Raw genomic sequence first — 72,089 nt, forward strand, 5'->3', positions numbered from 1 at the left:
CTTTTGTCCACTAGTTGGCTGAGTCCAGCCCATTCTCTGGTTTTTGGCAATTTTTAGGCAAAAGGATAATTTTAATTCATATTTATTATTTGACTGACACAGTAACTAACAAATCAGACAAGAGATTTAAAAATATAGTGCATTCAGTAATATTATATTTAATAATTATAGTAACTGACAAACCAGACAGGAAGTTTAAAAATAGAGTGTAGTTAGTTCAACTATATTATCCAACTATTTTAAATGTATGGGAAAATCATTATAAAAATATACCAAAGGTGCAAAGAAATTTCCAGAAACCCTTTCATAATTAGTATTTAGTCTATTTGTGCTTTGCATAAAATCATTAAATGTAGAAGTTTTAAAAAAAGAAAAATTTTACATATTCTCTTATTTGATTATAATAAAACGGTGGGTTTTTTTTTTTTTTTACTCAGTTCAATTCCCAATATCTATGACATGTCATCTTAACAAATTTAAATTAATGAAGGGTTATTTAGGTAACATCTTGGACCAACAATATTATTAGTACTACTCAAAAGAGAAACAAGTGACTGATCCATATTGGTGATTTCTTTTCTAATCCACATTATACTAGATTCCATTCTAAGTTTACTTAAAAATGTTGAGTATGTTTTTATTGGTAAAAAATAGTGAGAGAGGATTCATTCCTCAAATGTTTATTAAGAATGTACTACTAGACATTTCTCTGGGCAATCGGAATTCATACAGCGATAAATAAAACAGACAAACACTTGTCCTATTAGAGTTCACATTTTAGTCTTATTATAGTTTGTAATATGTGTAACATTTGACTTTTGGTTATAAATTTCAAAGTCTGTTTAAATAATAGTTGTGTTTCATTGCGAATAATACTCTGCTTTCATAAATGAATATAATGACCCTAATACATTTAGGTCAAACTCCAATGAATGAAAGTGAACTCTTATTACAGCCTCTGTGTGCCACTTGCAGTGACTGGGGGTTCATGTTTTCCAGGGTCCAATACTCCTTTCTGGATTGACTCTCCTGCTACATCTTTCTTATCTATGTTGAGTCAAAATCTCAATAACTTCAACCTGTTTACTCTGGTTCTGCTCTTTAGAGAGATAAATGAAATACATCAGATTCTTCTCCCAGATAAGACTTATTTTGGCACTTCACCATGCCTCTCATTGCTCATGGTTTTTTTAATCTACTTCTCAAAAGGCAAAAATTAGTTGTCTGATTATTTTTGATGCTGAAGAGGTTTTTAAAAGCACCATAGCACCATCTATTGTTGGAAAATGTCACTGCACCCTCCTAAATAGGTTTTAACACCTGCAACAGTGATCTGGAGCCAACAGGGCACATGAGTTCTCTCTTAGAATGTATAATGGGGCATATATGTAAAATTCAATGTAAAATTCTTTATATCTCTTTGTATATTTGGAATATTTACTAGTTTAAAAAAACAGCATGGCTAGGACATAGCAAGTGTTATATATAAATGAGCATACAAGCTTGAGGAAAAAGCAGAAGCTAACTTTGAGGTCTCATGGGTTATGCTAAGTTTTAGTGATTTTCCTCTCTGCAAGTACCACCAACATTGATTTAAGCCTATCAATTACCAAGAATTGTAAATAACGAATCCAAATTTGTAAGTTTATTACTATCTGCATTGCTATTTTCTTCTTATGAATTTTCTCCAGCATTTAAGCGATAGCAGATGCAAGTAAATGTTTACTCAAAGTAGGTAATTGGGTGCCTTTATAAGATTACTGCAAAAAAGAGTAGAAAACAAATTTTTAATTGAAAACAGTGATAATATATCTATAAATATTACTTAAATATCAAAATTATTTAGAGAAAAACAAAATGAAAATTTTATGCAATCTAAAAGAAAATGTGGTAATACACAAATATCTTTAAAATATCTTCCACCATATAGAATGTCCTTTCTCTATTACATATGGAATTTGTGTCTTAAAGACTAAAAGTTTGGAATAATAAAAGACTATATTCCACTTAGTAACTTTTTATTTAATCATAACAATTTTCCAACGTTAATTTGCATGAAAATTGTGCTACGAACTCATAAAATAGAGATTCTCTACATGAAGTGGCCAGGTCTAATAAATGGTAATATTAAATCTAAATGTTGTTTTAGGGGTAAAATTATTATTATGATAGTTGAACTGATCATTAAGGAAATCTTTTTTTTTTTTTTCCATTAAGGAAATCTTGTTTTAGAAGTGGTTATTTTGGCAGTTGTTATATGTTGGCAGTTATTGGCCATGGAATCACTTATGTTACTAATAATAGATCTAGGTTCTGGTGTAGGGTGATGATAGTGGATGTTAGGATTTAGTTTGCAGGCACCCTAACTACAGCTACAATGAAGAGGTCATTATGAATTTGTCATTTTTGTCAAGTGGGAGTGATAGTGTGACTTAACTGGATTCACTACTAATACAGGCAGCATTGGTTCAAATGAGTAAGTAATGGATGGCTTTGAATAACACGTCCACAGAAATTCTAGTGCTTATAGATTCAGGTGATAGCACACTGAAGGGTTTGGTGAAGTTCTGTCTGTTGTATTAGTACGTATGGCAGAAATGGAACTGTAGAAATGATGGCACACAGTAATAGTAGTGGATTGTAGAACTGACGGGTGCAGTGCTTTCTATCATGAAATTTCAGTAGAAGCTGTGGTAATAGCATGTTTTATGAATGTAATGCTATTATTGCAGCTAAGGACTCAATTGAATGGGTGGGGGAACTGCTAACTGTATTGTGATAGTAGATTACTTAAAATTTGTGGTTGCACTTTCCATTAACAGGTAATGATGATCGTAGAGAGTCAACATTCAGCTAATGTCATTATGGTGTTGTGACTGGAAAGTCAGTTGAGTTAGTAAGCAGCATAGTATATTTTATTTATACTTGAGGTGGTGGCAGTGGAGATTGAAGATAGTGTTTCAGTTGAGTCAGAAAACAGACTAGCCCAAAGGAGGTACACCTCATTTCCACTCCACTTTCCTTTCCCTCTCTCCCCTCTCTGAAAATCACAGAAACAAATCAAAATAAAAATAGAAACATTTTGATTAGAGTCTCTTTAAAAAGAGCACAATATTATTCCTATGTCTATAGATGATCTCTATTTCACAGATTCCCATACTTATAAGTACATAAGTAAATATACAATCTGCACAGCTCATTAAATACAATTCAAGGGGGATATTAAAATTTTTGCAAATTCTCTAATTTTCTCATTTCTCTACCTAATATATTTACGTAGACATGTTACCAAATGAACTACTCACACTTTGGGCCAAGTTAATATAAGTCGTACTAACATACAATATAGAGAGCTAGTTACTATATACTGCATATTATTCCAAGAATACTCACTTAATTCTAGAAAGTAATACCTGTGTAGCATTAAATGCATCGAGGTAGAGATTTTAATTATGGTGGAATGCTGTGTAATACGTAAATTTGTAAATACTGCTTATTTATTGGTTGGAAAACCCTTACAGTGTTTATTCCAGCCATCCTAAGAGAAAGGGTCATTACAATTTATAGTTCCATAATCCAGTGAGTATTAAACATTTGTTAGGCTTGTATAGTGTCTGATCGTTTAAGACTAGGTTTATAATCAGCTTTCAGAATGCTTAAACTGACTAAGGTGTATCTGTAGTGTCCAAAGCAATTACTTTAGTATATGTTCAATGTTGTTGTTGTTTTATTTTAGATTACTTTGTTTCCCTTTTATTTATATCATTGTCAAGCAGCATGTGATTTCACAAAAACCTGCCTGATAAATGATAATTTCTACGTCATTTACCTTTTTATTTTCCTGTATTAGTCTCTGTAATTTTGCTTCCTCTGTTTATTTTATAAGCAGTCAGGTTTTAGATGACCTCAAATCTGGTGTTCCGTATCACACTGAAGACTTTAAAATATAATTTCATCTGAAAAAAAGTCACTTGGAGACACAATTATCTTTTTTTACTATGTTTTTTAATTTTGATATTAATTGTGAATCAATATGAATAAAACTCCGAAACTCAAAAAAAAAAAAAAAAAAAAGAAAGAAAGAAAGAAAGAAAAAAAAAGAAAGTAGACTAGATTCAGTCACAGAAGTGGAGGTAGCTACAGCAAATAATGTAAATTCTGTTGGGGAGCAGAGTAGGGTCTAGAAATCCTGTTAAACTGATGGTGATGACAGGTTTATTTGAAACGGGAACGATTCAGAGCTGGCTGGAAGTTTCTGGATGATTTATGTAGTTGTAACTTCAACAGTGGTGGTAGGGATTGCAATATGGAGTAGAAAGGGCTGAACTGGTGTACTGGAATCTGATAACAGAATATTCAGCAAAAGTGACAGCAGTTACATTCTAGTCATCGCAGAAGCAGTTCACTTGAAGTGGTGGCAAGTCTTGTGGTTATAGGTTTATTAGAAACAGTAGTGGGGACTGTTGGAATTTTAGCCTCGTGGCCATGCCAACAGGTGTCCTAGTAGTTGGTTAAGATGAAATGGTAGCTGCTATGGTGGCTCTTGGTTCAGAAGTAGTAGTAGTCACGGCTGTGGTGGCTGTAGCCTCAGTGGTAGTGCTGGCAGTTGTTGTGATAGTCAGTAAAGATGAAGTTGTGGCTCTATAGTGGTTGTAGGCCTCACAGAGGCACTAGTGGTGGCCATGGTAGTTATAGGTTCAGGAGAGGTTGTAATGGTGGCCATGGTGGTTGTAGCCTCAGTGGTAGCACTAGCTGTAGTTCTGGTGGTCTGTTCAGATGCTGTGGTAGCTGCTGTGGGAGTTCTACTCAGTAGAGATGATGTTTGTGGCTGTGGTTGTTGTAGGTTTGGTAGATGTCATATTGGTGGCTATGGTGGTTGTAAGTTCCATAAAAGTGGTACTGTTGGCCCTGCTGGTTGGAGGTTTGGTAGAAGTTGTAGTGGTGATAGTGACGGTTGTTAGCATCAGCGGTAGTGCTGGGAGTAGTTGTGGTATTAGGTTCAGATGACATGGTGGCTGTAGTGCTGGTTGTAGGTTCATTAGAGGCAACATTGGTGGCTGTGGTGGTTGCAGGTTCATTAGAAATTGTAGTGGTGGCCGTGGTGGGTGTAAGTTTGTAGAAGTTATAGTGCTGGCTATGGTGGTTTTAGGTTTAGCAGAAGTTATACTGGTGTCTGTAGTGGTTGTAGCCTTACTGGTACTGCTGGAAATTATAGTAGTAGTTAGATGCTAGCTGGCTCCTGCTATGGTGCTAAGTTCAGTAGAGGCAATAGTGGCAGTTGTGTGGTTGGAGGTTCGTTAGAGGTTGTAGTATATAATTTATATAAAAATTTAAAATACAAATATAAGGGATCCCTGGGTGGCGCAGCGGTTTGGCGCCTGCCTTTGGCCCAGGGCGCAATCCTGGAGACCCGGGATCGAATCCCACGTCGGGCTCCCGGTGCATGGAGCCTGCTTCTCCCTCTGCCTGTGTCTCTGCCTCTCTCTCTCTCTCTCCTCTGTGACTATCATGAATAAATAAATAAAATCTTTAAAAAAAAATACAAATATAAAATATAAATAAAATATAAATATAAAAAATAAAATATAAAAATAATAATTTATATAAAAATTTATATAATAAAATTATTTATTTTTTATTGGTGTTCAATTTACCAACATACAGAATAACCCCCAGTGTCCATCACCCATTCACTCCCACCCCCCGCCCTCCTCCCCTTCTACCACCCCTAGTTCATTTCCCAGAGTTAGCAGTCTTTACGTTCTGTCTCCCTTTCTGATATTTCCCACACATTTCTTCTCCCTTCCCTTATATTCCCTTTCACTACCATTTATATTCCCCACATGAATGAGAACATATAATGTTTGTCCTTCTCCGACTGACTTACTTCACTCAGCATAATAAAATTAGAATAAGGATTAATGTCAGTAAATTTACTTCTGTAAATTCTAAAGTATTGCACATACACAATGTGCAATATTGTAGAGGAAATACTGCATAGTGTATAACACCTAAGTCTTGAGATCGGAGAGTCTTGAATTTAAATCCCATACTTTCTTTTTCCATACTTTTTTTTTTAAAGATTTTATTTATTTATTCATGAGAGACACAGAGAGAGAGGCAGAGACACAGGCAGAGGGAGAAGCAGGCTCCTGCAGGGAGCCTGATATGGGACTCGATCCCGGGACCCCAGGATGCTGCCCTGAGCCAAAGGCAGATTCTAACCACTGAACCACCCAAGCGTCCCCAGACTAGCTCTTAAATGTCCCAAAATATGGGACTCTGTTTCAGAAAATAAACCCTCATTTGGGTGTTGTGAACGATGCTCACAGGCAATCAGGAGCAGTGCAAAGGCACTGGGTACCAAGGCTGAGGGAATTCAGGGCACCAAATAAGAGAGCCCAAGGATGAATGGTTACTTCCTGCCCTATGTTGTCTAGCCCTTAGAAAGGAAGTCAAAGGTGAAGGAGAGGAAGGCCTACACATTTCTTAGATTAAAAAGACAATTATCCTCATTTTTTGTTTGTATCTTTTAAAAGAGGAACAAGATAGGGATACCTGGGTGGCTTAACGGTTGAGCATCTGCCTTCTACTCAGGGCAGGACCCCACGGTCTGGGATCAAGTCCCACATCAGACTCCCTGCGAGGAGCCTACTTCTCCCTCTCCCTCTGTTTCTGCCTCTGTGTGTGTGTGTGTGTGTGTGTGTCTCATGAATGAATAAATAAAATCTTATTTAAAAAATAAAAAAATATGGGGATCCCTGGGTGGCTCAGTGGTTTAGCACCTGCCTTTGGCCCAGAGCATGATCCTGGAGCCCCGGGATCAAGTCCCGCGACAGGCTCCCAGCATGGAGCCTGCTTCTCCCTCTGCCTGTGTCTCTGGCTCTCTCTCTCTCGTGTGTCTCTCTCTCTCTCTCTCTCTATGTCTATCATAAATAAATAAATAAATCTTTTTAAAAAATTAAAAAAATTAAAAATAAAAAATAAAAAAATAAAAGAACAAGATTAATAGAAATTCATCTAAACCAGACATTCACATTCAGACCTGTGCTCCAGTACTATTACTGCCACTAACTAGCTACGTTACATTCTAAACTTCCTAGACCACACACTGTTGCCCATCTATGGCTAAGTAAAGGCATCTAAAGAAACTTTCACCTCTTTGGGTCATCAGAGACATATTCTCTAAATAATTCTTATCAAAAGCATCCTTCCACAATGTCTCTTGACATAAAGAGTTTATCTTCTCTTAATCTGTCAGTCTCTTCAAAATGTCTCTACAGCAGGATTAAACAGATTCATTAACAGATTAATCAGATTGATAATTAATCTGGGTGTAGTCCAGAGCTAGAAGCACTGAACCAAACTGTCAGGCATCGTCAGCAGTCAAAACCAAGTTCTTCCCTTATGGGAAAAGATCAGACCTCAAGGTGAAAAAATGAAAATAACAAGAAACAGAGTCAGGAATTCAGGAAATCTGTTTCTGGGCACCAAACCAAGATGGTGCTAAATGTTTCTGAGTCAAGGTTGAAAACACATGAGGTCAAAATGAGAAGGTTAACAGGAGGTCCACAGTTAGGCTCAGAGGCAGGAAGGGAAGAAGTGAGACCCACAGATTAGGTCCCCAGGCCTTAACACATGATTTCATCTTCCATCTTACAATGTTATCTCACTGCCAATACAGTTGCTGTCACCATCTACTCTGCCTTTCAAACAAAGAGAACTTAAAACTTTGCTTTATTTTCTTCCTTTGACTCTTATATATTTTCTCTAATTCTGTATATCTTCTTTTGTTCCATCAAAATCATTAGCTTTTTCAGTGAAGACTCCCATAAACCTACCTCTTTTGCATTCCCTCTCAGTGACTTGACATGTTCAAAGAATGCTATAGATTTTTCAAAAGAACAATAGTAATGTTCATTTGGTTGTTTTCCTTCAGAATATTAGATTAAGAGTATTTCCGTGTGGATTACATCATAACCTGGAGAAACAGTTTTGCCCCAAACATTATCTGACAATGTTGGAATTCTCTGTTAGGAAATTCTGAGTGTCCAAGTGTCCGTCCCTGTGTTGGTGCAGACACCAGTTAAATCACTACCAACATCACCAGTTACATCAGTTGATATTGGAAACTGACATGATGAACTGTGAGCTTCATGGTTTCTTGGGTTCAGGAATAACTGCATAGAAAAGAATGGAGGGAAAAAGAAGCTATTATTTTTGCTGCCTAAGGTAATACAGTCTGACAAATATAAATATGACATATTTGACCAAATAAGATCATTTGAAACCTGATTAAAGAACAAAAGAATACATTCATTATATTTATTCTCAAAACATGAAAATCTAGTTATGTCATCCTAAGTTACATTTAATTATTTTATATAATTATTGATGCTAAAATACAGAAATAAGCATTACTTTTCATCCTCGTTATATTTAATACATTTCTTAAATACTATTACATTGCGATCTGGTGTAGGGAGATCATATTTTTAAAACTCCCACTATGAAAATTCTAGAGATTTTAAGGCTTATCAAGAACAACTCTGGGGTTATATTCAAAATGAGAAAACTAAGATCTAAAGAGGTAAAGTAAGATTCTGGATTTAGTAAATTGCAAAAGCCACTTCTCCCACTGCAATAAACAAACAAACAAACAAAAAAACAAGGAAAGAGCTTTGAAAAGATGGAATTTAAAATTTAAAAGAGCTTTTAAACTAAACTAATTGTAAATTAAATCCAAAAATATATTAAAAAATCCAAAAATTTCATAACGATTTATGATAAAATTTCTCAGCCAACTAGTAATAGGAGGATTTTCTATCATCTGATAAATAATAGCTCCATAAAACTTAAAGTTAACGTCATAATTAATGTTGAAATATTTCACACTTTGCCCCAAATTAGCAAGATGTTTACTTTTACCACTTTCATTCAATATTACATTGGAGGTCATAGCCAGTGCATTAAGAAAACAAAATTTTAAAACTTGAAAAAAAGAATAATGACATGACTGAGTTTATAGAAAATCTGAAAAAATCTACAAAGAAAATATCATAATGAATTAATGAGGTCACTGGATACAAGGTAGGAACACAAAAGTCAACTGAATTTCTATAAAATAGCAAGAAAACACTTAAAATTGAACTTAATATGCCACTTAAAACAATACAAAAAGCATCTAGAAATAAATCTAAGAAGAAAAGTACTCAATCCCTATATTAAAATCTCAAATCACTGCTAATAAAAGTTAAAGGAGACCAATATAAAAGAAAAAAAATACACCATGTTCATGGATTTAAAGAATTTAGGTCCTAAGATATAAATTATTACAAATTAATATACAGATTCAATAATCTCCCAGTCAAAACTGCAGAAGTATTTTAAAAGAAATCAACAAGCTGATTCTAAAAGTTTGTATAGAAATGCAAAGGATCTTGAATAGCCAAGATAACTGAGAGAGCAATGTTTAAGACTACCTAATTTCAGAATTTATTATAAAGCTACAGCTATTAAGACAGGGTAGTAGTGGTACAAGAGCAGATAACTAGAACAATGGAACAGATATGAGTCCTAAGACAGGCCCACAAATATACAGTCTCTTGATTTACAAAAAAAGGCATCAAGTCAGTAGAGCCAAGATGATCTTTATAATTATCTGTACATAAAAAAATCTCCATATTGAAACAATGTTTAACCCTACCTCCTGCCATATATAAAAATGAATTTTAAATGGATCATAAAACCTAAATATGCGAGTGAAACAATCAAGCTTCCAGATAAAAACACAGGACCTTTTCATCTGAGTATCTTGACACTATGAAGACACAGTGAGAGAGCTGCAAAGCTAGAAGGTCCATGAAGACCATCTTCAGGGCAGGGAGTGCTGATCTAGAATCAAGAGAATAATTTCTCTGCCTTGTAATTTCCTTTTCAGGGTATAGGGACAAAAATATTTTTCCTCACAAAATGTAATTATCCATTCAAATTTGTACTGATACCACTCAGCACATTTCCATTGCTGCTCCCAAATGAAGATCTCTAATCAGGCATGCACAGTTACATAAAAGGCAATCATAAAATTATTGCCAATACTGAATTATTTCTTCTAAAAACATAGTCAAATAACATTGTATAGAACTGAATTCTAAATATTTCATCTGAATACAATTCTTTACCAAAAAAAAAAAAAAAAAAATTCATAAGAAATTAAAGAGGCCAATCTGAAGGATTTGCTAGTTTGCTGCCCAGGCCTAGATTTCTCTCACAGATTACTTTCTGACATTCAAAGTTATGTAGAAATCTTTGAGTTATGGCAAATCTACACATTACACTAAAAATCTAGGCAGTTAACACAAAATGTATATGTAACATTTTAAAAACATAACTTGTTAAATGCAATCAAATGCAGATTTATTGACTTGTGCTTGAATTATGATAACTGCAGAGAATTATTTGAACAGGATATTAAATTGTTACTCCAAAATTGCTAAAAATCTTAATGAATACTAAGTTTTTCAATTATGTATGTATTGATATGTAAAAAGTACAAGTTTTCTAATTTTCTAAGTAGTAATAGAACAGCTAAAAATTGGCTCCCATGTGAAAGTTTTAAGAATTCCTTTTTGGGAAGAACCATGTTATCATAAAGAAATATTAGAGTTGTATAAATAACTAGGTTATTAACCATGACTTTGTAGAAAATGGAGAGCCTGGTAGAAAGTCAAGCAATTGTCCTTTTGAAAACAAGTAAAACAAAGATTTCAAAGACCTGGAGCTGGAAAGGAGCCTATTATATATCCAGAGCCATGTGAAACTTCCTAAACCAGACTTTTAGGGGCAGGATCTGGGAATCTGATTTTTTTTTTTTTTAATTTTTATTTTTATTTATTTATTTTTTTTTTTATTTTATGATAGTCACAGAGAGAGAGAGAGAGAGGCAGAGACACAGGCAGAGGGAGAAGCAGGCTCCATGCACCGGGAGCCCGACGTGGGATTCGATCCCGGGTCTCCAGGATCGCGCCCTGGGCCAAAGGCAGGCGCCAAACCGCTGCGCCACCCAGGGATCCCTGGGAATCTGATTTTTTGGCCAAATGTCAAGTAATCTTTATCAATGTTTGAGAAATATTGTACTAAACAATGATTCAAAGGGTGATCATGGAGTATCCTTATATATTTAGGAAGAAAATTGCATGTGTGAAGAAACTTCAATTTTCTTAAATTAAAAAAGGGGTAAGTATTTAAATTGCTTATTCATTCAGCAGCGCTATTCACTTCCTACTATACCCAATCATCAAGTAAGGTGCTAAATGGTCAATGGTTAATGAAAGAGTCAAAATTCGATCATGTAATTCATTTACTGGAATACAGTAAAATATATATTATGTATTAAAACACTTTCTTGATCATTTCTAAAGTTCTCTTATAAATGCATCCTTTAGCTAAAAGTTTCCATTGGAATCCACAAAAGCAAAGTAAAGTAGCCTTGGGGTTTATAGAACATCAAAGGTGTGAAAAATCTAGGGGAAGATTTTGTTCTACAAAGAAGTAGGAGACAATGCTTTACCCCTCCATGCTGAAACTAAGCCAAGTGGCTTCTGGGACTGCAAAAGTACAGTGATCATATAATTCATCAATCCAAACCAAAATACTTTTGAAAGCAAAGGGAAACAGTATTAATAATTTAATTTAACAGAAACAACACTACTCCATGCACACTAGGACCTGTGGTCACTTAGCTATAAGGAACCTATCTGAATTAGAAGATTTACTAGTACTGAGGCACCTGGGTGTCTCAGTCCATTAAACGTCCAACTCTTGGTTTCAGCTCAGGCCATTATCTCAGGGCCATGAGATCGACCTCTGCCTCAGGCTGCATGCTCAGTCTGCTTGTCGCTTTGTCTCTCCTCCTCCTCCTGCTTCCTCTTTCTCTCTCTCAAGTAAATAAATTTTAAGTCTTTGAAAAAAAAAAAATAAAGATTCACTAGTACTAACCAGGACCACTGGATAAGCTAAAGAATTTAAAAATTAATTTAGTATCTCTAGTGAACACATATTTAAGTTGAATAAAACACATTTTACTTGAGCTTTTTAAAAAAGTTAATATCGCATTGTAGCACTAAAATATACATATTTAGACTGTGCGCTGGAGTCCATAACCATTGAGTAGATAAAATTTCACATTGTATGTCATGTAGTCCCCCCATAAAACAATATCAAAGATCTACCCTATTATTAATTAACTGCTACAAGAGCCAAAGGAAGAATGAACAACTAATTTATCATGTCCTAAATTTTCAGTATAAAATTCAAACTTTCTCTATTTCTAAAGAACAAATTTTATCCTTTTATTGCATCACAGACCAACTGCTAGAGCAGAGTGCACCTGGATTATTACAATGTGCAAAGAAACACAGGTAACTCTTATTGATATGTTGAGCATCTCCTACTAAAGCTCTTTTGACATTTGCAGAATTTTAAGCCAAAAGAATCTGGAAGTCTATCTATCTATATTAATTAAGAACGGCTGACAGTCCTTTAACAATTGGTAATTTTTTTTTAGCAGAAAGAATCCAGTTAGTATGTCATCATGTTATAAAATGAATCATAGTAGAGTCTTTAAGATTATAACAAAATTAATTTATTGATCAAGTTACCCACTTCAAATACTTCCATGACTGAAATGTCACTGTGATCTGATACTAATCAAAACACTTTTGTATTTCTGCTGCAGTTCTTCAGTGTGATGACAACCAATATGACAGTTCCAACTCTCTCATCTTAATAATTTTCTTAGGCCAGGTTATTATTATAGTTCATCATGTTGTGCTGAGTGATCAAAATGATAACCAGATACCATATTTAAAAGATTTCATCCAATACAGTATTTAGATTTGCATTTCCTATTGATTTAAACTGGATAAGATAATCATTCAAAATGCATAGAAATTGTAAAAGAAGTTTTTAAGTGTCAAGTCAAAATCAAACCACCACAATGACTATGCCAAAAAAAAAAAAAAAAAAAAAAAAAAAAATCAGGATCCCTGGGTGGCTCACGGCCCAGGGCGTGATCCCAGAGATCCGGGATCGAGTAGCACATCGGTCTCCTTGCGTGGAGCCTGCTTCTCCCTCTGCCTGTGTCTCTGCCTCCCTCTCTCTGTGTGTGTCTCTCATGAATAAATAAAATCTTTAAAAAAAAAAACAAAATCAAGATGGGAAAGTGAACAAACTATCTATCTGCATATTTGTTCAAGAAGCTATCTCTCTTGCCCCTTCCAACAGAAAACAACAACCTAAAGAAATTAAGGGGTTATTTTTCTTTCCCATCAAGAGAAGGCTGCAGGAGGGCAGCTCCGGTGTAGATCTGTGGTAAGGAAACAAACCTTTCATCCCTTGCTGTAGAATGTCACTGGGGCACACTACATGGGCACTACTCCACACTTGGCTGGCTTCTAACTCAGTCACAACCAGTCATTAATATTATTGACATTTCTTGGGAAAGGTTACCTTTTCTAGAACATACCATACTGATCTTATCTAATCCTCCTAATACCTCCCTGAATTAAGTATCATTACTCCATTTTCCTGATGAAATACCAAAGCCTTTAGTGATACTTCACAAGCCTTGAGATAAGTTGGTGGCTTGCCATTCATCCACCCAAAAAATGGTAATTAAATACTTACTATATTCACTGTGTCACATTAGAGGCTAAGAAAAATTAGGGGATGCAGGAGAGGGAAAGATACTTAGAAAATTAATTTCTTATGGATAGAACAATACAACTAGACACTCTGGTGACCTGCATCAAGATATATCAAGGCAGCACGGTTGTTTTCTGGTAGGAAAAAAGGAGTGGTGCAAATACTTGAAGACTTGCCCACTAGCTAGAGGAAGATGGGATTTACACCCAAATTTCTATTGAAGGCTCAGAATGCCTGGGCAGAAGGCAAGACTTACTGGCTCTGCAGACTGAATCTCTGTCTGGGGTTCAGGCAAATGATCAGCATGAGAAAACCCAAACACAAATATCAGGGCTGGGACGCCTGAGTGGTTCAGTTGGTAAAACATAAACATCCCACTCTTGATTTCAGCTCAGGTCATGATCTCAGGGCTGAGAGATCGAGTCCCAGGTTCACATAATGGGTGTGAAGCCTGTTTAAGATTCTCTCTCTCCCTCTTCCTTTGCACATCCCCCCTAAAAAAAAAAAAAAAAAAAAAGAATACTGGGTGAGAATTAATTACCTAGACAACAATTAGGCAGTGATCCTGTATTGCCAGCTTTGCCCTGACCTTTCGTGACTGCACCTGTGCACACTCACGCACTCATGCACGCATGCATTCAGCAAGCATTCACTGAACTCATCCTGTGCCAGGCCTGAATTAAGCACTTCATGCAATGCTTACATTTTATCATCTAAACCTTCACAACTGCATTTACAAGCAGGCAACTTGTAAATGGAGCGACTCCATTTCACTTACAAGGAAGTGTACGGGACTCGCTCAACGTCACACAACCAGTGAGTACGTTGGGCCCCATGTCTTCCTCTTAGCAAACCTCCACTCTTCTTCCAAACCCCAGCCATACTGCCGCCCACAGGGGCCTTTCCAAGCACCTTCAGGCAGAGCTTCCCCTGCCCTCTGCTTGCTCCATTGCTCTGTCTTGCCTCTGAGCGGCTACTGAGTCAGCCAGTACTTGTGATTAATTATCTACATACACAGCTCTCTTTCAAGATTTGAGTTCCTTGGGGAAAGGAATAGTGGAGAGGTGACATTTCACAATTATTTCTTAGCTAAAAAAATTTAGGGGGCAGCCTGGGTGGCCCAGTGGTTTAGCGCCTGGCCTTCGGCCCAGGGCGTGATCCTGGAGACCTGGGATCGAGTCCCACGTCGGGCTCCCTGCAGGGAGCCTGCTTCTCCCTCTGCCTGTGTCTCTGCCTCTCTCTGTGTGTCTCTCATGAATAAATAAATAAAATCTTTAAAAAATATAAAATAATAAATAAATAAATTAATTAATTAGTAAACTGAAGATAAAGAGGAAATGTAAACACCTGGCATCCCCAAGGCCAGGAAGTGTAATAGAGGAAGTTGGGGGATTTTTTTCTCTCCCATTTTTGATAATAACAATTCAGGTTTAAATACTGTGTGAAAAGTAATTCAATGGAAACGAGTTTGAAAATGTTCCTCACCAGGCGTAGTGTTAAATGCCCTGGGCTCATTCCATCCCTTCTCCCCCGAGCCTCAGGGAGTGTGTAGGTCCCGCCTCACCTAAAGCCCACACCACCCTCAGGGCCACGCCTGGGCATCTGGAGCCTTCCAGTTCCTTGTGACTCAGCACCTTGTGTCTCAACAGGGAGGGCTGCACACTTTCTCCAGGTAGGTGTGTTTGCCATAAAATCCAGGTCAGCCAGAAAAAAGAGCTTGCTCCGGGGACTGAGGAGCTGTGGAGAGAAGAAAATCCAGAATATTAAGAATTCCCACAGGTGGGCAGGCCGGGTGGCTCAGCGCTTTAGCGTCGCCTTCAGCCCAGGGCGTGATCCTGGAGTCCCGGGATCGAGTCCCACGTCAGGCTCCCTGCATGGAGCCTGCTTCTCCCTCTGCCTGTGTTTCTGCCTCTCTCTCTCTCTCTCTCTCTTTCTCTATGTCTATCATGAATAAATAAATAAAATCTTAAAAAAAAAAAAGAATTCCCCCAGGTTCGGGTGTTAGGGCTGTAGGCCCTAGAAACCAGACTCTGTCTCCTAAGGATTTCCAGGCCCTAAATCCAAAATGGAGACCACAAAGCCCTATCCTAATCCAGCTGGATCTCCTAATCCATGATGCTTAGAGACCAACACCTTCCCTTAACAGAAGCCCTCCAGCACCATTTGTTTAGTAGGAAAAAAAAAAAGACATCTGTATCCTAACCCTACGAAGAGTCATTTATTTATGTTTATTTAACAAACACTTAACTAGTACTCACTGAGTGCCAAGCAGTGTTCTAAGCACTTTATGAACATTAGCTCATTTAATTCTCAGGACAGTCCTAAGAGACAGTTTCCCCATTTCATAGACAAGCAGCGTTTCGGGGGCACAGAGAGGTTCAGCAGCTGGTCCAGGTGGAAGCTGGGAAGGTCTGGCTCTGGAATCCAACTTTCGCCACCACACTATGCTGCCTCACGTTTCAAAACAGCATCATATTTTCATATTAAAATAATGTCCCAAATTCCTGAAACAGTGGCAACAATTTTAATAGTTCTTCGAGTCTAGCCAAGCCGCCAGATCCTGAGACCTGGTGCCCTCCGGCCGTGCCCCCGCCTGCACCCCAGCTCAAGACTACCTCACTGGGGTTCCCTGCAGCAGCCCCGGGGGCCTCCTGCTGGCGGGCTCTCCAGCTCCCCCTCGGCTCATCTACTGCCTCATAATCCGACTTCCAGGTCGGCCCTTCATCGCCAGCTTCCTCTTTCCTGCCAGGCCGGGCTCTGTCTCCTCCTGCACCGGGTATCTCTCAGCGAACTGAAGCTCATGTCCGGGCGCGGGGACCACTGTCTTCCAGTCCCACGGGCTAGGGCTACTTGCCCTCGTACTGTTCCTGCACCGACCGGCATAGCCTTCCTCTTCTAGGTCTTCAAAAGGGACCCGTCAGGGAAGGCCCACCTCCCGAGACTTCCCTCAAGCCCGAGCTTCTTGGGGCTCCCTTCCATCTGAACTCCACCTGAGAGCCCGCGTCAGAGTTTCCAGTTCTGCACGAAGGAACCCCGACCTGAACCGCTCACCCCTGCTTCCTGCCTCCTCAGGGTGCATCCTGCCTTTAGCCTCAAACTGGACTGTCCTGAGGTCCAATCTCCGCGTCTGCTCTCTGCCCCATCCCTTTGCCCTTTTCCTTGCTCACTGCCATCCCCACCGATCTCTTTCTTCCCTCTTCACCTAGGTGTGGATGGGTGTGTGACTCCTATTCCTCTGTTCACAGCACAACATCATTATTGGTTCTTCGTGGCTCTTCCCTTATTCACTTTCATCTCCCCAGCTTGCTCCCATTCTACTCCACCTTACAGCGTGGTTTTGCAAAATGAGAACGACTGTTCAGATTCTTACTGCTCTGGCTCTGCCTCTAAGACCCAGGGATACTGCACTCCATACGTTAATCTACCCACTTTTTGCGCAGCCTCCCCTTGAGCTATCTACTCTCCCAGGTGGATATCCAAGTTGTCTCTAGCTCTGGTCACTGCAGATAAGTTTGCAATCAACACCTGTACAAGTACTTGATGGAGACAAGGCAAAATTTCTTTGAGACTCTCTCTCTCTCTCTCTCTCTCTCTCTCTCTCTCGATTAGGGGAATTGCTGAGGCACAGATGTGTTTGTCCTTAATTTGACCAAGTAGTGCCAGACTCTGTAGAAGCACTGCCACCTGCCTGCACTGACCCAGCTTTGTAACTTTTTGCATTGCAATAGGCCTTCAATTCAGTGCAACACCTGGAGAAACACCTTTTAAATAAAACCAATGTTCAAGCCCCACCCATACCGTTTAGATTTGAATCCCTTAGGGTAGGGCTTAGGTGTTGAGGTTTTAAAAATCTTTCCAGGTGATTCTAATGCACAGCCATGGCTGGGAATCTCCGGTATAACACTATACCCCTTTATATGACATATACCTCTTTATATTGTTTGAACTCTTTATGTTAACTTGCCTTTTTTCTCTGATTAGTCATGATTTTGAATACATCTTTATATACTTAATAATTTGGGGGGTTTCTGGGCACCTGGTGGCTCAGTGGTTGAGGGCCTGCCTTCGGCCCAGGGCGTGACCCCAGGGTCCTTGGATCGAGTCCCACATCGGGCTCCCTGCATGGAGCCTGCTTCTCTCCCTCTGCCTGTGTCTCTGCCTCTCTCATGAATAAATAAATAAAATCTTAAAAAAAAAAGAACAAAAAACAGAAACAAACCTCTGGGGGTTTCTTACATGGTAAACTGTTGTCCAGCATATTTCCATGATGAAAAGAAGGTTAAAGTGATGATCAGGTATAGGATTGAAGGGGGAAATCATAGGGACTGAGCTACATAACAGCCTAAGGAGCAATCTCACTCCCAACAGCCTCACTGATAGTAGAATTAGGGAATCTATCCTAGTTTGTGAGGCTCTGGTCTTCATAAATTCTCTGTTGAAGCCACCAATTCCTTATCTGAGTGCTTCTTCCTGAATTACCACTCAGCCCCATCAGAATTAGGGGTGGGAGTCACACAGGCAAGCACCGAGGCAGAGGAACCCCTCCACAACTCTCCAGCCTCAGACAGTGTCCTCTTGGCCTGCAGTCTGCCCTGGCCAGCAGACCAGGGCCAGCCACGGGGAGATGTGTCCTACAGCTGTTACAGCGCAAGGTCTCCTGTCGCCACTGGCTGGCAGTCAATGGGAGACAGTTACTATTCCTGCTCAGGCATGTTAGGGTTCTGTAAGTTGCTGCCGGGCCAGCTTCGCGGCAAGAACTCTGCTGTCCGCAAGCAAGCTGCAATGGCAAGGCTCATATCTTCATCCATATTTCCCAGCAGCTAAGCCTGATAGCTTCCCTAGCAGGGGCTTTGAATGTGCACATCTGAGACAGAGTCAGGAATATGCTCAAACATTCAGATCCAGGGTGCAAATTCATGATGCCACATTGAGGCAGTGCAGGTAAACAGAGTCACTTTGTTCTCCGTTTGTCCTCCACAGAGGGTTGTGCTAAGGGGGCTTGGACTCTGTTATCCATCAATGCCAAGAAACTGCAAGTCTCTAATAATGTTTGAGACTTGGTCCCAAAAGCCCTAAATGACTTCAACATTTTAAACACTTAAAAATTAATATACTAACAATTAGCACAATATGACTCACATAATCAGGAATCAATTATATTAATGTGGGATGTGGCTGCATTTTGATATGCTTGATATGAGGTAGGCCGTGAACTCCAAGAGCATGAATGCCCTTGGAATAAGGTCTTAAAATGGTCCTAGAAAACCTGTGATCCCAAGAAGGAATCAAAATGACACTTCGGTGCCATGTTTTCCATGTCTTTGGAAATCAACTTGTCAACTTTAGAAATACTGAAGGCTGTATTTTAATTACATTAGGCCTGCAAGCCAGCAGTGGATCTCAGATCCTTGGCTGCATATTAAAATCACCCAAGGAGCTTTTACAATTTTCCCTGTTGGGGCTAAATCCCACCCCAGTTACATAAGTATCTCTGGAGGTGGTACTCAGGGAGTCCGTGTATTGTAAACTCTCAGGTAATTTCAATGCACATCCAAGGATGAGTACTGCTGGATTTGAGAGAGTCTTCATCAATCAGTCTCTCTTTACTTGCTCTTTATTTGACCAGAACCCAGATAAAAGATGAAGGCTCTTGTAGAAATAAAGGCCAAACGGACCCTAGTTAAGCTCTGTTTCTAGAGAGGAGTTATTTTTCTGAATTCTCAAAACAGCTTGCTGGATCTAGATACACTTCTAGAAGCTTAATTACTGAGAACACTGGAAGTACAACAATGTTTTGCTTCAGGACTTTTTTTTTTTTTAACATCTGGAAATTTACAGCTCCAAATTCACAATGGCAACTGCAAGAACATGTCAAGGTACCAGCAAGTATGAACCTGAAGCGACTGATTCCACAGATTCACAAGGGACTGAGAAATGAGGCTCCTCTGCCTACGTCTTCAATCTGTACTCTGGAATCAAGAAAAATTGAAATTTCTCACCACTGAGTCTTTTTAATAAGAGTGTGGAATGGGAGATTATGGAAGGAGGAGCAATCATTCTTCCACTGAGGCTGACGTTTGAAATCACCCATAGGAGAATAATAATCAAATTCATGCATCATGGTCATTACAGTTTGTAGTTTTTCTTTACCTAAACAAATATTGGTTTGAGAAAAATGATTTTGTCCTAATTATAATTGATTTAAACATTAACTATTTGCATTACATTCATGAGTGAATTTCAGAATCCTGCATTTCAAACCCCGAAAACCAAGTTCAGGAACTATTTTCATTCCTCAAATTCATAATGTGTTTATGATTCTCTTTCTCGTTCAACAATTTCTTGAGAAATTAAAATCTACACAATCAAAATCAGTTGTAAATTTGCCAGTGTTAATTTTGCCAGTTATGGAACATCAGTCTGTGTTCAGCATTTAGCTATAGCAAGTACTTCTCCTTTATTAGTCATTTCCATTCACTAAACAAATTTAATCAAGATGAAAAGAGATAAAAGTTGTCCAGACTTTTAAGAATATTTTATTTTCTGAATCAAGTTGTATATCAAAAAGCTCCAGCTGATGACTATTTTCTTATTCTGTGTTTAAAGCAAAGGTTAAAATCATAGAGCTTACAGAGTCATAAACAATAATTGGTGTTAAGACATAAAATCTTAAATCCAGAGCATCCTCTTATTTGGCTGTCTAGTAGACTACAGTTTATTACCAGCACCTTCTAAATCACCCAGAGCTATTTCTAGCATATAGCAATATTTGAACACAGCACACATAGTAGGAGAATGTGATTAAAAACGGATGAATGGGCCAAGTCACAGTGAGTTCTAAAAGCTGGAGTGGAATTCTCAATCTTCCTTTGGATCTGGAATTACTAACATGTTCTATCTTCTGCCTCCCTGCTCTGGCTTCCTCTCTGTCCCCTAAACTGTTTTTAATCCAGTAAACCACATGGAAGAAATCCTCGTTTGTCTGAACTACCTTTTAACAATCTGCTAGATGACAGATTCAGGACAGGCCTTTGGCTCTGATCTGCTTTCAAAGGCTGGAGTGCTCAGGGAGCCTGGATGATGCTGAGAACAAGTCCATGGTCGTTCTGCTCCAGGAGACACCAGCTGACCCAGGGGACCCGAATCCTACCAAGCCACATAGGAACCCACACCATTAGTCTGATAGCCTCCTAAGCATATCTGAAATGTGGTGTCTGTTCCACTGGCACATTTTCTCCTTTGTTTTCCTGTGTTACTTATAAGACTTTTTTTCTCCTACAGCTCAGAATTGTTTCTTACTAAAGAGAATAAAAACTTTTTACTGGTGATTTTTTTCAGCTTCTGATTTATCCATACTTTGTTTTATTGCCGAGTTCTTCCTGAGATACAATTCTTTTTAAGATTTTATTTATTAAAAAAATATATATTTTATTTATTTGACAGAGAGAAAGAGCTTGTGTGCAGAGGGAGCCACAGAGGAAGCAGCAGGAGGGGAGAAGCAGGCTTCCCACTGAGTAGGGCCAGATCCCAGGACCTTGGGATCATGACCTGAGCCAAAGGCAACTGCTTAATGGACTAAGCCACCCACCCAGGCGCCCCTGAGATAAAATTCAAAGTCATTTCCAGAAATCTGAGGTTAAGGCTAATACTTGCTCTTATTATAATGCTTTTTTGTCATAAACTTTATACCAACCATAGAATCATATTTTGAAGGTGATCATTATATAAATGCAATTCTCTATGATTCGGACCATATCCATAAGTGGTAGGTATAAATTATTTCTTTTAAAATGCACTGAAAACAATTCTGCACAATCAGCCTAAGAGTGCCTGAACTATTAAAAACCTCTGTGCTTTCCTTCTTATACTCAGTGACTGTCACAGAAAACAGGAAAAATGTGATTTATCATTTTTTCATGTCTGCTATTTACTGTCGGCACTTCTATCCCTGTCCAGAATCCACAGGGCAGGGATCTTGATTTTGTTCAGTAATGCATCTCAGGTCCTAGGAAAACATCCAACAAATAATAAGCACTCAGTAAAGACTTGTTGCTAAATGTAAATAACTTTGTTTTCAACTCTCAATATTTTTTCTTTCCTATTTTTACCTCAAGAATAGTCCTGGCATGTGCCTATATCCACCTTGGGTTTACCTGTTTGCTTTTTTATTAAAACTTTTAAAAATTAATAATTTGGGATCCCTGGGTGGCGCAGCGGTTTGGCGCCTGCCTTTGGCCCAGGGCGCGATCCTGGAGACCCGGGATAGAATCCCACGTCGGGCTCCCGGTGCATGGAGCCTGCTTCTCCCTCGGCCTATGTCTCTGCCTCTCTCTCTCTCTCTCTCTGTGACTATCATAAATAAATAAAAATTGAAAAAAAAATTTTAAAAAAATAAAAAATAAAAAAATAAAAATTAATAATTTGTTTAAAAATATATCGCACAAACACGAAAAATTGCATATTAATAATGATAAAATCAATAGCCACACGTCAGCACCACCCAAACTGAGATATGAAATTTTACCCATATCCCAGAAACCTTCTACATCCCTCCCAGAGGCACAACTGGAGGTAACGCTATTCTAGTTTTAGAGTAATTATTTCCTTGTTTGTCTTTGTAGTGTCATATATGCTTACGCAAATCTAAACAACTTCTATTACTTTAATTTTTGCTCTCCAGAAGTGTGAATTTACTGTTCACCCTAGAACTCACAACTTCTCAAAGTCAAAGCATTTATGACTGCTTAAAAAGGCAATTTGTCACTACCTCTCTAATCACTTGTATGAAAAAATAACTGCATAACAAATTTTATGAATTTGCTAATGAATTTTTGCTTAAGTGGAAAGAAAAACAGAAACAGCAACAGAAGAGAATGCAAATATTAAAAACAAAAATAGCAGGCAATAATTTGTATATAAAAGACTTAAATATTTCTTCAAAAGTTTACTGGCATGTTTTTGGTCATTTTATACCCCCGGAATTTTTTCTATATTTCTTGTCCACACTCGGGTCCTGAATATGTTGAAAGCAACTCTAGCATTCATCATTTTACACTAGAATTTATAGTTTGTATGCACAAAGGGCTGCGTTTAATTGGATGTCAATTATTACAAAGGATCTAAACAGGTATGGATCGAGGGAACAGATTAAGTGGACCAGAAACCATTCCACACATTGGATACACCCCTGTAAAATGGACCTGCTGGTTTTTACTTCCTTAGACTTAATGCTATTTGGAGACACAACCTCCTTCCCCACCACCTCTAAAGAAAAGATTTAAAATGTCATTTTCTCCCTGCTCCATGATTAAATACTGCTCCAAATGACAAAGTGTAACATGAATGGTAAAGTATAATTTTAAACATATAATAATAGATACCCACGCATAAGCCACCCCCAAAATATTTTTATTGTTCATGGTAGATTCTACAAGAAGTTGTACAAAGAATAAATGATTAACACATTTTTTATTTAGAACTTTAATCATATTAATAATAACATATCCTGATGGCTAAAATTACGAAAGGATATTCATTTCAAAGTACCTGTATATCAAGATAACTAGTATTTGAATAAGCACGACTTGTGGAATGTAATCATACTGGAACTTCATTTTGTTTCCCTCTGCCTTTTAACATTTCTTGGAAGGAACATAGTTCTTTCTCTGCCCCTACATGACATCTCAAGCAGTCTTAAGAGTTTTTTTTTTATTATGTTTAAGTGATTAATCAATTGTCCCAGAATCACATTAACTTGCCAAATACTATTGCAATTCGGAAATCAGAGTATTAGCGGTGCAAACTCTAAATGTGACACAAAGTTAAATCATTTTCTCACCCTCAGGCAAGGCTGAAGGAGGGCTGCAGCAGGTGGAGGCAACAGGGGGTCAGCTGTTTCTCTCTCTATCCCTCTCCTGTAAAGAGAGAAGGCAAGGGGACCAAATAAATTCTTGACTGGCATGTTACAGAATGGCTTCACATTCTGGGAGCTGGCATATAACGGAACAGGACACTCTCTTTGACAATTAGCGTGGACTCTGCCTACATTCTCTTACCCACATTTCCAGGATTTCTCACCTACCACACACTTGATCCAGTACATGAATCTTCACTCTGATTTTTCCCACAACTTACTTTGAAATCCAATGTATTTGTTTGCAGGGCTGCCATAACAAAGTACCACAAATTTAAAAAATAAATTTAAAAAAATTAAAAAAAAACAAAGTATCACAAATTGAGTGGCTTAAATAAGAGAAATTTATCGTCTTACCTTTTTTGAGGCTAGAAGTTTGTTTGAGATCAAGTTTTGGCAGGATCTGCTCCTTTTGAGGAAAAATCTATTTCATGCCCCTCTTCTAGCTTCTTAGTAGTTTGCTGGCAATCTTCGGTGTTCCTTGACTTGGCCTCACCCAGTCTCTGCTTCCATTCCCACATGGCACTCCGTGCGTCTGTGAGCAAATATCCCCTTTTAGTAAGGAGATCAGTCAAAATGGATTAAAGGCTCACCTTACATCAGTATGACTTTATCTTAACAGATTACATCTGCAACAACCCTAGTTCCAAATAAAATCACATTCTGAGGTACTGACTTCAACATACGAATCGAGGGAAGACAGAAATCAACCTATAACAATATTCTTCATCTTAAAATCTTGGCTGATACTTCCATTTTAATATTCTGTGAGTACTCTAGTACTATCTTTGTGAAGAAGTCATGGTGAGAATTATTCAATTACCATTCATAAACTGAGGCAAAGTACAGGTGAGTACTTAACTAAAGATCTATAAACTTATCATCATTTAAGTGTCCATAAAAAAGTAGTAGAATTGTTTCGGTCCTCACCCTGTTCCATTCCACTGCATGGTCAAAATCTCATATGAATCTAGGATTGAAAATAAGTTGGAAAATAAAGTCTCATCTCCTTCCTGACAGGTTGTAATATATGTCTCTAGGAAAACAATATATATAGTATTTATATATAATATGTATTATATACAATTTTTATATATGATATATAAATATTTACACTTATTTTATGAATATATAAATATAATTAATATAAATATTATAGACAATATACAAAGAAGCGGCAGCAATGTTCGGTAATGCTCTATGGTATCTTGAATACTGGAATAGTAGAGAACACCAATAACTTTGAAGTCACCAGGACTTAGCCTGAATTACAGTTCTGCTGTTACAAGCTATCTACATTTGGTACAGTACTTACTTCCTTTTATCCTTTTCACTTTATTTTTACATTATACTTTTACTTTACTATTTGCATTATAATGGGACATACTTATTCTAATGCATTTAAATAATACCAAAGCATTTAGAGCAAAATTCAAATCTTTCATAAATTTTCATGAATACTCCTAATAACTATGTTAATATTTTATGAATTTTATTCCAGGATGTTTTCTATATACAAATATAGAAGGTAAATGAAAAGACTCCCCTCTCCAAGTTTAATAAATCAATTTAATTATGCCAAATATATAACATAATGCAACCTGGTTTTTAACAACATGCAGAACGTTGCAGACTTTTTTATAACATAACATTTAATATAGATCTACTTTGTTCTTGGATTTTAAGTGGCTACATAATATTCAATAGTATGGAAAACTAGAACTTATTAAAGCATTCCCCTGCTGATATATCTCAGTTGTTTTCTAGTTTTCACTGTTACAAATAATGATACAATAAACGCTGTTGTACAGTATTTATATATATATGTGTGACTATTTCTTTAAAATAGATTTCTATTAAGTTGAGTTGCAAGATCAAAGGATGTATGCATTTCCCATTTTTCACAGGTTCTATGAAATTGACCTCTATCAAGTTTGTATCAACAATGGTATCAATCTTTTCATATTCTGCAAAATATAAGTGAAAAGGCATATTTCATTGTAATTTAAAGTTGTCTTTTTTAGAGAAACTGGCAATAGCAGTATCATATGGACATTAGCCAATTGTTATTTCTTCCAGTATAAATTGTCCATTTATATATTTCACCCACATTTCTGTCATTTATTTACCTTATTTTTATCATAATAACTCTTTTTTACATGGTTGTGCATTCTTTGTTTTTTCTTTCAGCATAGTAGTTGAGAACAAGGATTCTGAATCAAACTAATGGAATAAAATCTTATTTCTGACACTTCTTAGTTATGTGTTTGTCTAGAAGTTCCTTAATCTCCCTGTGTGTATGTTCCTTCATATGTGAATGCTGGTATTAAGATATTGATACTAACCACAACCTAGGTTGTGAGGACTGAGAGAGAAGGAATACAATTTAAACTGAACAGTGCGGGACACCTGCACCCCGATGTTTCTAGCAGCAATGTCCACAATAGCCAAACTGGAAGGAGCCTCGGTGTCCATCGAAAGATGAATGGATAAAGAAGATGTGGTTTATGTATACAATGGAATATTCCTCAACCATGAGAAACGACAAATACCCATCATTTGCTTCAACGTGGATGGAACTGGAGGGTATCATGCTGAGTGAAATAAGTCAATCGGAGAAGGACAAACAGTGTATGTTCTCATTCATTTGGGGAATATAAATAATAGTGAAAGGGAATATAAGGGAAGGGAGAAGAAATGGGTAGGAAATATCAGAAAGGGAGACAGAACATGAGAGACTTCTAACTCTGGGAAACGAACTAGGGGTGGTGCAAGGGGAGGAGGGCGGGGGGTGCGGGAGTGTGGGTGACAGGCACTGAGGGGGACACTTGATGGGATGAGCACTGGGTGTTATTCTGTATGTTGGTAAATTGAACACCAATAAAAATTATTTTATTAAAAAAAATAATAAACTGAACAGTGCCTGGCACAAAGCCATCACTCAATAAACAGTATTTTGTTTCAAAAGGCATGACTGATAGCCTTAAGCAACCTTAATTTCCTCACCTATAAAATGGGATAATACCTATATCCTACAATTATTGTGGAGATTATATAAGATAAAACAAGGGGCTTAGAACAGTAACAGACTCTCAACTCTCAGAATATAACTGCTCTTTTTATCATCTTACCTAAAATCATTATAGAACAAAAAATGTCACCACTTAATTTCTGGCTATATGCTAGAATTTCCAGCTGCTATTTAAATAATCATGAGGAAAAAAAATAATAATCATGAGAAGGGATCCCTGGGTGGCTCAGCGGTTTAGCACCACCTTCTGCCCAGGATGTGATCCTGGGGTACCGGGATCAAGTCCCACAGAGGGCTCCTGCATGGAGCCTGCTTCTCACTCTGCCTGTGTCTCTACCTCTCTCTCTGTCTCTCCTGAATAAAAAAATAGTTTTTAAAAATGAATGAATGAATGAATGAATGTGAGAATATCTCTTGAGTTCATCATATATGCCAGGGAACAGACTAACAACTGCCTCATGCGTATCATCCCATGTAGGTCTCAACACCTACAAGGCAGGTTCTGGTGTTATCTCTATTTTATAGATGAAGACTCTAGGGTGTGTATATATATATAAGTGTAACACTTGTCCAAGTTCACATGTTGGTAAATGACAGAAATCAAAACCAGAAAATCTGACTCCAGGGTTTATGACCTTGGCCACGATATTATGCTGATCACCTGGCAGAGACAGAATCTATAAAAGCTTTATCTTTGCTTTTTAGAATAATAGATGAAGTATTTGATTTAGTAATTTAAAAAGAGTAATACAACACATTACAGATTATTACGTTAAGATTTCTGTGGTCATTGGCAGTCTATCCAACATGGAAATATATTAACATCATTTCCAAGTTAAATTAATTTTTGGCCTCCTATAAAACTTTACATGGTTGTCAATTGTCTTTCCCATGAGACAAGTCCACTAATTAAAAAGGTGGGATATAGGAGGAAAAAGCACTAATTTTTTTAGTAAATAACATTTATTTAGAAATAAATGCTTAAAAGTAAATTCTGAGTTTGGTATTTTCAAAATAATCCACCTGCACGTAGAATCTGAGGAGTCTTATGTTGTGTTAAAGTGCCATCTGCAGTAAACACTGAAATATCTACACAAAATGTGTCTGCAGAATATTCCTCTCCATGTTTATTTCAACTGCAACTCCTTACATTAAGTCCCACTCCCATCAGCCATGGTCCATTTTTACTCCATGGTTGTTTCCCTTCATTATTAACAGCTTTTGGAATGCAGGGACTATTTTTGAAAGGAAATGAGCCAGTCAGACATATCTAGAGGCTTCACAGATGGCATTTTTTAGAATAGTTTTGTTTTCATTTTGCTATTGAAAAGTCCTTTTAGACCCCTTTGCAACATGCAATAATGCACTCACATTAACTGATACATGATGTGTGCTTCTGCTATTTTTCCTCTGCTTCACTTGGCAATTAAACACATGATTTCCCTGCAAATGACTATAATTTTTTGCTTCCATAATATTTATGTCAACTCCAAAGGAGCTGGGAGTTGGCATCCTGAAAACCTGACCATTTGAGGCAATGGCAGCAGCTTGTAATTTCATCTGTATCCACTAATTACTGGATGATCAGAACACCAGAAATAAAAAAATCATATGCTGAAAAACCATAATGTGTGCCCTCAGCTGGCTAAATCAGTAATTTGAAGCCATGTGCAAATGAGCACATAACTTTCTGAGTGATTTATTGCTGTTTTGGGAATACACACTGAGCTCTGAAAATATTTCATTTGACCTAAACTACAAACTTCAAGTTGACTGTGACTGGGAGCACCATGCACATCTCACCCAGAGGGCTGCAGAAGCAAGCCCTTCTGTGTCAAAAGGGACGTTCTAAAAAAAAAAAAAAAAAAAAAAAAAAAAAAAAAGGACGTTGTGCAGAACCATCACTGAAATGGTCTGAACAGGGTAGCATTCAGTTGAAGACAGAATCCATACACTGCAACGTCTGCAGTGATCTGGATTTCTGCACTTGGGCATCAGGGAAAGAATATAATATGGGGTTTAAGCTTTTGTCGCATCCCCCAGCTCCTTCTCTTCTAAGTTCACAGGAGCCTTCAACAGTAGCCTCACCCAGTTGCCTCGTGTTGTAGAAGACAATTAAGATAAAAGAGGTAAAATGATTTTCTCTAAGTTACACATATAAGTAAAAGTAGCAGAGCCCAGCTAGAGTCATCTCTACCTTACTACACTGGGTTCACGGTTGTGTCCAGGGTTGTCTCCTTGCCACCCGGGGAGGACTTGGCTGGCTCCCACGTGCGGTGGCTGCCCTGGCCAACAGACGGACCCCAAGCTGTGGCCTAACAGAGCTCTTCCCTGCTGCACATCTCGCCCCACGTCCCTAGATTTCATTGACTTGGCAAATATCCAGTAGCTACTGACTGTTCTACTACATAGACATACATTGAGACTTACACTCTTTAGGCCCTGGAGATATAAATAGCACACAGTCAGTTATTGTTATTTGCAGTAGTTATGTTCTATAAAGTAACTGCAAACATTGAATTAGCAAAGACTGAACCATTGCTCCTAGAAGAAATAAAGGATTAGGTTTCTGCAAGCTTTTAATCACAATATTTTCATCAAAAGGCCAATACATAACCTTGTTTTATATGTGCTTCTGCTTAAAGATGTCTTACATAATATGTATCACTGATTTATTAACATTGAATTTATGGCCAACAGCTCTGTAATTCAGGTCTAAACAAACCTTATCTAACATATATCTTCTCTCTGAGGCATATCACAGCTCCCTTGAGCTTAAGAACACAAGATAGCACTTGAGCCTGTACTCAGGGACCATTTTAAACCATGTAATCACCAACAAGGCTCTATGGGACCTGGTCCACCCTCTACTATAAATTCTTTGCTATCAGTTCCTACACCTTTTCACAGTCTCTCACTCAACTCCATCCACACTGGCCTCCTTGATGCTCTGATGTCTTGCCAATCAGATTCCCCTCTCAGGGATGTTGCACTCACTATTCCACTATTTGGCATCTTTTTCCACTAGATATTACTTATTATACTTCTATATACTTATTACTTTCCCACTTCCTTCACATCTTTATTCGAAGGTCAATTTCTCAAAGTTGTCTTCTTTAAAACTAAACACATGGGGCACCTGGGTGGCTCAGTCAGTGAAGTGGCTGCCTTTGGCTCAGGTCATGATCTCATGGGTCCTGGGATGAGCCCTGTGTGAAGCACTGCATATGACTCCCTGCTCAGCAAAGGGTCCGCTTCTGCCTCTGTCTCCCCACCCCGCATGCTCTAATTAATAAATAAAATCTGTAAAAAATAAAAAGTAAAAAAAAGTAAACATACAAACACAGTCATCTGCTTATATGCTTTATTTTTCCCTAAAGTAATTACCACCATCCAAAATAATATATATCTTAGCTACTTGTCTCAGTAAAATTATCCAAAACTTGGAAATAGCTAAATATTTGGGTGTTCTTTTAATGCAGTGCTGAGATTTACTTCTCTGCTGTATAGGTTATTTAAAAAATTTTGTAGAAGCAGAGGTCAACTTAAAAGATCTTTATCTGGTCTGGTAAAGATGCAAATAACATCCAGTAGATGTCTGGTGGAACACCTAAAATCAAAGTTTATGGTTTACATCCCCCTTGGTGATTAACCAGTTTTCGTATCTAACCCAGCAACCTTGTTCTAACATTGGATATAAATACCTAACTTCTTGAATGATCCTTAAAGTTTTTTTAACATCTTACTTGTTCCATTAATTAATGAGCTGAATACAATCTTTGCCACATGTCCATTTTATATATGGCCCTCTTGAAAATCGTACTTTTAACTATTTATTATTTGTCTTCACATGGAATATAAGCTAAATGAGGAAAATAATTTTTGTCTGTGTTATCAATGCCTACCACCATACTTGGCATATTATGTGCACAAAATCCTGTAAACTAAAAATTTTACTTTCAGGAATTCTAAAGAATCTTGAATCTCTCTATTCCTTCTGTTGACTTTAAAACATGATCTCATAAATCTCTGCTCTTCCCTTTTATTTCTTTTTCTTAGAAAAGGGTTTGAGAGAGCACATACAGGGAGAGGCTTTAAATCTATTTATGTTATGAGCCTTCCTTCTAGACACATATTTGTGGTCAGACATGGTACTTAAATGGAATATCTAGTGGAAGAGAAAATTAGTCCCTAAAAAAGAAAAAAAACTAAAAAATTGTGCTTATTGCATATATGAGCAGATAAATCACTTCAAACCAAATCTTTCACCATTGACTGGCAAAGAGAAATCATCTTCTGGTTTCCAACTATTTGTTAACTCAAGGAATTTTGACAGGAACTCTATCCAAGTCATTTGTGACCAAAGTTTTCTCTTCTCCAACTAGGGGGGAGATAAAAGAAAAAAAAAAGTAAGAAAACCTAAAGGACAGGAAGAAAGAATGTTTGGTACCTTTTTTTCTAAGCAATTTACCTAGATCTCTGCTTTGGCAGCTTAGTTAATGCCTTCTGGAAGAAAGGAATAGGAAGAATGGATGTGCAGAGAGGAAATGGATTCCAAAATCCATTGAGACAAGGACTTGAACTTTTAAATCATACTAGGAAGGGCCTTGGGGTGCATTCTCCAATAGATATATAATGTGAACCACAAATGTGAAGCATATATCTAACTTTAAATTTTCCAGAAGCCCCATTCAAAAATAAAAAAGTAAATTTTCGTAGATTTTACTTAATTCAACAAACCCAAATATATTTCGATATGTAGTCAATTTTTAAAAATCACTAATGAAATATATTTGCATTCCTCATTTTCATACTAAATCTTCAAAATATAGTGTGTATTTTAGATTTACTACACATTACAATTCAGACTAGCCACATATCAAGTGTTTAGGAGCCTTGCATAGCCTTGCATAGCTACCATCCTGGATCATGAAGGAGGCTAGTCAATTTACATAGCTCTGAATTAGACATTTATATCTACCCTTTTGTAATCTAGTATTATTGCCAACAATTTTATTATCCTTATATGGCTAGGTGAAGAGAGATAACCAAAATTTATCAAAACACCATCAGAGTTAATGAGGAACATTGATTTTCTTTTTTCATTTTGACTCCCACAAAAAATAAGACCTCAGGCCATACCTTTAATAAAAAATGCAGCCTGGAACCATGTGAAGGTTAGATCTTAACATCATATATTATGCTTTGCATATTTATACTTCTTTATTTGGCTTCTTCTACTTCTATTAGAATCTATACAAGCTAAAAGTTATTTCATGGGTCTCCAAACTGCTCTTTTCCTAATACCCTCATTTTAACCTAATGGCCATAATTGTTTCTAATAATAAACATAATTAGCCTTCACATTTATATTGGTTTTTCACACATATTATCTAGTTTGAGCTTCAGAGCAATCTCATGAGGTAAACCCAATTTAGGGGGAGGAGATTGTGATTCCCACAAGGTTCAGGGATTTATCAAGGTCATACAGCTTATAAGTGGGGGGAAAACTTGGTTCATGGAAATGTGTAAACAAAGATCTTCCTGAAGTGAATTTCAGATATTCTTGGTGTCGGTTTTACTTTTTTTAGAGAAGTGACTTACAACATTATCAATAAGTAAGTGTGAGAACTAGGCTGCATTTTCCCATGAAATTTTCCTGGGTTTAAATAGTTTTATATGCCTACCAAACAAATCTGCCTTTTAAGCCTCTTTCCCCGCAAACTGTCAAAGATCAAGAGTAAGCAACCCCTGGGTTATTGTCTGAGACATAGTAAACACAACATATTTTGATGAATGAATAAATGAATACACAAATTTGTTTCCAGTCTTTTCAAATATCTTTATGTTGAGGCAATGAAAAAGGAACACGCTATAGAAATTAGTTGCCTCATTTTACTGAAGAGGAAACTTACACATAAAAAAATTACCTTGGGTCAACACTGGCCAGTAGAAATATAATCCAAGTCACATATGTATTCTTAGATTTTCTAGTAGCCATATTTTTTTATAAAGGTAAAAAAAAAACCCCACAGTGAAGTGAACTTATTTATTTAATCAAATATATATATTCAAAGCATTATCATTTTGTAAATACTTTTAAAATTTATTAATGAGATAATTTATATTCTTCCCATAGGAAGTCTTGGACATTTGGTGTGCATTATACCACCAGTTCAGACTAGCTACATTTCAAGTGCTCAAAAGCTGTATGTGGCTAGCGGCTACTGCAATGGATAGCAGTCTTGGGGTGCAGCACAGATAGGACTTCAGCGCTCTACTCTTCGGATTCCTCACCATCCCACAAATATTTATTTATTAAGCATTTACCATATATATGGTTCTGTAGATAAAATTTAGGGACAAAAATCAAATAAGGCTCTCAAACTGTTAGATATTTGAGGTATACTAAATTGAAAGACTGACTCTACAACTGGACCATGGCCAGACCATATGTGGCAACAGAACTTGGACCTACAACTTCCAGCAGCAACTAGCTGGGAAGACAAACCACAATTGGCCTAGAACAGTCAGGTGTTAGTCAATGACTAACAGCTTTCCTAATTTTTGTTCCCTCTTCCAACTTAGGACCAACAAGAGAAAACCAAATATGCTCCCCAAACCAACTACATAAGATGACCTGCTTCTTGTTGGTCCACCTCCAGCTTCCCCAAGCCATCAGCCTCCAATCAGGGCATAACTAAAGCCTTCCCTTTTGTCCACCGTGAAGCTTTCCCACTAATCTGCAGCCTCCGAGTCTATGTCAAACAAGTAATGATGGCTGACACTCCTGCCATAGCGAGTTCTGAAAAATGTTTAGTAACAGTTATTGAACACCAGAAAGGAAATCAGCACCTCAAAGATATATGCTTTCATGTTTATTGAAGCATAATTCACCACAGCCAAGATACAGGAACAACCTCGGTGTCTATCAGTGGATGAATGGATAAAGAAAATGTGGTATAAAAAAAAAAAAAAGAAAAAAAAAAGAAAATGTGGTATATACATTCAATGGAATATTATTCAACAAAAATTAAGGTGAAAATCATGACATCTGTGACAACATAGATGAACCTTGGGAATATTAAGCCAAGTGAAGTAAGCCAGACACAGAAAGAAAAATGCTGCATAATCTCACTTAGATGTGGAAACTTAAAAAGTCAAATTCACAGAAGCAGGGAGGTAGGGGAAATAAAGAGATGTTTGCCAAAGGATACAAAGTTGTAGCCATACAGGATAAAGAAGTTCTAGAGATCTAATGTACAGTATTGGTAACTACAGTTAATAATAATGTATTGTATACTGGAAATTTGCTAAGAAATCTTAGGTGCTCTCATTACACAAGAAAAAAAATGGTAATTATGTTGAGAAGATGGATATGTTAGTTTGACTACAGTAATCAATATATCTATATAAAAACACATTACAGTTATATATGTACAATTTTTTTCTTTAAAGATTTTATTTATTTATTCATGAGACACATACAGAGAGAGGGGCAGAGACAGAGGCAGAGGAGGAAGCAGGCACCATGCAAGGAGACCGATGCAGGACTCGATTCTGGGAATCCGGGACCACGCCCTGAGCCTAAGGCAGATGCTCAACCACTGAACCACCCAAGAATCTCTACAATTTTTATTTTGAAAAATCAAAGTTTTTAAATAAAACATGCACTATGACAGTGTATAATGAGACCTCAATGTTTTAATTTTCCTAAGGCAAGTGCCATTTCTTCCCAAGACAAGGCTTTATTCTACTACTTATTTGAACTTCAATAAATGCTTGGCAAAATGAAAAATACTATTTTCCAAATAGATTTGAGCTTTGAAGATCAGACATGTTTCCTTATCTCTTTATCCCTTTTTGCTTATTTTTCATTGTACTTCTCTTAACACTCCTGAATGGTTTCTAGCACTCCTTCACTAAGAAATAAAAGGAAGGAAGCAAAATGTTTCCCATTAAATAACTATGGCTCACTCAAAGGTGGTTTAAATCATTGTTTTCTAATTTTATGTTTATTAGTAGTTCTCATTTTATTCAGGCAAAGAACTGTGCAAAGATTTGACTGTATTAAACCTGAAATAATTTTCAATCCTTTTGAATTTCAAATAGTTCAAAAACCAGAAGTCTTTTCTTCTCTTCATTTGGGTACTCACTAATATTTCACTAAAGTCATTTTTAAATCTTAGGAAACTACATTGTTTCATATTTTAATTTTACCCTTGAGTTTTGTGTTTTTCAGTGGTTCTTTCACATTTAATGTACTTTTATTTATTTGGATTTGCTTTGTCTAAGAAAAATTGAGACAACTGGAATTTTAAAAACTGAGACAACTGGAAGTATTTGTCAAATAATGGTAAAATAAAGTATGAAGTGCTCTGAGATTCAAAGCCTATAACTAGTTGCATGCAACTTAATTTATCTTAATAGGTTAAGCAAGGTACTTGAAAAATTCCTTCAAAAAATTTTAGTTATTAATATATATGCTCGTTATTTTTTTTGTTGTTGCTAATATCCTTGGAATTCCCATATCTAAATGGTCATAAAACCTAGGCTAATTCAATAAAAAAGCATATCTACTGACCTCACTTAATGATACAAAGTTTACCTTTCAAGACTATTATTTAAGTAGTTAAGAAAGTTTTAGTTGCATATTTTATGAAATCCTAATGTGTATATTATAAAATAATATATTAATATTCTAATAATGTATATTTATAAAAATAAAGCTCTGAGAAATAAAAACCTTTGAATTCTTCAAAATAAAATAACATCAAACATGAAGATGCCATTATTCTCAGAAAGGACTCTAAATTCCAGAATAATTGAAATAGACAGTGATTGTCCAAAGCCTGTTGTCCACTGACAGATGTCCACAAGAAAACCCAAAGACAGTATTACTGTCCACATAGCCAAGAAAGACAAAAGCATTTCAGGAATGAGGTCATGGTCAACAATATCAAATGTCGCAGGAAGTGACTACTGAAAAGTGTCAAATGAAAGGTTGTGATGACTCTAACAGAGTGATGTTAATTATTTGGCAGAGCAAAGCTAGAATGCCATGGGCTGGGCGAGTTACAGAAAGTAGACATATAGTATAAAATTATATATTCTGGAAGTTTGTGAAAGAAGTGTGTGAAAAGGGTGATTGCTAGGAAGACACTCACAGGGTCAAAGGAGATTTTTGAGGGATTTCTGTTTATAACTTTCTTTAATGTGGAAAAGACCTGAGAAAATGAATGTATACAGTGAGGGGAAGAGACATCTGAGAAAGAGAGAAAAAAAGGGGGAGTTTGAACTGGAGGTTAAAGATCTAGGCAACTTTAGATACAGTAAGTGTGTGTGGAATACGTCACAATGTCGATCACAAGATGAGGCTGGGTTAGTTAGTCTTCCATGAGCAATAATGTCTGAATTACTACTTATCTGTCAAGAAAGCCATGAACTTTAATGAGATAGAGACTACCAGCTCAGAAAGTACAGTCTAATAATAATAATAATAATAATAATAATAATAATAATATCATCATTGCTTAGATGTGTCCAAATCCCCAAGAGGCTTTTCTTCCAGATTTTTAATTGACACTCCCTAAATACATAATAATTACAAAGGCAAAAATACTAAGTTTATGGTAAAGAATCCTGGCAGACACTGCTTTAGTCAACTAAGGTTAACATCAGCAGATACCAGTTTAAAAAAAAAAAATCAATGTACACCCAGATGTGATACACTGAGAATGTCATTTCTGAGTTAGCCTTCCTGATAATGCATAACCTCAATCTAATCATGTGTAAACAAATTCAAGTTGAGAACATTCCACAAAACAATTGACCAGTATTCCTCCAAAATATAAAGGTTATGAGAGACAAGGAAAGACTGAGGGACTATCACAGACTACGGCAACATAACAAGTGAAGACAATGGAGAATCCCAGATTGGATTTTGGAACAAAGAAGTTAGAAAAACTGGTGAAATCACATAAAGTTCTGTTCTTTAATCAATGGGATTGTGCCAATGTTAATTTCTTAGTTTAAATAAATGTTCTATGGTTAGATATTATATAAGCAAATCTAGTTAAAAGGCATGTGGGGGAACGCTCCTTTCTGCAACTCTACTCTAAATCTAAAATTTCTTTAAAAAAAAAACAACACAGCAAGTAAAGTCCTCACTGTTCCCTCTGCAATTCTATTCCTTTCTCTTTCCCCCAAAACTTTCAAGGTAAAATTCAACATTCTTAATTTGGTCCACAAAAAGCTCATTTTATCCTGCACCAACTTCATCTCTATCTTCCTTCCCACCATTTTCCAACACTTTCTGATCCAGACAAAGACACTAAATACAAAAATATTTCCCAAATATTTCAATGTGTATCACATCTCTGCATATTCACTCATACAGTTCCTTCTGCAGAAAATGCCCTTTGATGCCTATATCTATTAAATATGTATTAAATTTTCAAATGACCTGGGACACCTGAGTGGCTCAGTGGTTGAGCATCTGCCTTTGGCTCAGGGCGTGATCCTGGGGTCCAGAGATCGAGTCCCACATCGAGCTCCCTGCTTCTCCCTCTACCTATGTCTCTGCCTCTCTCTGTGTCTCAAATAAATAAATAAATAAATAAAGTCTTTTAAAAAAATTTCAAATGGCCCAAGTGCCTTCCTGGAGTTTCCTATCTCACTAGAGATTTCCTTATCCTGTGTTACCAACTCTCTGTTCATTCTGATATCGTAACACTTATCACACTGTATATTAAACTATAATTATGCATTTATTTATCTTCTCTACTAATCAGCTTCCTCAGAGTTAGAATCATGTTTGACCTAAGTATACATATCTAACAAGCAGAAAATCTTTAAAAGGGTACTTAATAAATGCTTGATGAAATTAATGAATGAATGAATGGTCCAGCCAACCAACTAGATGGCATTTGAGTATCTGAAACTAAGTAACCATATTTGTAAGTACCATATTTGTATAGCCCCCTGTTTATGTTTGATCAAAGTGACAGGGCAATTTTAATCTCTTTTCAAACCATGAGTTACACTATGAAATTGAAGTAAACATCAAGGATTTACACAGTCCAATTGGAGAGCAACAGAGGTTGAAACACTAGAAAAATATTTCCAAAAACATAAGGCAGACAAAGGATTGATAAGATATAAAGACTTATTCTGGGGTTTCGTAGAGTGCAGGGACTGGCACATAGGGGGCATTGGTGTGACTATAAATAGTACAAACTGGAAAACCACCTGAAATAATATATCAAATTTTTTTTAATGTGCATAATCTTTAACCCAGCAATTAATATGTATTAACACATTGCTCAAGAATAACCACTAGCTGTAACATAGACATGTTTCATGTTGACAAGTTTCTGGAGCAACAATATGACAGGATGGTGCAAGAGCTGAGATTTTGTATGACTTCATCTTTGTTTTGTGCCAGTGCAGAAAACAAAGACCAGGATGCTGTATCATGTGAAACTAAGTGTTCCCTTCATGTCTACTGAACTAAAGTCAAAACTAATTGGGAGTTACCCCTGGGTGGCTTAGTGCTTTAGCGCCTGCCTTTGGCAGGGCGTGACCCTGGAGACCTGGGATCGAGTCCCACATCTGGCTCCCTGCATGGAGCCTGCTTCTCTCTCTGCCTATGTGTCTGCCTCTGTCTCTCTCATGAATAAGTAAATAAAATCTTTTAAAAAAAAAAACTCTTTTTAATCTATCACTTTTAAATTTCAAAATTTTACACATGTTGAAAGGTCCTAGATTTTTTCAAGATCTTTCTCCTAACTAAAAAAGTAGGTGTTTAATTCCTATCCTTTTGGTCCCAGAAACACTGTAACTGTAAAACACTCTAATGACTTTTGCTATCTGGGTGATGTTCTTCCAATACATATTTTACATGTCTATGATACATTTCACAATGCACATATTTAAAATATTTTTCAGGGCAGCCCTGGTGGCTCACTGGTTTAGCGCCACCTTCAGCCCAGGGTGTGATCCTGGAGACCTGGGATCAAATCTCACATCAGACTCCTTACATGGAGCCTGCTTCTCCCTCTGTCTGTGTCTGTTCCTTCCTCCCCACCCCCCACCTCTGTCTTTCATAAATAAATAAAATCTTTAAAAGATTTTTTTTATATTTTTCATTTATATGCCTTTTCTTCTTGTTCTCTTTCTCATTTCCAGTCTGTTCCTTCTATCATGATAAATAGAACTGAGTATTCAAGAGAGGATTTTCTCTTTCAAAAAAAAAAAACTAAGAAATCATGTCCTGTCTGGCAAATTTTCAAAAGTAAGAAACACAGAAGGCAGTGACTTCATCTCTAGATAATTACCTTAATTACTCAAAGGGTATAAATTTGAATACATGCTTTAAATCTATTATTGAGATTGTTAAACCCTGTGCCTCTGACCCAAGTGACACACACATATATCATTCAATCAACACCTAATGAAAGAAAGTTCCAGGCAACCCATCCATATTTAAGACCAATATCTTGACTTCTCTCATCTCATTTCTGCTTTATGATTTTTCTTGTAGATATAGACTCGGGAAAATTCCCCATACTTGCCCCTACCACCATCCCACCCCTTACTGATGACCAATTTGCCATAGTTTTGATCCTGGATGACTTCTTCAGATACGGTTCCTCCTTGTCTTTTGACCCTATCCTCTTCTGGCTTTTGCAGATGACTAGCCTTCAAAATGCTGCCCAAGTCCCTGTTCTGTAACCCACAATCACCTATGTGACACTGACAGGAGTAGCATGCTGACTTGCCTGGCTTCTCTTGATAAAAGACCATAAACATTCAAACTTTAAAATTTGAAGAAAAAAAAATGTTCGAACTAGCACAAAAGATCACCTTAACATTTGGTAGAGTCGGAATACAAGGATATATATAGAACAAAACCTCCCTCCCATATGGTCATCTTTGTATCAAATGAGTATGAACATTAAAAAAAAAATGGACATTGTTTCTGTGGGGAGGGGTATCTGCTGCCATTTACACTGATCCCACATAAAGAGACCCCGTCTCAAAATAAGAATGCTATTGTCTGAGTTTTGCTAGGGCAACCAGTTAGCCTACTGCATTTATCTTTAAGAAGTACCTGTTAGCATCTTTTCCTACCAGAACATGCCCATTTACCCTAAACAGGAGACACACAAATAAATGTATGTCAATGTTCCAATGGTGGACAACAAAGGCAGGTCATGGCCAACGTGAAAAAAAATTAAAGATGCATGCCCTTCTGATGATTATGAAAGGGGTGTCTCCTTTATTAATAGTAATTAAAATACTAATTCACATTTGTGGATTGCTTACCACCTGCCAGAGCTTTTGCTAACTTAGAGCCTTACAAGCATTGTCCTATTTAGTCTTCACCATGACCTGTAAGATAGGAGCAATGATTATCTTTATTTTGCTTAAGAAGAAACAGCAGCTCTTTAAAAGATTTATTTATTTGAGAAAAAGAGAGACCATGGGGAAAGGGGCAAAAGGGAGGGGGGGAAGAGAAAGAATGTTAAGCAGGTTCTACACCCAGAATGGAGCCCAACGTGGCACTCATTCTCATGACCCTGAGATCGTGACTTGAAAAGAAATCAAGACTCAGATGCGTAACCAAGTGAGCTACCCAGGTGCCCTAAGAAGCTTAGACGAGCTGATACACATTCCAAGTCACAAAACATATGAGATAAATTTTCAATGATGGAGGAAGGAATAATAGGTCCCAAAGTTCCATTAAGAAGCTATCTTCTCTTTTGGATAAGAAAACAGATACATGAACCCAGTCATAGGAGTATAAATATTAATTTAAAAAGTCAAAAAGGAAATTATAGAAATTTCTGCATTGACCAATTCCACTGTCTTTAAATATCCTAGAGGAGGTTACTCTCCAAGAACTTCTACCTATATTCCTCCTCCTGTAGAATTTATAGATTTCTTCTCATGAAGAAGATGATAAGAAATCATTCCTCAGTGTCTATAGCTCTTTGTGAAGAAAGAGATTTTCTTATTTCAATCTTTCAAATTTCACTGCCATTTCAGTTTTCTAATATTTTTCTCTCTCTCAAAATTAGCTTAAATGTACATACCCGGAGACATTACCAAAAAAATAACAAGGGGATTATAGAGAAGGAAAATGACCTGATTTCATTAAATGACCCAAATTTGACAAACTCAGATTTTTTGAACCACCATATTTGACAACAGGACTATAGGGACTTCAGAGTTAATCAAAAACTTTCCTGTGATAAAGCTACCCACATGCTCAAAAAGACTGATGCAGGGGAAGGAAAGATGGGCTACACCACAGGAGCACTTACAACGTAAGTGGGCTTGCAACTAATAATGCAAATAGTTTTCATATAAAACTTGTATGTGCTAAAATACAAATGAATTCCTGTGCACAGGAAAACATCATGGATAAGTATAGGGCAGAGTAATAAAGGAGCACTAGAAGACTCAGCAAGGGATCCAGAAATCAGTTTTTGATTTTCAGAATGCCCACATCATGATAACTCATCTCCATCACGGCTCTAAGTACCTCCCAGAACTCAGGAAAGTATCTTCTTAGAAGATTTCAGATTAGGAACGTTGTGGTGGGGATCCCTGGGTGGCTCAGCAGTTTGGTGCCTGCCTTTGGCCCAGGGTGTGATCCTGGGGTCCTGGGATCGAGTCCCGCATCAGGCTTCCTGCATGGAGCCTGCTTCTCCCTCTGCCTGTGTCTCTGCCTCTCTCTCTCTCTCTCTCTCTCTCTGTGTCTCTCATGAATAAATAAATAAAATCTTTAAAAAAAAAAAAGATTTATTTATTTATTTATTTATTTGGGATGGGGGCAAAGGAAGAGGGACAAATAGACTCCATCTGTTTTTCTTTTGTTAATACGCCTTTCTTTCACCAGCCTGATTTACAGGGCCTCAGCTGGAGAACTTAAAATGGGTAGAGGAAGAGATTCTCTCTTCTTTCAGTATCAACTATGTAAAAACTAAAATGGGGGCAGCCCAGGTGGCTCAGTGGTTTGGTGCCTGCCTTCAGCCCAGGGTGTGATCCTGGGGTCCTGGGATCGAGTCCCACGTCAGGTTCCCTACCAGGATCCTGCTTCTCCCTCTACCTGTGTCTCTGCCTCTTTCTCTCTGGTCTCTCATGAATAAATAAATAAAATCTTAAAAAAAAAAAAAAAAAAACTAAACTAAAATGGCATTTGTGGCAAACCGCAAGTATTTTTGTGTCAGTGACAACCTATATTTTGCATTCTTGTGAGGTTTATGCATAAAGTAAGTATTCACAAAGTTTTTTTGTTTGGTTTGGATGTTTTCAATTTCATCATTACTTCCAATCTTTAAGAAAGTATAGCTGAGAACAGTATATTCAGGAAGGAGCAAAGTACACGGAGAGGCAAGAAAATGGCAACGCAGTAAGAAGCTATCCTGGAGAACAATACTGAGGGTCCACCATCCACTATGAGTTTCTAGGGAATCACTTAGAAAAAATGTTAAAAATTTTGAATTGTTATATGTAGATAACTATTGAAAAACATATTAAAGGACTCCTTAAAGGGGTATTAGGACTTAAGTCCACTGATATAACTGCATTTGGCGTTATCTGTCCCAAATTAACTTTTTGGCAAGCTGAACAGCATTCCTTGTACAAATAAACAGTATGGCCTGTTTTCTATGAATTTTTTTAGAAAAGAATAAATCCCTAGGATTATCCTTCTGATAAGGCCCGGTGCTGTGGAGATGGGCATGCCACTTAAATTCTCTATCTTCTTTGTCAGTTCTAATGATGTGTCTAGACATGCAGAAGGAAGTAAAAAATTGAAGCAATCAACTACATCATTTGGACAGAAAATCACATACAGCTGAAATATTGAGTTGATTGGATAAAATGAAATAAACTTCCCGCCAGTCCTCACTTTTCACTGCTTGCTCAGACACAATTCTTGTCTAGGATGTAATAACTGGGCTCAAAATTGGCACAAACAAATAATTTGAAAATGTATGCAATTCAGCTGGTAGTCAGTTCACCCTCATCACAGAAATAGAGACCACTAGTCACAATGAAGTAAACCAACAGTTCTCCATGGTCACAATTCCTTGGCCAAAACCTAAGTTTGCATATATATTACCTCAAAATAACTGGATAAAAGTTGGCATTTCAGCCAAATATGCAGATTTGATAAACACACAGATATGTCATCTGATCTTTGCGTTTTCCATTTCTCTACATATTTACAAAATATCTATTAACTAAAACTTTTTCTACAAATATGGAAGAAAACTGGACTATTAGACATTTGGGTGGGATTTACTGGGGAGACAGAAAGAAAAGAAGCTTCTGGGAACCTTATATGTAAGTTATCTCTTGCAATCCTCACACACACAAAAATTGTCATTCCTCCATTCAACAGAAAAACTACATCTGAGTGCCCACTGTGGCAATACAGTTAATGTGCAAAGAGAGATGGCTCCAATTCTCAAAGTTCACAGGGAGATAGACACTGAGCAAATATTGAATACTGTGTGCTCTAATAAAAAGGAATATAATGCTCTGAGAGTATGTAACAAAGGAAGCTGATCTAGACGAAGGATCCTTCATTCCAGAGATGAGGCCACAGAAGTTCAGCATACTGATCAAGGTCACATAGCCAAAAAGTTATAAAGGAAGAAATCCTTTCCTGCCTAACTCCAGAGCTCTATGCCCCTTCCCTTATGTTTCTCTGGAGCTAAGACAACTGCATGAAAGGGATAGGAGGTAGTCACAAAGCCAGGAAGAATCTCTGCAGTGGATTATACCTTTCTTCTAGCTCATCCAGTTTAATATTTCCTACAAAGGTTCCTAAATCTGAGGAAAAGGTTTACAAATCCTCACAGACTAGGGGTACCTGGGTGGCTCAGTTGGTTAAGCGTCTGCCTTAAGCTTGGGTCATGATCTCAGGGCCTGGGATCAAGCCCCACATCAAGCCCCGTGTCAGGCTCCTTGCTCAGTGGGGGGTCTGCTTCTCCCCTCTGCTTCTGCCCCTCCTCACGCCTCATGTTCTGTCTCAAATAAATAAATAAAATGTTTTTAAAAATCCTTGCAGAATTGATGAATTCTGATTTTATTCATTTACCACACCTCTCTGGCTACATGCTGACACCTCTCTGGCTGCATGCTAGGACTTGATGTAGATAGCTGAGCGGGTCCATGAATTCCTGGTTGGTAGTTATTGCTCATTGTCATATTACAAACACAATGCAGGAGATAATTATGAAAACAGTCCCAAGACCCAAGGCAATCACAGGTGGAGAACATGGCTACTATTCTGTTGTGCAAATTATCATTAGAAATTAGCATTAGGTTGATTTCATACTTCCTGTATTCGTATTAAAGGTGGTACATATTGACCAACTTCTTCACATCTTGGTATGTCATTGTTAGGGTGACCCACTGGCCCAGCTTTTCAGGAACTTTCCTAATTTTAGAACTATAAGCCCTAATCCTGAGAAATTCCTCAGGCCCAGGCAAATGAGGATGTTTGGGCACCTGGGTCACTGTGCTGCTCAGGGATTAGAGAGTTATAGGATAATCTTACCTTTTGGAAACACATGCAAATATACATATTTTGATATTGGATCAAAATACATGAGGTGCTCAATGACATACATGGAAGTTCAAAGAAGTTCTCCTCATTAGCAATGTCGATTTCACCACAATGTACAAACTGGTAATCAAGTGCATTAATGCAGCACTGCCATCAATCCCTGCATACACACACACAAACACAAATATTTGCAATGCATTGTCTCAGATGATTTGTACTTTTGGTATCCATTAAATAAACCTGTGCCTTTAGCCTGCACTGGAAGAAATAACCATGGCTTCACATCTGGGAAGTATGCACACCACTTCACACAGTCACACAGTCCAATGCAGTTTTGACTGACATCATCCTGCCAGTCCCTTACCCTCCCCAAGGTACCCCTCCTCTAGCAGGTCAAGCGCAGTCATTACCTGATGTCTTGACAGAGTCCAAACATGATGTGCAGACTGTATAGCTACCCTGCAGGAAAATGCCTGCTTTTCTGGCTAGTACAAATCTATGTAATACATATGATGGGTTTGTTCCCTTCTTTTTGTTTTCACAGATGAAGACCAACTGACAGGTAAAGTTTTTTGTTTTTATATTTTCCTACAGAAAGCAAAAGAGGTCAAAATTGATACACAGTGAACTCATGATTCTTTGCTTAGCTCATTTTTACCAGACAAGAAGTTGTACAATGTTGAAGACCAAAGTCTAATTGTTATATTAGCACGTAGTTACAGCCTTGACATATTGAGACTTCCTGTCACCTTCCTCCAAGCAAAACAAAACAATTACAGCTATGACACCAGGAACTTTAACAGATGAAAAAGCAGCTCTCCATATAGTCATGCTGTAGTCCACCATCTGAGTCAGTATCTATTCTCCAATAGGCACAATTCCAGATTCAATTTATATATTACATCATGAGCAAAATTCAGCCTTTTGGAATCTTAGCACACCTCTTAGGTAATTAACAGAAATTTTATGCAATTAACCAAGGACAGATTTCAGACAAAAGTAAATAATTATTCCAAGGTGTTATAGGAAACAACCCCACAGCCTGAAAAACATGTCAGTCGTGATTATTGTAAGTGATTAAAGTATTTTTCTCTCTTCCTTACAAAAAAAAAAAATGTAGCTATGTAAATAACACAGTGTTATTTTCTTAGTGTTGTTACTTCTGATATTTGATATAAATATGTATGTAATAACTTGCTATAAAAAATAAGGTCAAGTCTCCACTTTCACATCCAGTTTCATCAAGCCAGAATTACCTTGGAAGGAAGAATGCACTTGTTTTGCCATCAGTACTACTCTGCTCAATTCAATCTGCTGGAGATCCTTTGGGGGCTCACATTCAGCACACTTCCTAGGCTAACCAAGGCATGTATTGCTGGTTTCATTATTAATTCAACAGCCACCAATTATGGAATATTTAATGTAATCAGGCTTTGTCTTAGGCTTGCTGCATAAACTATTATAAATCCGTACAACTATGAAACAGCCTTAACAAGTTGTTTTTTGAAATTTTACCGATAGGGAAAGCAGCACAGAGTGGGTTGATTAACTGCAAAGATCACCCAGCAGGAAGCAGCAGCAGGAATAGGATCAGGGTGCACACGTATCAGATTCTGTTCACATATCCATGTAAATAACAGGACGCTTTGAAGTGTTAAAATATGGCATGAATTAAGATTTTTGCTTCTCTCAGAATTCTTTTTTTTAAAGTTCTTAATTTTGTAAAACATTTTTTGTTTTGTTTTGTTTGCGGTTTTTAAAAGAAGATTTATTTTACAAGTTTCACTTAGTGCAATACACCTAAAAGGAAATCATGATACAAGGAAAAGTTTAAATCAAGGCCTCAGAATTTCATACAAACACCAAGACCAAAATCCTAACGTATGGTGTTGCGTCTCAAAGTTGCCCATTAACTTAAAAAAAAAAAAAAAAGCTTAAACTTACGTGCCTTAGAGGTTACTAAATGAAACTAGAATTAACAAGCATGCCAAATGTGTTCACTTTTAATCATAGACACAGCTCCTATATTGTTTTACAAAAAAGCATGTCTTTCAACATGCATCCCAACAGTGTTCAATGTAACGTGGTAGAAGAACAACATTTAACATAATTCAACTGTTTTAACCTAAATACACTTGCTGCTTATTAAGTACATCCTACAATAGAACTAGAGAAAAGCTGAAAATTGTTTAACAGTTCTAGTTTACTCAGGTGTTACATCCTAGATGAATGTTTGTGTTCAAAAATACTGTTTTTTAAGTGGGAGCACAAATGGGTTATCCAGACTATCTTTCCTGTGATATTTGAATTTTTTCTCAGCGTGTTTGTCTTTTATTGATGCAGATGCTCAGCCCTTGACCACAGACTCCCCCAACGGGTACAGCTGCTCCTTCCATGGCTGCTTCTTGGTCTTCAGTTTCTCCCCCTTGTTCAGTCGGCAGCACATGACTTGTGTCTTCTGGGGCTGCAGACCTGGGGGCTTGTACTTCCTACCACTGTAGAATTTCCTGAGGTTCTCTTTCTGAGTCTGGTTGGTGAAGGTGAGATCACTGAGATGGGTTTGCTAACAGCTCGCATCCTGGAGAGTTTGAAGCCACACACCCTGTCAGTTTGGCGCCCCAAAGCTGGGACATCACCACCTCAGGTCTTCCAGCAGTTTAAGAGGCTTCCCCTTGGTGCGAGGGTCTCGAGCCTTAACAAGACCTTTGCTGAACAATCTGCACCACCGCCGCCAAAGGGAAGAGCCACATTTGAAATATTTTAAACATAAAAAATTCTGAAGCTGACCAGAATATTAAAACCCAAATAACAGGAGACAGCTAATTTTTTACAATTGTAAAATAACTAGAAATAGATGTGTTAAGTATTACAATAATTATCGAAGTTAGTTCTCTACTAGTTCTAAAAAATAGGTAAATAAGGAAGAGTATATAATTCTAATTATTCATTTTATAAAAAATAAAGTTTTCTTAGAAGAGACAAATATTTTTTCTGCCAATAAACCTTAAACAGCAGGACACCTGGGTGGCTCAGCAGTTGAGCACCTGCCTTCGGCCCAGGGTGTGATCCTGAAGACCTGGGATCGAGTTCCACATCGGGCTCCCTGCATGGAGCCTGCTTCTCCCTCTGCCTGTGTCTCTGCCTCTCTCTCTGTGTCTCTCATGAATAAATAATAAAAAAATATTTTAAAAAAATAAATCTTAAAAGGGATTGTTAAAAACCATTGCCATTTAGTGAGTGTCCACTCTATGCTAGGCCCTGGACTTAGCAGAACGCATATATCACCTTTTAAGAAGAACAAACATCATTGCAATCCTTTTGATAGACTCATGGAATAAAAGAAAATATCTTTGACTATAATTTTGCAATTGTTTTGAGGCATTCTTCAGATGACTATTTTTTTATCTGCCTTCTATTTTAAAAAACATTGTACAGTATTAACTATTAGGAAGAACATTTCTAGAAATTAAGACAAATAAAAGATGTGACCTGGCAAGTTTTGATTTCTGAGTTGCTGGCCGGGTGCAGGAACAGAATGAAAGAAACTGGAGAAAGAAAGAAAGAAAGAAAGAAAATCCTTTTACCAGCTCTGTGAAATATCAAATACCTTAAGTAAGCATTTGGCATTTTCAAAACTGCAGTCAGTTTATAGATGAATTCCTTAATATGTTCCTGTTTCATAGTGCTCTCTGTTGCCAAAAAATCCCTGATATGCAAAAAGGAGTGTTAGAATTCTATGGTATTGCTAAAAATTCTCATGTGTAGTCTCTGTCATCCTGTCTTTGTTTTAAGTAAGCTGAATACATATTTTGTAACTTGGAATAGGTAACATTCACTTTAGAACTTGCAAATATATACTGTTTTTAAAATGGGAACTATGATTATTTAGGAGGCAATCTACATCACTGCTGTAGGTAAACTTTGAGATTTGCTTTTGTATTTTATATTCCCCTTGTAGGTTTTTGTTTTCATTATTTAAGATAAACAATGCCTACTCTCTGTAATTCTTTTTCTCTTTGTACTGTTTTAAATGAAATGAAGCAATTACTAATAAGGCATTTTCACTATATATATTTTTTGTATTGTAATTTTTTTAACATTGAGACTCATTCAATCTAGTTGCAATACTGGAATGACTTGAACTCAGAGTTTTATGATGACTACAAATGGATTATATGGAAATAACTGAAAAATATACTACCCTAGGGACACCTAGATTGCTCAGCAGTTGAGCATTTGCCTTAGGCTCAGGGCATGATCCTGGGATCGGAGCATCGAGTCCTACATCAGGCTTCCCGCAGGGAGACGTCTTCTCCCTCTGCCTATGTCTCTGCCTCTCTCTGTCTCTCATGGGTAAACAAATAAATAAATCATACACACACACACACATACCCACTAGCCTAAAACGTTACATTTATATATATGTATGTGTGTATATGTACGTATGTGTGTATATATACATTTATATATTTGTGTATGTACATTTGTAATGCAGTTAATTTATATTCAACATACACATACACACACACACACACATACACAAACAATGAAGGTGATTCAAAGTGTTTAGTTGCCAGTCAGAAGTAACCAAGACAGCATCTTTGCTTGTGATAGCTTCCATCCTCCAGAAATCACACTCAAATATCTCCTACCACCTATTCAGGACCAAGCTGGGCTATTTTCTCCTAAACTGAAAAATAATGAGTCCTGGTTGTATGTGCTAGATTTTCATCTGTGAATAGAAGAAGTGATCTCTTCCAGATCTCTTCTCAGTGGGGTCTGAACTGACACTGGATTATCTATCTGCAGAAACATGGAATCCTGACATCTCTAGGTAAGTCAATTAAGTCCACTCTTCAACTGGTCTTTAGCTCAGGGCATTGCATTATAATTATGTCAAGCCCTCCTATTGTGAGCTATCCCATATGTCCTCACCTGAGAAGCATGCTCCTTGTGTTTCACTGAACTATTCTTCAGTGAGCTCCACTGACTAAATTTTATTATCCTCCTTTCAGTTTATCTGAAATATCAAATGGCCGGTTCAAGAGAACTGAACAATGACCCACAGCAGTGCTGTATCTGTGAGCTCATTTATTCATGTTCACAAGCTCTTTTCTATTGGTCAGTGTTTCTCAAAGAGTAGTCTACATTATCAGAATCTCCTGCGGAGTTCATTAGAAATGCAGGCCCCCAGGTCCTACTTCTTAAATTAGAATCTCTCAGGGATAGGAATAGATCAACGTGTTAGAAGTTTTTGTTTTTGTTTTCATTTTTTTGTGATTTTGTTTTGTTTTTTAATTTCCCAGGATGAGCCCAGTGTAGCCACTTGTAATGTATCTCCAGGAAAATTATTTAAACGCTCTCAGTTTCCCTGAGCCTTAATGCTGTTAGCTTCAAAACAGGAAGAATAAAAACCATCATTCAAGGCTATTTGGTGTAGTACAAAGTTCATGTTCAACTTGACAAATGATAGATTTTTTTTTTTTCATTTGCTAGATTGCTTCTGGGTTTGGGGCTTCTGGTGTTTCTCTGGGAACTATGGGGAGGAGTTCATATCCAGCAGCCTCTGCTGCCTAGGAACAGAAGAAATGAAAAAGACAGAGGCCAACAGGTGTTGTAAATTCTTCTATGAACAATGGATCTTTTTAATAATATTTTACTTATTAAAAAAAAACAAACAGAGGGCTGCTGATTTAAACTTCAAAATGAGCTAAGTAGGAGTCAGAAGTAAAGAGCGTATGCTGGCCTATACAAAGAGGACTTAAGATACTGGCTTTATTTTTTTTTTAAGATTTTATTTATTTATTCACGATGGGGGGGGGGGGGGCAGACACAGGCAGAGGGAGAAGCAGGCTCCACAGAGGGAACCCGACGCAGGACTCAATCCCGGGTCTCCAAGATCACGCCCGGGGCCTAAAGCAGGCGGCAAACCACTGCACCACCCAGGGATCCCCGATACTGGCTTTATTTTTAAGTCAACTTGGCTGGGCCATGGGGCGCCCAGATATTTGACCAAACATTATTCTAGGTGTTTCAGTCAGAGTGTTTGAGAATGAAATTAACATTTAAATTGGTGGACTGTGAGTAAAGCAGACTGCCCTCCATAATGTGGGTGGGTCTCATCCAATCAACTGAAGACCTGAATAAAACAACAAAATAAAATAGCTTCCCCTGACCAATAGAAAATTCTCCAGTACACTAAACTTCAGACTTCATCTACAATGCAGCATTGGTTTTTCCAAGTTCTACAGCAGAATGCCTTTGAACTTAAACTGGAACATCAACTCTCCTGGGGCTCCACCCTGCCAGCCTTCCAACTGGAGCTGCAGCATCAGCAGCCTGCCAGCCCACTCTGCAAATTTCAGACTTGCCAGCCTCTATTATTATGTGAACCAATTCCATATAATATATCTCTATACACACACACACACACACACACACACCCTATTGGTTCTGTTTCTCTGGGGAACCCTGACAAATACAGAGGTCTTAAATAACAGACCACATTATATAGAACCTTCCTTTTCTAGGTGATGGGAAGACTTTGAAGATTTTTAAGCCCAGGAATATCATGGCCAGGGCTAAGCCCAGACTTAGCAATCTCAGAGTGGAGTATAGGATCATACAGAAAGCAGAGACCAAAGAGAAGATGGTGGAGGAGTAGGAGGACCCTGGGCTCATCTTGTTCCACAAACACAATTTGATAACAACCAAATCGTTCTAAATACCCTAGAGATCAACCTGAAGACTGACAGAACAAATTCCACAACTAAAGGGAGAGTAAGGGACACTTGGGGGGCTCAGCGGTTGAGCATCTGCCTTTGGCTCAGGGCATGATCCTGCAGTCCTGGGATCAAGTCCCTCATCGGGCTCCCTGCATGAAGTCTGCTTTTCCCTCTGCCTATGTGTGTGTGTGTCTCTCATGAATAAATAAATAAAATCTTTAAAAAATAAATTAAATTAAATTAAATTAAAATAAAATATAAAAGGAGAGTAAAAAGGAGAAACCAGATGCAGGATGGTCAGTTAGGAAGTTACCATATTTAGGGGGGAAGCACTGAGAAAGAAAAGATGGAGATGGATGGAAATTTTCAGAAATAGAATCAACAGAACCTGGTGACTGGTTCAAGGTTGAGAGAGGAGTCGGCGAGGACAGAAGTGTGAGGATAGGGATCTAGAAAAATGGTGATGGCCTTAACCTAGATAGGAATACCAAGAAAAAGAACTGGTTTGTGGGGAAGTGCTCATGAGTTCAGGTTGGAAATACTGAATTTGATTTGCTAGTGGAGTATCTAGGACACCTGGAAAATTGAGGCTAGTTATTAAAAGAGGAACAATGGTAAAAATGTATTGAGAAATTAATATGTGCTAGCACAGTGTCTCACACTTCAATAGCCTAATCCACTGTAATCTCTCCACGCATCATGAAACAGAAACTCTCAACTCTACAAATATCCCCTTTACAAAAGAAACTGAAGCTTCAGGAGTTTAAGTCCCTTAGGAGACAAGCATGCACAGTGAGTCAGAGAACAGTAATAAGGCCAGTGTGGCTGAAAGGTAGAAAACTAAAGGCATGGCCAGGACCCAAGTCACAGAGGGCCTCTGGAAACCATTTGCACTGCTTTTAAGGGTGATAAGAAGTCACTGGGGCAGCAGGAGACTCGGGTTTTTAATGTAATTTAATGTTTCAGAAGATTCATTCTGTCTGCCATGTGGGAATAAGCTGGAGGAGGCAAAAGTAGAATCAAGGACCTAAGGTAAAAGGCTCTTGGCCAGAAGAGATGATGCTTTGGACCAGAGTAGGAGAAACGGGGTTGGGTAGGAAAACATTTGGAAATCAGAACTTCTAGGCTTCATTCAAGAACTCCCTCAGGCAGTCGGAAAAGTCTAGGATGACTCCTGGGTCTCTGGACTCAGCAAGTGGGTGCTTGGCTGTGCCATTTACCATTGTGGATAGCACAATGTGGAAGATGGAGAAGTCAGAAGGGGACACCATGAGTTCTATTTTAGACATGTAAAAGTTATCAGCATAACTTAGTAGAAGTAACAATATCCCATGTATGGACCCCTAAGCATAGGTCGACAGAATAGAATCTGAAATACTGAAAAGTACTCTAGACCATGTCTTCCTATTGTTCATGGAGGGTCATCACTTTAGGACTGAGTTATTTTTATGTGTATGTTATAAAACCTAACCTGAACCTAACTGTACCATAAATGCTAACCCAAATGGAACTGCACAACACAGTGTATATCAAGCCCCAAAGTCTTGGGGAAGTGCAAGTGATGCATGAGAGGCTAATCTTTTCCTGTGGAGAAGGAAAATCCAGTGGAGACTGGAACAACAATATGGACCAGTATCTAATGGGAATTTACTGTTCTAAGTCTTTACCTGCAAGTTCCCTTTAACCATATGGGATAGCTAGTATTATAGCCTTTGTTGTATGGAGAATTCATCTAAGTGACAGGCTAGAAAGATTTGGTGGCCATATGCTAAACAGAATAGAGGCAGAAAGTCAAAGTCCTGGAAAGCAGTCAGGAGTCTCCCTTCGATAGGCCATGTTTATTCATGAGAGATGGCAATAAAAATGAAGAAAATAGAAACGTCATTGGAGAGACGCTGATTAGAATGTAAGCCCCAAAAGGAAAGGAACCACACCTGTCTTGTACTTGGAGTGCCTGAAACAATGACTGGAATATAATAGACAATAAACATGTGCTAAAGAAAGAAACAATCGGGAAAAGGAAGGGAAAGACAGAGAGAGGAAGGAAGGAAGGAAGGAAGGAAGGAAGGGAGGGAGGGAGGGAGGGAGGGAGGGAGGGAGGAGGGAGGAGGGGAAGGGGAAGAGAAGAGGAGGGAGGGAGGGGAAGGAGGGAGGGAAGAAGAACAACATAAAGGATGTAAAACTTTTTCATGTGTGTGTTTGGGAAGTAATTTACATGCTGGAAATTTTTACTGCCAGGCTTCTCAAATTTTCTGAAAATCTGTCTAGTTCTCCTTAAGCAAGCTCCAGTTTCTTCATCTAAACTTGCCACTAATGTGATTTTTTTTCAGTATCACAAATAGGTGTTGGCAATTTAATATAATTACCATTAGGTATAATTTCTTCCTCACTCTTCAAAATGTTCCCTAAATGTTTGAAGGTGTGTATATAGGGTATAATGGAGAGATAAAACACCCCATCATCACAACTATAAAATTTCATTATTGTTGCTTATATAATAGCTTTACTACAGCTCTCCATGTTTTTTCAAAATGCTATATATTTCCATGTGAGTTTAACAAATAGAAATTAATCATGGATAGAATCCTCTACCCAAAAATATCTAGTATTTTTTTATTCAACATTTTTACTTACAAATAATTTGTTTTTAAGTACATAAGACCCTAAAGGGTCTGGACATGCAAATACCTGACATAAATTTTTTTTTTTTTAAATGAAAGGATGTATGAATAGGAAGAAAAAAATCTCTGGAAATTCAAATACCTCAGTAAAAACTGTTCACAATATGCACTGAATTCAAGTGAGATGTGTTAAAATAAATCTGGCATATGTTGTTTTCCATTCTGTCTTTTCAAGAGTTCATTCTGTTGTTTCCTTCTTTGTTTCCTTTTTCTTTTCGTTTTTTTTTTTTTCCCCTCTCCTCAAATTGTCATTTATATATGAGTTTAGGACTCAAGATTCCAGTTTTATCACTCTGGAGAATCCTTAGCACAAAGGAAGTACTGGTATTCCTGGGATATCGTCTTCACTGATTATTCCTACAATGAACAGACTGTCATAGATATTCCTACTTGAAATGAAATAAAACAATGTTTTCAAAAAGAATTGTCCCTAAGAACTCTGGGTATTCTACACTGTACAGTATATAAATAACATTGTGAGCAAAGGTTAAGAAATCAGAGATGACTCCGTGTTTTGGCAGCAACACAGAATATTGGTTAAGTGTAAGGCCCTAGAGTCAGGCTGTACAGCTTCAGGTTCAGGCCCAACTGCTTGTTCTTGATTTCCCTGTGCCTCAGTTTCCTCTCTATAAAACAGGGATACTAATGACAATAATGGTATCAGAACACTGTTGTGAGTTGTAAACAGCTTAATTTATGTAAAGCATGATGATGCCTAGCACTTATTATCATTTCTTTTTAAAACACACACTGTTGGGGCTCCTGGGTGGCTCAGTCAGCTAAGCATCTGACTCTTGATTTCAGCTCAGGTCCTGAGATGGAGCCTTGCCTGAGGCTCCACACTCAGCAGAGTCTGCTTGTCCATTCTCCCTCTCCCTCTGCTACCCTCTTTTCTATGAATAAATATTAAAAAACACATATACTGGTTGCCACTTCCATGAAATCAAAAGAAGATTCTTTAGTGATCTGGGATTCAACCAATAAGAAGATTATCATCCAGGGAAGTTTATCTGAATTCTCTTTAAAGAATTTTGAAGGGAATTGTCTACTTCTATGATATACAAAAATTACAGGAAAAAAATAAAAATTAAAAAATATATCTGGGAAGATATATCTGGGTTTGTTTCGGTAGATGTTAGAAGACTTGGTAAATAGTTGTTTTTATTTACTTTAATTTCATAATTGTTAATAACAAATAAAAATCTAGTCCTAGCTCTTTATCCTGCTCTAATGAATTTTTTTAAGTTCCTTTTGGCTAAATGTCCTCTAACTATTTCATGTATTTTTTTTCAATTTTTATTTATTTATGATAGTCACAGAGAGAGAGAGAGGCAGAGATACAGGCAGAGGGAGAAGCAGGCTCCATGCACCGGGAGCCCGACGTGGGATTCGATCCCAGGTCTCCAGGATCGCGCCCTGTGCCAAAGGCAGGCGCCAAACCGCTGCGCCACCCAGGGATCCCTATTTCATGTATATTAAACTTGTTCTCATCTGAACTCATCTACAAATTCACTGAGACCTGAAGTCATGATGAGCTCCTCTCCATTTTTCTTGCAGACCCAAATACCATACTTCAGGTTCCCAAAATCTTTGTTGATTAGTTGTTACTAAGTCCTTAAATTTGTGTAGTATTTTATAATTTACAAAGCATTTCCATATATACCATTGCATTTTGTCCTCATAAAGAGATTATCAACATTTTCCAGGTTAGGAAACTAGGGCAGAGAAAAATTAAATAATCTGCCAAAGATCATAAAAATTAGTATTAAAAATCAAACGTTGAGTATCAGTCTTCAGAGCCAGCCCAGTATTCCTCACACTACACTTTCCCCACCATCTATTCCCCATCCTCAACCCCTAACAATGAAGGGACTCTCAGGCACATCACGGGTTTACATATTCAGGAGTTAAGTAGCTTATCCAAGGCCACAGTTTTGAATCCCAAGTCCTGATTCCCAGCCCCATGCTCTTTCTACAAATGAGAAAGTGTGTGAGTTGAATACGGAAGGAAAAGGACAGGAAAAGGAGAGTAAAGTCAATGAGTCCCTTTGGTGTGAAAGATCAATATTTTCCCCTCAAATCAATTAGCCGTGAATTAATTCTAGTGTAGCCAATATGAATCTCAGTTCACAAGCTCAGGTGTTCTAGAAATATTGGTGTTTTATTGCTTTTTAATCAACTGAATATGAGACCAACTTGCATTTTCATCCCAGTCATATGGGCACCCCTTCCTTTTTCCTATGCTGCACCAGCATCAATGGGGTCAGGTGAAGTGCAGAGAAGGCAGGAAGAGCCTTGAGTGAACATCCTCATTCTCCAAACCCAGAATAGTTCTGCAAGAGCAGGGACACTGGCCTCCTTGCCATGAATGGGCCATTAGGAATCTTTTCCTGGATTGGCTGTCCTCAGGCCAAACGTCTCTCTTTCTCTAGGTGCCACTTTTCTGTCTTCCCATTTTCTCAGCCATTGCCCTGAAGCAGGGCATTTACTCCTACTTGCATGAGAACTCAAACCTTTCTCATCAGTTTGAGGAGAAGCTTCCACTTTGATTTCTCCAGGACCTTAAAGGCCTTCCCTTTTCCTAATGGGACATTCCCACTAGTTCTTAAATCAACTCTTTTCTAAGAGAAGGAAAAAGGAGGGAGAAAAAAAAAAGAGAGAAAAAGGGAGGGAGGAAAGCAGGTAGGAAAAAGGGAGAGAGGGAGGAAGGGAAGGAAGGAAGCAAGCAAGAAAGCACTGCTTCTCCTTTCCGTCCCACAAAAATCTCTGAGCCAAAACAACAACAAGACCAGGAGATATTATTCCTCAAATAGAGAAGGAGGGGGCAGCCTGGGTGGCTCAGCAGTTTAGCGCCACCTTCAGCCCAGGGCCTGATCCTGGAGACCCAGGATCCAGTCCCGCATCAGGCTCCCTGCATGGAGCCTGCTTCTCCCTCTGCCTGTGTCTCTGCCTCTCTCTGTGTCTCTCTCATGAATAAATAAATAATATCTTTAAAAAAAAATAGAGAAGGAGGGGAAATAACAGAAGAAAACAAGCAGCTGGGCAGCCTGGGTGGCTCAGCGGTTTAGCTCTGCCTTCAGCCCAGGTCATGATCCTGGAGTCCAGGGATCAAGTCCCACGTTGGGCTCCCTCCATGGAGCCTGCTTCTCCCTCTGCCTGTGTCTCTGCCCCTCTCTCTCTCTCTCTCTGGTCTCTCATGAATAAATAAATAAAATCTTAAGAAAAAAAAAAAGAAAGAAAACAAGCAGCTGATTTATCCTGCTACACTACTTTGCTCCCAGGGCTTGGAAATAAGTAAAGCACAGATGCTAAACGATTTCATATAAAACAAGATTTAACAAGACTGGATCCTCAAAATATGAAGGTGAGCACAAAAGAAACCACACATTAAGAGGTATTATGCAAATATAAATCTCAACAGGCCCTGCAGATACAGCGGATACAGCACAAAGTTACCAGATAAACAAGATCTCTCTTGTGGGAGGGAAGCAGTACAGAGGTGATGATGGCTGAGGCCTTGCCGAACAAGAGCAAAAGGCCTGGACACACCCACTCCCCATCTTCTCCTGATCCCTTTCACACCTTTAAATGTATCCATCTTTTCCTGGGATCACCAAAAGGGAAGTAGAACAGGCTTTGGAGAATAAGGAACACACATTTTTCACTTTTCTAAAAACATCTGACCTTTAGCTAAAGGAATAGTTTTTGAATACCTATAAAATAGTATTTAGGGGCATGGTAAATAAGGACGGAAGGAGGAAGAATGACATTATCAAAGCCTACCCTCCTCGATGTCAGCAAAATAGAACTAACTACTCCAGCCTCATTTTTCTAAGTGAGAGTAAAAATAGAAGGACTCTAAGGAATCTGCCAAAACACTATATACAGGATTACAAACTTAAAAATCATTTTAAAACAAAGGTGGAAAAATCCCAAGGACTCTTCTTTTCAAAAATACAAAGTTACTGACATTGTTTTAAAGCTTTTCAAAGACAGAGTATCTCCCTCTGACATCTCAAACCTCTCCAATGTGGAGTTCATTATCATTAGGTGTTACAAATTCTGTAGGACCGCCTGGCTCTTATGTAATTTGTTTTGTTTACAATTAGATACTTTTATTGACCTGAGATTGAAAAATGTATTGGGTTTTGGATTATAATTCAATATTACTTTATTGCATTGCCCAAATTGTTCCAGTCTTATAAAATGGGACTGGAACAATGAAATATTAATGAAATATTAAAATGAAATATTAATAATCATAGTACAGTAGTTTTAAAAAGACAATCCTTTAAGATAGAGATTATCCCCATTTCACAAAAGAGAAACTGAGGCTCAGATATCTTAAGTAATTATTCAAACTACACAGCTCCAAAGCAAATATAAATTTTACACAGCATTGCCTTCAATGGCTGACAGAAAAAAACTGGATAAAGGCCAAACTCAGTGTTTATATTGCACTTGAATGAAAAATGAGTGGTCTTTAAAACAGACTATTACAAGGCAGAAATATAATATGAGCCAAACATAATCATTTAACATTATTCTATCTAGATATACGTCAGATCTTACCAATTACTGAAGGGCAAATAGATGCAGAAAAACACAAAATTAATGCTCTTAGGAGCAAAAAAATATCTTTGAGGAGTAAACTTAACAATAGTAATACCGTTCACCAAGGTATCACCAGCTGGCCCCATATATCCAAATTTTCAAATGTGCAAATTTGAATTTTCTCTCATTTTCCTCCACATCTAACTGTCCCATTTGTAAAAGCCCCCTTTAAAGCTCCTGGACTGCAGTGATTAATTGAATCAAGGGGCAAAGCTGTAAAAAGCAATGTAGGAAGACTTAAGAGTCCAGGGCAAATTTCACTGCGCCTAGGTTTGCTTAGGAACTGTCCATGGTCCTCCAGTGGAGCCGCTGGGAGAGAAGAGGGCAGCGGGAGAGGCAGGGTGGGGCCCACCTGATTTATCCCATCCCCTCAGGACACCCAGAGCCAGCCAAGGAGCTCTGAAAGGAATGCTTGGGGGAAAAGGGAAGTTTAATTAACTCCTAGGCCTGAGATTCCTCCTTTCCTGTGCACATATCCTAAGCACATAGTAAATCTAAACCTTCACAGTTAAAATTTTACCTCAGAAGGCTGAGTAGCAGAGCCCACTGGTGGCTGCGTCCTAAAATCACCTCTTAAATCTCTGAGACTAAGGCCACGTTCAAGACCCATGAAAACAGAAGCCCTGGGAGTGAGACTCTGGCACTTGCACCTTAAATGCCTCCCCAGGGATTCTAACAGCTGAGTCTGAAAGCTACTGTGTGGAGACTCAGAATCCGCAGCTGGGGGACAATCAGAGCAAATGTCCACTTTCACTTTGCTTCTGAGAAGGAAAAAGCCAACAACGATGTGAAGTAAAAACCACACTGAATGCATTTGTTAACACTCTTCTATTCTGTTCAACTTGTAATTTTAATAACATAATCTTTTAGACCCAAGTTATCCATAAGTTCTGAAAACTCCATTGTAGTTAAGTACCTCTTTTGCTTAGAAAAAGAAGAGGCAAGAAGAGAAAACAGAGCTATTAACCTCAATGGTTGTCACTTAGAGGTTCTATATTTCTATATAATATTTCTGTCTTAGATATCCATGCTTTGATTTTGAGGAACAAAGCTGCTGGGGAAAGAAAGGCAAGTGAGGGTTTTGATTCAAAGTTACTACTTAGCAGCTGGCAGAAAGGATACAATGCATCCTCAGCTGGAGCAGAGCTGGGAGTGAAAGGTGGCAAAGCAGATAGAAGCAATCCAAGAATTCAGCAAAGAAAACCTCATCAACCCAAAAGAACCACTATCACCAGAGGATACACAAACTCAGAGAATTCTCAAATCATAAGAGAACACTTTACCAAATATAATTAGAAATACAAATCTAACTACCACAGCCACATAGACACTATGGTTTACTCTGAAGACAAGCAAGTATATTTATTTATATTTTGTTTTATTACGACCTCAGACTAGTTTGGTGAGTCAGGAGTACAGGTCGAATAAAACTTGCATCGGACCCAGAGGAGAAAAGGTGCAATTTCAAAGCTTAAAATGGCTTAACAGGAGTCATTAGGGACAGATGGCACTGCTGTTTGAAAAGAGCAATGATTCTCCGTGAATGAGGATAAACTCCCACTACTCCACCTAAAATACAAGGCTCCCTCAACACCGTGGGCTGTGTTGTCTGTGACCCTTCAGCAGCATTTCTCTTTGTTAACTTAGATTTAGATTGCATCGGATCTAAGAAGCATTTTTGTCCCTGTGAGCGAGATATGGTGCGTGTCTGCATGTCTGAATACACGCACATATCCTGTTAATTACCCAAGTAGTGTGTGGGAGAATGAGGAAGCACAAGTTCACCTTCACAAAAGCCAAGGCTGCGGTTTTCTGCTCACGCCGCTTGTAACTCTACGTAGAACAACTCAGAATTTGGCAAAAGTGTGGCTGCGGGTTACTGTGCCCGTCAATAGTGCAGAGGAGAGATCTGACAGGGGAAACTACTTCTGTGGAAAGGAGTTCACAGTTTCCTTTAAAAGCATGGAGATGTACATTAGGATCTTTCTCTCTCTCCCTCTCTCTCTGAAAAAAGAAGGCACACCTGAAGTAGGAAAGCAAAAATTATAACTGGACAATGTCTACTAGGCAACAGCATCTCTCAAAGAAGATTTAATAGTTTAGTCTTTTCAGGAGGCCTGGGTGGCTTCAGTCAGTCAAGTGTCTGACTCTTGATTGTGGCTCAGGTCATGATCTGAGGGTCATGAGATCAAGCCCCATGTTAGTGTCCTTGCTGGGCTGGAGCCTGCTTAAGATTCTCTCTCTCTCCCCCCCCTCACCCCTCTCCCAGCTCTCTCTCTCTCTCTCAAAATAATAATAATAATAATAATAATAATAATAATAATAATAATAATTTAGTCTTTTCTAATGTGCTCTGAGAATAGCCATATTTATCATCCAAGTTCTATAGTTGTATCCTTCTTTATAATTCTGAGGCAGAGATTGATAACTATCACTTAAAATTCATTCTTCTCTTTTCACAGTAATAGAATCTCTTGGTCCCTGGGTGGGTCAGTGGTTTAGCACCTGCCTTTGGCCCAGGGCGTGATCCTGGAGTCCCAGGATCGGGACCCACGTCGGGCTCCCTGCATGGAGCCTGCTTCTCCCTCTGCCTGTGTCTCTGCCTCTGTGTATGTGTGTGTCTTTCATGAATAAATAAATAAAAATCTTAAAAAAAAAAAAAGAATCTCATGGTCACTCAGAACATAGGTAAGATTCCTCAGTCTCTCTTGCAACTAGCTAGGAGCATGTGACTATGTTTTGGCCAATAGGATGATTGTAAAAGTGATATGTGCAATTTCCAGGCTTTCTTTTAAAAGACTCTACTAAAAAAATTAATAAATAAAACTAAATAAATAAAAGATTCTACTAGGATATAGATATGATGGTGCAGCACCTCAGACCTCACATGAAGTGGCCTTGTAATGACAGCATAGTAAGGCATAAGTCTGGACCGCTGTCCCTGTGATAAAGGAGAGCCACGTAACAACTTAGACTTCTATATGGCAGGAAAACAAACCATCACAGTTAAGCCATTATTGTTGGGACTCTGTTTCCACAACTAAACCTACATCCAAACTCCAGTTATTCCTTCAGTAATTTTTTGTGTTGGTGACATGGTAAAGAATTAAGTAATAGAGCAATAAAAAACACCATGTCCTTTTCCACGTCACCATTCGGCCCCAGCCAGTATTATGGTAGCAGCATCATATCACAAGGACTACAGCTGTAGTGTCCAGGCCACTGACTGCCTATGCAACAAGCAGAGCCACAGGGCCAACCTGAGAGAAGTGAGAAAGAAAATGTGCTACAGGAAAACTCAGAGGGCACATGAGATAAGTCCACCTTTCCCCTAACTGTACTAACAGCAGGTGAGACTTGGAGAGAGAAATTGACAACATGGGCTCTACCTATAGGTCTGGACAAATGGGGCTGAGAGAAGATGGGTTACTGCACAAACTCTCATGAGGAAGAGACCTGAGATCTTGTGTCTACTCCATTGCTGACGAGCTGTATGACCCTGAGCAAGTGACTCAGCCTCCCTTAGCCTGACTTTCCTCATCTGGAAATGAAGTTAGTTATGGGGCTATAGTAAGGATTAAGTTCATGATGTACCTTAACATTTGGCACAATGCCTGGCGCGTAAGTGCTCAATAAGTAACTTTATTAAACAGCAATGACAATGTAAAAACTCTCTACTCCAGCCAGGAAAAAAATCATTACCTTTCCTCAAAAATCAGTCCTTATTCATTCCTGCTCCAGGTCCCAATCCTCCACTGCTAAAGGACCCTCCATCTTCCCTTTTGCACAGGCTAAGTCTGAACAGAATCTCACCATCTCATAAAGATGTTAGTGCCTCATTCTTCCCCTTCTCCCAACTCTACAGACGCTCTGTCTTGTCTGTATCACTCGTTGCCACCTAATCCCTCAGTTTTTCAACAGAACTTAAGACTTTTCGTGTATATTAGCTCTGTCTTCCTTCAGAGTCTAAGCCTCAGACTATGTTCTCTTCCTTTAGATCACTTATCCTGTTTAGCCCAACATGGTGTGCTCCCAGAAGTCTCATTAAAGGAATAAATGATACCCTTCAAACAAATGTGCATGTGTAGCTTACAGAGAGCCAAGCAGAATAAATGTCATTCTATTCATATACTGAGTAACCAAATGGCAAGAATACCTTAAACTTTAAAAATCAAATTAATGGAATCGTGACATTTGCAATCATGAACAAAGCCAACGCTATGTACTTTAAATTTTTTCATTGACAGGAATAGTTCCTTCCCCAACAGCAGGTAAGTTCTAGCTGCAAAGTCAGCTCCCTGCACAGCTGTTTTCCCCGCCATTTCAAAGCCCATCATGGTGCTATATTTTGTTGGGCTCTAACCAAGTAATATTCATTAATTTCTCAAACATTTATGTGCTAAGCAACCCTTGGGGCATCAAAAATACATAATTTGAGAGACTTCCAATCTAGTGTAGTTTACTACTCACCTACTTCTGGGTGAGTTTTAAATATCTGTGCCTTATTATCCCAAGAACAAACTCAGAAGGACAAGAAACACCTGCATCCATTGTAGGTCTAACTTCATGGGATGTTATTAACTGTTACACTCCACAGGAACGGACTGGAATGACTGGCACATATATGTCAATCTATGTAAATCACTTAGAACAGTCCCTGTGATATAGTTAAGTATTTGACAAAGATTAGCTACTACTAGTAGTAGCACTCATATTACTAGTATTAGTTAGATTTTAAGTTATAATGTTCAATGTAATGCCAAAAATAATTCCACTCCCAGCTCTGAGTTTCAATAACAATTGAAACCTAGGGAGGGGGTGAAGGTAAAAAGCACAATGTGATAAGTTTGGTGCAGTTGTCCATAACTGGGTATTCTCAGTTAGCCTTTCACAATCCAGAGTTAATTAGGAATACAAAAGTTAAAGTATAATGAATTTATTGAGTAAATATACTCCTGATGTATCAATCATGCTCCAATGGGATACATGTAATGAATGATATATGGAGCCCTATATATTTATGAACATTAGAAATAGAAAAATAAAGAAATGCATTTAGATTATTTAACTCAAAAGTCTGGAGAATTTAAAAGGATATACAAATGGTTAAGATGATAAATTGTATTTAAAAGTATTTTATGATTTTAGAAGTTTGTTAAGGATACACAAAACAATGCAAATATTCTCAAAAGGTGCAACAACCACTGATGATGCCTATAAATTTTTAAAACTTCAGTGTAAATGAAGTTCGTACAAAAGTGTTAGCAGTCGATCACAAGATGAACTAATTTTTAAGTCAAACAGAATTAGGAAAATTAACTTATGAGCTTAAAGAGAGAGAAACTTAAAGGTGGACATTAAAGATTTCCTTGGCTTTAAAAGGAAGCCCAATGCTGTATGTGTAACTAACTAGAAGCTTCTATGTGAGAAAAAGATATGAAATATGAAATCATAATATAAAAATGTCAGCTTTTCAAAGCCCTGCCTATTTAATGGTAAGATGAATGGTGCAGCACCATCGGAGTCTGGCATGAAGGAAGAATCAGTGGTGAGGTCCTGGGAAGCCTTCCTTAAAGAGGCAGGCTATGAACTATGTCCTTTAGGCAGGAAAAGCAATGATACTGAACTTTAGGGAAAGGAGACAAAGACAAAGATTTTGACAAACAATATGCAAGTAGAGGATTAAGAGATAAAATCTCATCCACTTTCCCCTTGAAGTTGTTACTAGTATTGTAATGAGTCTATGTGGTCCTGGGAGAGCCACCAGTGTCTTGCAATTGCCACTCTGGGTCAGGCCCCACACCCAAGCCAGAGCACAAAAGAAGCTAAGAGAGAAAAGCAAGAACATAAACTGAAATTCTTTATGTATGGCATTCTAGCCATATCTTACAATCTCAAATGTTGGTCATTGCCTCAATCTGTAATTTATTCATTTACATTTCCCATTTCAATTTTAAATTGCATTACTAAAGTGAGCTCAGAGGCATGATACACCTAAACAGAAGAAGTCAGTGAGAGGATCCCTGGGTGGCTCAGCGGTTGAGTGCCTGCCATTGGCTCAGGGCCTGATCCTGGAATCCCAGGATCGAGTCCTGCATTAGGCTCCCTGCATGGAGCCTACTTCTCCCTCTGCCTGTGTCTCTGCCCCTCTCTCTCTATCTCTCACGAATAAATAAATAAAATCTTAAAAAAAAAAAAAGTCAATGAAGAAGAAAAGAGGTGCTTTTTCATGTTTGTGTTGTCTGTGACTAAAATATGGTTCCAGGGTTACTATTTCCTGTCTAGTGATGGTTTCTCAGCTCCTCCCAGGAGCCAGTTTCAGAAGTCCTCCTTGCTTACCCCTCCCATCACAGCCTGGCTGGACTGCAGTTCATCTCTTTACATGTCTGTCCCCCAACTAGTCTGTGAGCTCCTCAAGACCAGGGACTCTGTTAAGGATCAAGTTCTAGAGCCAAACTGCCCAAGATTGAATCCTATCACTCCTATACCCTAGTCATATGATCTTAAGTAATTCACCTAACCTCTCTGGACTTTCTGATTCATCAACAGAACCCATGAGTTAATATATAAAAAGTACTTTGAACAGTCAATGCCTGTCTATAGTGACATTCAAAATACGGTAACTATTTGATTCCTTCAGAGCCTAGCAGAGCATCTGGCATATAATGTGTGCCCAAGAAATACTTAGAGAGTGATGAATGAATGAATTTATTGGGGGCGGGGGGAGGAATGATTTGTGTCTTCTGCATCTCTCCCACAACTAACCTAGCATAGTGATGGATGAACATATTTATATTTAAAGAAAGGCTACAAGGCAAGGATTTTACCTGAAACAAAGAAACAAAGCCATTGGGATGGCACTCCAGATTCCTATGAGAGATTTAGGACCATCGATCTGATCTGATCTTCAAATCGTTCTATTCAGGCAACTCTTTAGCTACCTACTTAATCTACCAACACATGAGATACACATGAACTTTACTGCCTATAAAAAGAGGTGAATGTAGACAGGGATGTGAAAGAATCCATCTCCCATCCCTAAAATACTGGTTGATATTCTACAATATATACAATGGTGTCACCCCATCTTTCCTGAAGCATCCTTCTTTAATAATAACTCACAGAAGCATTAGAATTTTAGAGCTAATCATTGGTTTGTGAAACACACCCAAGAATCAGCAATTGGCAGGTGTAAACCTGTCCAGAATTTTATAGGTGGAGTGTAGGTAGTATGGCTAATTCTACTTGGATTAACACCCGTGTTACCCAGAAACAACTCATTCCCTGCAAGATTATACTGGTTTTAGTCAAATATATGAGCTGTATCTTGCCTAAGCACTCTGGTCTATTGAGGAAATCTTCCATAAACATAAAGATGAGACTTTAATTCTAAAGAGTGAAAATCTGAGAACACTGGAATAAAAGTCAAAAAGATGATAGATAGATAGATAGATAGATAGATAGATAGATAGATAGATAGATGATAGATAGATAGATAAAGATTCTAATTCTTGTGACTCCCTTGTGACCCATAAGGCCAGGGACAAGTCATCTAACATTCCTGAAATGGAGCAATAATACCTGCCTTGCCTACCCTGAGTGGCCAGTGTAACCATTTATTCATTCAACAAGCTTTTGGCAGGCACCTATATAGACCAGGCTGACAGTAAAGCTCCGGGTAAAACAATGCACCTGATCCAATCTCCCAAAGAAATATATTAACATAAGACTGCAACATGTTACAGGATAGTATTATTTTATTATCATAACCATAGCTGCATTTATTATTTAAGGATAATAAAAATAAAAATCTCTCAGCAGGCATTCATGGATTGTTTCCTCACCTACTCCACAGTAAAGTATTCCCCCCTCGTCTCCATTCCCTCCTTATTTTGATTCTGCCTCCCCAAAAAGGCCTTCCCGGATCATCCTAACACATCCCTCCTCTCACTGTTATTTTTTTAAAACCACAGAACTTGTTTTTTTCCTTCATATACATATTTGTAATTACATGTGTTTATTTGTTTATTATTTCTCTCTGCCACAAAACACACATTCCATGAGGTCAGGGATTTTGTTCTTGTTGTCATCATCTCAGCAGTACTTAGTACAGTGCCTGGAGCATACTGGGTACTCAGTAAATATCTGTCCCACAAAAGAATGAATGGGAAACAATCATGTCATAAAGAGCCAGGCAAGAGGAGGCAAGAGGTTTCTCTTGTTTGAAGAGAAACAAACGTGATGCTTAGAAGTAGTAAGATTGGAAAATGAATCAACGGAGATTTTACACTCAAATTCTTGGTTCGGGTTAGTCTGCATTTGTTTATTCAGAGGTATGAGAAAGCACATGACTGACCATATAGTTGTTATTTTGTTCGTATCTTATAAAAACAACCTTTTCAAGTGTGTACTGTTAATCTCATGTTACAGACAAGTAAACTGAGGCTCAAAGACCACACCACCAGCTCAGGTGGTAAGTGGCAGAGCCCGTTTTGTTGTTTTTACCACTTCATCCCTGCCGACTAACGATGGAGGAGCAAAAACAGCAGAGAGATTATGGCCCCATAGTTTTGCAAACTAAGGAGATGAGAGGGAACAAGACATAGTAAAAACTCACCTCCCCACAGGCCTGAGCACTGAGGCAGTGTCCTCATTCCCTGTACGAAGAAACCGGTTTGCTCCCTCAGGGCAGGTGATCTGCCAAGTACTTGGGTCCCAGGTTTCCCAGGTCACAGTGGTTCCTGAGAATACCCTCCCCCTTGCATCTACCTTTTCCCCATAAGGAGTAAGAAGCCGTTTAAAAGGCACAAAGACCACATAAGAAGACAAGTCACCGCATTCACAGAAATAGGATTTGGCCTTCACCACAGCCTGAGCTGGGTGCTTTACAATCAGGTTTTCATGTGTATGTATTAAACCCTTCTTTGGAAACTAGAGCAATGGCCCAGAAGTCTGTAAGAAATCAATTTGTTGCAGAGTTTCACATAGAGGCACAGCTATCTCCTTTGGTAAACAAGAACTTGTAAATGTGCAAATATCTTCTCTGGTGGTGTGTGAGCGCCATCTGGCGCCCAGAGGCAAGGTGGGTCCAGCTTCAGACTTGGGGTTTCAGGCTTGACATCCTAACCACAAAATGCCATCATATTGTTGAATCATTATATTGTACACCTGAAACTAATATAACACTGTGTGTTAACTATACTGGGATTAAAATAAAAACTTAATTAAAAAAATGTAGAGCCACCTGCTCAGATTCCATGAATTTCCTTGTCAATAATACATAAGCCAATAATATCCATGCTCAAGACGTGGATATTACAGCCTCAGATGTATATCTGATGTCCATATTTTCCTTTATATGAATTTTATTTTATAGTTGTGGCCTGAGTCTTATCAAGGCATAGCTCATACACTTAATATTATGTCATCTCCAATTTCATTCATTCAACCAGTATTTGTTGAGCACCTACTGTGTGTGATACCCCATTCCTGTACTACAGAGGAAACAAAAATGAATAAGGAGGGGGGAAAAAAAGCAAAAACCTGCCCCCAAGGAGTTCCCACCCTGGCAGTGGAAATAAAACATCTTGACAACTTAGGGGAGAAAGGTCAACATTGCAAGTATTATAAGAGGACTGCAGGAAGCTAGAAGATTATCTAGAAAGAGGCCCACTCTGACAGCTCAAGGACTATGGAGGTTTTATGAATGTGGGCACTAGGTCACAGGTGGCAACTACTGCCCTGACTGAGGGTAGGGAGACAGCAGTCCTCCCAGAGACTGGTGGGCTCAGCAACGGGAGGATTATATAGGTAAGGATGGGCCTGCGACTCTGAAACCCGGCACCAGGGAAGCAGGAGAGACCCAGGCACAGGAGAAGGCTAAGGCAGAAGAATGCAACCCAGCCGCAGTAAGGAGTTCCCCCTTTTATAACAGGATACCCACCCAGGTGATGGGCCCCCTTCTTCCAAATCCAAACCAGAAATGATGCAAATATCTATGGGCTTCAGCTCTAGGTTCCTCAGCCTGCAGATCCATCCCCACATGTGGGCTGCAGACAGTGAACTTGGGATGTGAATGTCAGAGTGCCTCACTGAGGAAGAGCAGAGGCCCCTACCTCTCCACTGACTGTGAACTTAGAGATGCCTTCTTTCCACAGCTTTCTGGTCATGGGCCATAGTTCAGCAGCGGTCCTTTAACTGGTACAAGTAAGCTGGAGCACAGAAAGGCTTTCGGGGAACACATGGGCATGGACCCTATATCCCAAATGTCCACGTCTTTTCCTAAAAGTGACAACCCTAACAGGCCACTGATGGGGGCAGGGGCCTTCTGCTACCTCCTCTTCAACAATCCTCCTTTCCCTCCTCAGAAAGGAAAGACACAGCCTTCCCCAACCTACCCCGAAGCACTGTCCTGGGTTTCAATCACCACCAGGTCACTAAAACCGCAGTTTAGGAGACAACAGCCCCTGAAACAGAATCCTGTGAGGACAAAGCAAAGCAAGTACTGCAGGAAAAAGTGGGGTAAGGCCTTATTCATCCAGTATCACACTGAAGGCAAGTTTTTGTCTTCTCTCTCTTGCTCTTTCTCCCTCTACTTTAGGATGAGAATTCAGAAGTGGGTTGGCTGTCATAGGAATGTGGAATGGAATTGAAAAACTTTAAGAAAATCTTTGTCAGGAAGTTGTGATTTGGTTATTTCGATTGACAATAAGAAATGATTTTTTTCAATTAATTACATGATGGGCATATTTTATGAATAGATAATTTAAATCAACTTCTAAAATATATTTGAAGCACATAAATAACATGCAATAATCTGGTAACTGCATCATAACTGTAAAACTAAGCTTAAAAAGTTTTTAAATATCAACTATAAATGTGAGAGGGGAGATAAAGGTTTCCAAATTATTTGGAAATAATGTAAGCAAAAAACAAACAAAAAACCAAGAGTGAGAGAGAAAAAGAAGTACTGTGCTAATAAACCAAAGTAAATATTACCTAGGTCGGGCAGCCCAGGTGGCTCAGCGGTTTAGCGCCGCCTTCAGCCCAGGGCATGATCCTGAGGACCCGTGATCGAGTCCCACATCGAGCTCCCTGCATGGAGCCTGCTTCTCCCTCTGCCTGGGTCTCTGCCTCTCTCTCTCTCTATTTCTCATGAATGGATGGAATCTTTAAAAATGAAAAAAGTAATAAAATAAATTACCTAAGTCAAGTACTGGTTGTCGTTTTCCACAGTCCTGGAACCGAACCAGCCACTATGTGACTTTCATGCATTAACAGGGCCCTCAGTCTTTAACCAAATGTGAACAACCCAGCTCTTGTACACAGGGCCTTCCTAGGACTCTGGAGGATGAGGGCAATTCAGAATCTCCTTCCTGTCACTTAATCCCAATTTGAGATTTTACATTTATAAGCACTTCTGAGACGCCTGGGGGCTCAGGGGTTGAGCATCTGACTTCAGCTCAGGGCGCGACCCCAGGGTCCTAGGATTGAGTCCCACGTCGGGCTCCCTGCATGGAGCCTGCTTCTCCCTCTGCCTGTGTCTCTGCCTCTCTCTCTGTGTCTCTCATGAATAAATCTTTTAAATTATATATATATATATATATAAAATCACTTTCTGTGGTGTATACTGTTTCTTTGTCTTTAGAGACCAGACAGCCATACGGCAATGCAGCTCTCCTCCCCGCTGTTCTTCCTTTGATCCAGCAAGGTGCACCCAAGCTGCACTCCACAGAACATGAGCGCTGCTTACTGGCATCCCTTTAGAAGAGATCCATGGGGTAAACTTGGGAAACGCTGAACACCCTTCTACCTACAGACTCACAGTCTGTGTTAACATCGTCTCCCTGTCTACACTGCCAGGATCACTGCTGTGGTACTCACTCCAGCCACCTGGTAGGTGCTCAACAGGACTTGAAGAGACCAGGACACCGGAGACCCTGAGTCGATTAAGAACATCCATGCAGGGGTCCTTGGGTGGCTCAGTCGGTTGAGTGCCCACCTCTTGGTTTCAGCTCAAGTCATGAGCTCAGGGTCATGAGATGGAGCCCTGCACTGGGCTTCCCAATCAGTGGGGAGTTGGCTTGAGATTCTCTTTCTCTGCTCCTCCCCCTGCTCGTGCATTCACTTGCGCATGCTCTCTCTCTCTCACACACACACACACACACACACTCTAATAAATAAATCTTTAAAAAAAAAAAAAACACCCATTCAATGTTGTTTAACCCACTGTTTCCCAGATTCTCTAATCCCAGAAGTATGTGTGTGTCACTAAAACAGAATGCACAGAGAATCTCAGAGACAGCAGTAAACTGTCTTGCTCTGCTAGAACTCCTATCGCCTATTTAAGAATAATTCCTTCACCTGGCAACCCGTGTTGCTTTGAGAACATTCTAGCTCATAGGTACCCCAAGGAACATAGGAAAACTCATTACCCATGTTCTGCTGGCTCCTACAGTTACCTGCCAGATAGGACCCTAAAACCCTCAAAGCTACCTTGCGCATTTCCTGAGAATCCCCAAGGACTGCCTCAAGTATACCAACAAACAAGCTCAGGTATCATGAGGAGCCCCAGCCACCATCTTTGCTCATGTCATCCCCATGAGGAACTGCCTCCTCTGGAAAGCACCTATCATTTCTTCCAGGTACCTCTGCATCCTCCAACCACTGCTACTGTCACTAGGTGTCATGATTATGCCTGGTACCAATGATTCTGCTGCCCGTACTGCCACGTGCTGCGGCCTGTGCTGCTGATAAATCCTTCATCCGCTGTGCTGATGTTCTAGGGGCCTTGAAAAGCCAGAGATGCTCTGCATTCTCTGGGATCCTCAGTGTTGCATTCCATGAAGTGGGGAGATCCCTGCTCTCACTGGTCATTACACTCCATTAGCTACCTGCCAAAGGGGTATCTCAGGCCCTATTTGAAATAGGCTTCAGGGGATCCCTGGGTGGCTCAGCAGTTTAGCGCCTGCCTTTAGCCCGGGGGTGATCCTGGAGACCCAGGATCGAGTCCCACGTCGGGCTCCCTGTGTGGAGCCTGCTTCTCCCTCTGCCTGTGTCTCTGCCCCCCCCATCTCTCTCTGTCTCATGGATATATATATATATATATATATATACATATATATATATATATATGACCCACTCTTACTGAGAAACAAGAAAGCTACATGAGAAAAACTATAAAATCCTTCTGAAATATACAAAGTATGACTTACATGATTCAAAATATTGTTTTTACATTAAGCAGTTCATTTTCTGTCAATACTTTCAAATTATGTGTTTAATTCTACTCCAATCAAAAACCCAATATAAATTTTTTGGAATATGGAAAAATAATACCAAGTTCATCTGGAAGAATAAAAATACAAGAGCTAGAAATCAGGAAAAGAGTGATTCAAAGGAGACCTACCCTTGAAGATAGTGAAACAGCCGGCAAGGCTACTACACAGAGGACAGACAACGCGGAACAGAGAACCAGGAGGGGGAACCAACACAATATATTTGTAATAAAAGTGACATTTTGAATCAGCGACGCAAAGATGAACTATTCGGTGATGAAGTTAGATGGCAGGCTAACCCCTGGATAAATCAGATGGGATTCCCTGCTTCACAGACCGCTTACTTTTTGCTCGAAACCCCTGGAGCTCCACAAGGACAACAGCACGAGCAGTGGGCCTGCCCGTGGGCCGCTCGGCGGACTCCGAGGGCAGCCCTGGGGCCACCGCGGAGCACGGGGGGCGGGTGGGGGGGGCCTAAGGCCCCCCCCACCCGCATGGCTAGGGCTGGCTGTGCCTCGAGAGCTGGATGGAGAGCAAGGGGGCACACGCCCCCC

The 72,089-nt window shown here is 38.5% G+C and overlaps 1 long non-coding RNA gene across 8 annotated transcripts; it reads right to left on the minus strand.

Annotated features, from left to right (window-relative positions):
• Positions 1 to 4,033: 4,033 nt before the first annotated feature.
• LOC111095168 lies at positions 4,034 to 26,134 on the minus strand. 8 transcript variants are annotated; one of them, XR_005353461.1, is made up of 5 exons: positions 24,548 to 26,134; positions 23,543 to 24,152; positions 15,269 to 15,441; positions 7,842 to 8,180; positions 4,034 to 5,202 (listed from the first exon to the last, which is right to left on the minus strand). It is a non-coding gene; the product is annotated as an uncharacterized LOC111095168 (long non-coding RNA). The 8 variants fall into 8 exon arrangements; XR_005353459.1 differs by lacking the exon at positions 4,034 to 5,202 and adding an exon at positions 5,449 to 5,503; XR_005353462.1 differs by lacking the exon at positions 4,034 to 5,202 and adding an exon at positions 5,468 to 5,527.
• Between the last annotated feature and the right edge of the window lie 45,955 nt (positions 26,135 to 72,089).

This window comes from Canis lupus, chromosome 1 (assembly GCF_011100685.1).
Source record: "Canis lupus familiaris isolate Mischka breed German Shepherd chromosome 1, alternate assembly UU_Cfam_GSD_1.0, whole genome shotgun sequence".
Lineage (NCBI taxonomy): Eukaryota > Metazoa > Chordata > Mammalia > Carnivora > Canidae > Canis > Canis lupus.